Source organism: Cibotium barometz, chromosome 32 (assembly GCF_041138505.1).
Source record: "Cibotium barometz isolate CiBa-2024 chromosome 32, ASM4113850v1, whole genome shotgun sequence".
NCBI classification, from domain to species: domain Eukaryota; kingdom Viridiplantae; phylum Streptophyta; class Polypodiopsida; order Cyatheales; family Cibotiaceae; genus Cibotium; species Cibotium barometz.
The window spans coordinates 3261343-3333431 of NC_141077.1; positions in this window are offsets into that span (position 1 = coordinate 3261343).

The window sequence follows — 72089 nt, forward strand, 5'->3', positions numbered from 1 at the left end:
CCCGTCGAGCGCGTCTCGCACATTTTCCTTGCGAGCCTCACCGATCACTTGCGTTCGTGCCCGGCTTGGCTCCCTCGGCATCGTCTCGGGTCTTGCCTTCCATCCATGATCCGGCGATCGGCCGTTTTCCACCGTTTTCGGTCCAATCACCGTCAAGGCGGGCAGGGCAACCCCCGGGGCACTCGGCACCCACCACAGAACCTCCCCCGCACTCGGGAAGGCCTAGCATGCCTACCCAATGCATGAGTGCGTTCCTAAGATGCCTACCATGGGTCCGTGCTTTGCCTCTCCTTGCACCTCCTCCCCATATAAAGGCAAACTATTCGGGGTGGGCTAGCATACCCTAAAGGCACCATGTCCCTTTGGATAGAAATCCCACCTCACATCACCGACCAAGCCGCTCCCTCTCTCCTCAACCCACCAACCAGACCTACCCCCTCTCACTCCTCTCTCACCGACCACACACTTGCACCCTCCCTCATCAACTCACTTCGTCGCCCCGTGCCCCCCCTTTCTCACTCACCCAACCCAACCTCCCACCAGCTCTCCCTCCCTCCCTCACCTCACCGACCCTCACCCCCCCTTATTTATTGCTCACCACCATCACCCCCCCTCCTTCTCTCTTGTGCATCCTAGCCCCACCCCCCTTCACTCTCTCCAGCTGCCAACGCCTCTCTCTCTCTCTCGTGCAGTCAACTCACCCCCCCTTTGTAAACTCCCCCCTGCCGGTGTGCACCCCCCCTTGCTAACTCATCAGCTTACCCCTCTCTTGTTGTTGACCCCACGTCCCAGTCCCTCCCTCTCCCCCTCTTAGCAACCCCCAACCCAATCCCACCTCCCAACCCCCCTGCGCAACCCCCCCGTCCCCCCTCACTCTCTCTTATGCACTAACCCCACACTCCCCCTCTCACCACCGACCACACCCCAGCTCCCCTCTCTCTTGACCCCACCTCCCAGCCCCCACCCTTCGCGACAATAAATAGCACTCTAATCACCGAGTTAAGGATGGGTTTTCGGAAGCTATGGCTACGAAGATAGGAGCTTTGATTGTTGCATGAAGGGTGATGCATAGTTTAATGAATAAAGTCAAAGCTTGGTTTCCCTCAAGCTTGAATCCTGAATGTGCACAAAAATGCATGTGCATGTTTTTGCCACTGTGGGCATCTGGGCAGCATCCAAAACTTGTTTGGACACAATCAAGGTGGCCACTCTTTGCTGCAGAATGGAGGAACGTCCTCCCATTGGGAGCATCAAACATGAGGATATCAACTCCACAGTCCACAAGCCGCTCAATGCAAGATACCCTCAAATTGGCCATGTGAGGCAGCATTGGCTTGTTGGTTAAGGATAGCCATGGCATGCTGTAAGTCACCCTCCCATATGGTAGAGAAGAGCTCCCTCTCCACATTGTGCCCATAGCTCACACTCCCATATGGTAGAGGAGAGCTCCCTCTCCACATTGTGCCCATAGCTCACACTGATCCCCATGGCTATATGGGATAAGATCTACACCTCTACACTTGGCAGCTCGGTCCAGCCATTCTATAGTAGTCCAATTGCTTTTAAGTAAGGGGTCTCTCATGTGTACAACAACCACAAGATTTGATGGAAGCGGTTGTGGTTTTGGAAGCACACCATTGAATTTTGTAGCATGTGGAGGATCATCAGAATGTGTTTAAGATATTTTGGCATGGGGTGCTACTAGGTTGCAGAGAAATATCTAGGGCACACCCCTTCTTCAGTGCTTTGAAGTACCATAACACAGTATGTACATCTCTTCTCAACCCTTTGATTGTAGAGCCCTTAGTATGGCCATCTCTGTGGTAGTTTATGAGCAGTCTTGGAATTGCAGCAAAAGTTCTGTTGGAGGCTGCCTTTGCACATGCTAATGATGCTTGGGAGAAGCGGATATTTTTTGTACTAAAAAGCGGATATTTTATGTACTAGCCATGGCTAGGTTTTATTTTGTATCTTTGTATACCTAGACTTCATGCTGGAAGTTTTGCCCGGATGAAGTGGCCAGTGATGATTATTGTTTAGTTGGTTTATGATTTTGTTGGTGTCAGAGTAACCTTCCTCCTAGATGGTTTACCCAAGGGACGACAATAGTAATATAGGTAGCGATGGCTTTTTGGATGAAGTTCCCAAGAGTTCTTAGAAATGGTTTGCTGGATGAGGTGACCAAGAGCTCTTAGAAATTGCTTGCTAGATGAACTGCCCAGGAACTCTCAGCTCGATCATTTTTTCCATAGCTTGCTTGCTAGATGAAATTTCCTAGGAGCCTAGTTGAATCATTTTTATTATTTTTGTCTCTCTCCATAAGGTTTGCCTAGACAAATCATTGTATGAGGTATGCTTGGGAGCCCGTCTGTCGGATGTTTTACCCGGAGTCTAGCTTGCCAGACCCGGATGTTTTACCCAGAGTCTAGCTTGCCAGAGAACCACCTGTGTTCTTTCTATGGTATTCACTCTAGGACTGTGAGATCCCTGTTCCCACCGAGCAACGGATTCGGGGTACTAGCAGCGGAAGTAGCACTTCTCGCGCGGGACAGGGGTCCCACACTCGGGGCCTCGCCCACGGATATCCGGACAAGAGACTAATCCGTCGGTTTGTCCAAAACCGAAACCGGAAAAACTTCCTTTACCCGGAAAGCATGGGCGATTCCACCAGGATAACTCTTTACTCTAACGTAGTCAAGATCATTACGGATCAACTGATCTGACTGCACCTTTAATGGTACTTGGTCAAATCAAGGAAGAAACTTGCACTTGGATCATTGGGATCAACGCTTTTTTCCCCATCAAGAGAGGCACAGCCGTTGATTCCTATCCATAGAACAATTTCTATCCGGGATTTACTTCATCTATCGTAATAATAGAAATTAAATCTCGATTTACGGATCCATCAGTCCAGCCTAACCCCATCCGATCCCATGGGTTAGCCAACCGCCCAACCACTGTAGTGATGGGATCCAATTTGGAATTTGGTTAGGTTTTGTCCCGGGTACCAAGGAAAAGAGTTCCAAGGCCCCCTAGCCGGAATTTCATGCAAACATAAAACTAGCCACACCACTTACACACCCAATATGAAAATTGCCTTTTTCTTAGCATCAGCTAACTTTAAAACAATCCTTTAATGAAACCATAGTACCACTGATCACAATCTCCCAATTTATCCAGTTGATTCATAATTTCCCATCATTCCTTCATCAGAGTATCTATGGCATCATTAGCAACTAGAACGCTCACCACCTGTCCACACAGAGGCCGTTTCCATAGTTCCTAGCCCATAATACTCGGCAATATAATCACTTATCAAGATGGACTCTCGTTGAAGATCAGCAAGATCAACCAACAGATCCATATAAAAGAGCCATGGACTCATCCGTTGAGGACCAACAAGGTCAGTCAACCAGATCCATGCCCGGTTTCACAAAACAACTCTTACTCCTTGTTCCAATATCTTCCTCGACGCACGCGTGGGTATCCTGGGCGACCCAGAGCCCGAGCACCGTATGGTCAGCACCCTCTAGGATCCTTCGCAGGTGACCTAGCGCTTCACTCATAGGCCGCTTCCTTGGTCCCTCATCCACCGTACCGGAAGCTCACCATTTAAATCGAACCGAGGCTGGTCAAGACCTCGGTCGACCTTGCTACGCGAGACGTCCTCCATTGACTCTCCGTCAGCAGTTGCAACTTTAACAGTTAGGTCTTCATGACCTTAATCCACAAGATGGTCAAAATGCTTCCCCAGCATTCTTGACATAAAACAGTCATTTACAAACAATCACAAAATACAGTTTCTAAATCAAACTCTCGTCTTTCCACATTATCCCTCCTTAGTCCACATTACTTATTCCACATTCCATTCAATGTGTACTCATTCTCATCCATTTCCCCATCTCGACGACACATTAATTCACATTCACATTCATACATCCACATTTACATGGATACATCCATTTTCATATCCTCATTTATACATCCACATCCCATATCCACATCCATACATCCACATTCACATCCACATTCACATTCACATCCTCATTTATACATCCACATCCACATCCACATCCACATCCATATTCACATCCATACATCCACATCTACATGCATACCTCCATTTTCACATCCTCATTTATACATCCACATCCCTTATCTACATTCATACATACACATCCATATCCACATCCATACATCCACATCCACATTCATATTCACATCCATATATCCACATCTATATGCATACATCCATATATCCACATCTATATGTATACATCCAATTATCACGTCCTCATTCATACATCCACATCCACATACATACATATATCCACATCTACATACATACATACATCCACATCCACATTCCCATTCACATCTATACATCCATATCTACATCCACATACATACATACATCCACATCCACATTCCCATTCACATCTATACATCCACATCTACATCCACATTCATATACATCCACATCCACATTCCCATTCACATCTATACATTCACATCTACATCCACATACATACATACATCCACATCCACATTCCCATTCATGTAACCCCATATGTCTTCACATCTAATCTTTTACATCACATCCATTCTCGCCCTATCACAACCCATATACATCCTATTCTATCACATACACTTCTTACCTCATCCCATACACATCTTATCACATCCTATCACTTTCCATACGCATCTTATCAATTCTTATCACATCTCATACACCTCTTATCACATCTTATCACATTTCATATCTTTTTTAAAAAAAGAGAATTCTTATATTTGATATAAGATTTCTCTACACATTTATTTATACATAAATTCCATTTAAGGAGACTAACACTTTCGAATTTAAAATCAATCTTTTATGCATCTTCTTATGCATAAATTCAGTTTGGTAGGAAATTACACTTTTAGAATAAAAGAATTTCTCTTATGCATCTAAGTTAAGCATAAAATCCATTTATGAGAAAAATCACACTTTTAGTATAAAAAGAATATCTTTTATGCATACCTATATGCATGAAATCCAATATGATAAAAGTAACACTCTTACAATAAAATAATCAACTTTTATGCATACCTCTATACATGAAATTAAATTATGATATAAGTCACACTTTTATAATAAAATAATCAACTCTTATGCATACTTCTATGCATGAAATTTAAAATTGATAAAAGTAACACTTTTGATATAAAAATTTATCATTATGCATACTCTTATGCATGAAAATAGAAATGATAAAAGTAACACTTTTGATATAAAAATTTATCATTATGCATATTCCTATGCATGAAAATAGAAATGATAAAAGTAACACTTTTGATATAAAAATTTATCATTATGCATATTCCTATGCATGAAAATAGAAATGATAAAAGTAACACTTTTGATATAAAAATTTATCATTATGCATATTCCTATGCATGAAAATAGAAATGATAAAAGTAACACTTTTGATATAAGAATTTATCATTATGCATATTCCTATGCATGAAAATAGAAATGATAAAAGTAACACTTTTGATATAAAAATTTATCATTATGCATATTCCTATGCATGAAAATAAAAATGATAAAAGTAACACTTTTGATATAAAAATTTATCATTATGCATATTCCTATGCATGAAAATAGAAATGATAAAAGTAACACTTTTGATATAAAAATTTATCATTATGCATATTCCTATGCATGAAAATAGAAATGATAAAAGTAACACTTTTGATATAAAAATTTATCATTATGCATATTCCTATGCATGAAAATAGAAATGATAAAAGTAACACTTTTGATATAAAAATTTATCATTATGCATATTCCTATGCATGAAAATAGAAATGATAAAAGTAACACTTTTGATATAAAAATTTATCATTATGCATATTCCTATGCATGAAAATAGAAATGATAAAAGTAACACTTTTGATATAAAAATTTATCATTATGCATACTCTTATGCATGAAATAAAAATGGTAAAAATAACACTTTTGATATAAAAATTTATCCATTATGCATACTTCTATGCATGAAATAAAAATGGTAAAAATAACACTTTTGATATAAAAACTTATCCTTTATGCATGATATTAAAATTCAATTTCTCCATGATTGTAATGAAATTCTTTCAATTAATCTAGGATGATGATTCCTAGAATATGGTAGGAAGTCCTCTTTTTATACTTTGAATGAGATTATTTTATGCATAATTTTTATAAAAATTTTGCCATAGCTCCGCTACTATGACTGATAAATCTCAATTTTTCTAAGGGATAAAGCTTATCATTAAGGAAATAATTAAAATGATTCTCTAATTGGATCCTTAATCCATAATGGATTGAATCCTCAATATACATAAACTAAAAGCATAAGAAAAAGCCATTAATTTGGCCTCAAGCATAGCTTTATCTTGGATTAAGGAAAAGCTTTATGAAAAGCTTGATTTGAATGTAAGATTCCTCCCCAGCCTTCGAGGTATACAGGAGTAAGAATCTCCCTTTCTGAGCTTATAATTATTCCCTCTCTAAAATAAAAGAAAGTTCTGTTTAACAAAGGAAGACCCTTTTTCTAGAATACTTCTCAAGAGTCCCACCTGTTTTAAGGATTCAGAACAATGAGTTCAGAAGTGAGAATCGATGTTTTGGATATCAAGGTTTTGGTCTTCATTCGAGTACGGCCCAGAAGAAGTTCTTTATATCTTGGGGAGTATATGAAGTTATCCCCCAGATATTGTGAGCCTTATATCTGAATTCAATGAAAGTAGGTGACTTAGCCTACAAGCTTCTTTTATCTCTTCATCTCAAAATTCTTAATGCCTTCTATAGAAAAATGTGTCAAACCCAAATCATGGAAAGACGGTAAAACTTCAGTGGCAAGTTACTGTTGGCTTCTAAGTTACGCTAGCTCCTTCCTTTATATAAGTCGTAACTTTTACTTGTCGCTCACAGTAATCTTACTTCCATCGATCTCCTTTCTTTCTTAATCTCCTTCATGGCTTGGCAACAAGAACTAGTTTTATCCATAATGATTCCTCACCTTCAAGACGCAAGTGAATCTGTGAAGAAGGATTTTATAGAGCAGTATGAGCGCTCACTTTTCCCTCACTTGGGAACTTCTGTAGCGCAAACCAAATGGCGGACCTATCAAAACATAACTAGGGTAACACCCTGGGGTCAGCAGCACTTTCGTAACAATGTCCGCTTGGCCATGGTTATTGAAGCTTTGGGTTTGGGTCCCCGATACTACTGTGTCATGAGATCAAGGCATCTTGGGTTTTCTGAGCGGGTCTTCTTACTGGCATGTTTTCTTCCTCATGAGAAGATATGCCTTTATCCCGTTTTTGGCTTGCCTCTCAGAGGTCCTTTTGTTAGATCACCTCATACCACTGAGATAGGTGCGGCAATAACCAACAGAATTATTCCCATAGATGAGTTACCTTATACTTGTGCAGCTTGTGAGGACTGCTTTTGTGATCATATGATGGACGGGCTTATGGAAGTGTAAAGAGTTCTTCTATCTTTACTGTATAAGTTTCGAGAATGAATAAAGTTTAAATCTTGTTCTTATTTTGAATCTTGCTCTCTTTAAGACGTTTCTTGGTGGTTAATCTTGATTCAAATTTTTCTCTAAGTCTCATATTCGTGCATCTTGCGAAAATTATCCCAGTTTGCGAGATGAGGACATCTCGCATTTTTTAAGTGGGGTAGAATGTAAGATTCCTCCCCCACCCCCTTTTTGATGTCTAGTATCTTTCCCTGTAATCAATCCCTCTTCAGAAATATAAAGACCTTGTTTCTATCTGTTTTAGCCTAGAGAGAGAAAAATATTCTAGAGAGAGAATATTTAGATTTTGAATATTTTTGGATAGAAAAATATCTCTTCTAATTTAGATGAGTTCCCCTGAAACAGAAATTAAAAAAGAATTTTCCAATGTGCAATTAGAATTAATTGAAAATAGGTATAAAGAACCTTAGCCTAAGGGTCTAGATTTTCAGAAATCTTTAGACTATGGTCCAATTAAGGTTCCTATGGACCAATAGCATCAATCCATGTGTAGGGAGGAGATAAATCCAACTTGTAAAAAAGAAAATACCCAAAAATGAGTAAATGCTCACATGAGGTGAAGAGTTGAAAATGTACAAGGTTTATTAGTAAAAAACTATGTGCAATATTAAAAATATGAGATATTTTGGGTATAATGATTTTATTATGACACATATGTAAGGAAGGGGAGTCCCTTAAATGCTCACATAAGATGAAGAGTTGAAAATGTACAAGGTTTATTAGTAAAAAAACTATGAGCAATATTAAAATGATTCCATTATGACACATATGTAAGGAAGGGGAGTTCTTTAAAGGAGGTGCATATTTCACATAAGATGAAGAGTTGAAAATGTACAAGGTTTATTAGTAAAAAACTATGAGCAATATTAAAATGATTCCATTATGACACATATGTAAGGAAGGGGAGTTCTTTAAAGGAGGTGCATATTTCACATAAGATGAAGAATTGAAAATGTACAAGGTTTATTAGTAAAAAAACTATGAGCAATATTAAAATGATTCCATTATGACACATATGTAAGGAAGGGGAGTTCTTTAAAGGAGGTGCATATTTCACATGCTTGAATGAGTTTTAAACTCATAAAAATTGAGATATTTCATCTCTCCTCTCTCCTCATTCAAGTCTAGTTCCAAAAAGTTAGCTTAACTGACCTAAAAATGGTCAAATATTGACCAAACTGATTTAGAAAATTCTAGAATCAGTTTGTTTGGTTAGGAGCTCAATTTTTCCTATAAATAGAAGCCTCCCCCTTGTTGAAAAATATATAGTGTTTATGCATCGTTACTCTACTCCACCTAAGCCAGAAACTGTGAATTCATTTAATAATTCACTAGTTTTTGGAGCTTCCCTCTTTCTTCAATTCCCATTAGTGGCTCCATCAACATACTTAACCAATTGATTGGTTGGGGGCCTCTACCGTGAACAAAGAATCAAGCAAGTTGTAAGGTAATTAGTGAATATTCATCTTTCTATAATTTCTCAATGTTTCTCTCTTCTCAACCCCTCTCAAGCTTGAGAAGTTTAATTGGTATGGTTTTTTTTAAATGCTATTGAAGTTTGAATAGTAGTGAAGAGTTACATAATTTAATAAATGCTATTGAAGTTAATTTTCATTTATGTTTAAATTCTAATGATTCTTATGTAAATTCTCTCTCTCACTCAAGAAATGGTCATACTCATGACCCATTCTCAATCCAAATCAAGCTTTTCATAAAGCTTTTCCTTAATCCAAGATAAAGCTATGCTTGAGGCCAAATTAATGGCTTTTTCTTATGCTTTTAGTTTATGTATATTGAGGATTCAATCCATTATGGATTAAGGATCCAATTAGAGAATCATTTTAATTATTTCCTTAATGATAAGCTTTATCCCTTAGAAAAATTGAGATTTATCAGTCATAGTAGCGGAGCTATGGCAAAATTTTTATAAAAATTATGCATAAAATAATCTCATTCAAAGTATAAAAAGAGGACTTCCTACCATATTCTAGGAATCATCATCCTAGATTAATTGAAAGAATTTCATTACAATCATGGAGAAATTGAATTTTAATATCATGCATAAAGGATAAGTTTTTATATCAAAAGTGTTATTTTTACCATTTTTATTTCATGCATAGAAGTATGCATAATGGATAAATTTTTATATCAAAAGTGTTATTTTTACCATTTTTATTTCATGCATAAGAGTATGCATAATGATAAATTTTTATATCAAAAGTGTTACTTTTATCATTTCTATTTTCATGCATAGGAATATGCATAATGATAAATTTTTATATCAAAAGTGTTACTTTTATCATTTCTATTTTCATGCATAGGAATATGCATAATGATAAATTTTTATATCAAAAGTGTTACTTTTATCATTTCTATTTTCATGCATAGGAATATGCATAATGATAAATTTTTATATCAAAAGTGTTACTTTTATCATTTCTATTTTCATGCATAGGAATATGCATAATGATAAATTTTTATATCAAAAGTGTTACTTTTATCATTTCTATTTTCATGCATAGGAATATGCATAATGATAAATTTTTATATCAAAAGTGTTACTTTTATCATTTTTATTTTCATGCATAGGAATATGCATAATGATAAATTTTTATATCAAAAGTGTTACTTTTATCATTTCTATTTTCATGCATAGGAATATGCATAATGATAAATTCTTATATCAAAAGTGTTACTTTTATCATTTCTATTTTCATGCATAGGAATATGCATAATGATAAATTTTTATATCAAAAGTGTTACTTTTATCATTTTTATTTTCATGCATAGGAATATGCATAATGATAAATTTTTATATCAAAAGTGTTACTTTTATCATTTCTATTTTCATGCATAGGAATATGCATAATGATAAATTTTTATATCAAAAGTGTTACTTTTATCATTTCTATTTTCATGCATAAGAGTATGCATAATGATAAATTTTTATATCAAAAGTGTTACTTTTATCAATTTTAAATTTCATGCATAGAAGTATGCATAAGAGTTGATTATTTTATTATAAAAGTGTGACTTATATCATAATTTAATTTCATGTATAGAGGTATGCATAAAAGTTGATTATTTTATTGTAAGAGTGTTACTTTTATCATATTGGATTTCATGCATATAGGTATGCATAAAAGATATTCTTTTTATACTAAAAGTGTGATTTTTCTCATAAATGGATTTTATGCTTAACTTAGATGCATAAGAGAAATTCTTTTATTCTAAAAGTGTAATTTCCTACCAAACTGAATTTATGCATAAGAAGATGCATAAAAGATTGATTTTAAATTCGAAAGTGTTAGTCTCCTTAAATGGAATTTATGTATAAATAAATGTGTAGAGAAATCTTATATCAAATATAAGAATTCTCTTTTTTTAAAAAAGATATGAAATGTGATAAGATGTGATAAGAGGTGTATGAGATGTGATAAGAATTGATAAGATGCGTATGGAAAGTGATAGGATGTGATAAGATGTGTATGGGATGAGGTAAGAAGTGTATGTGATAGAATAGGATGTATATGGGTTGTGATAGGGCGAGAATGGATGTGATGTAAAAGATTAGATGTGAAGACATATGGGGTTACATGAATGGGAATGTGGATGTGGATGTATGTATGTATGTGGATGTAGATGTGAATGTATAGATGTGAATGGGAATGTGGATGTGGATGTATATGAATGTGGATGTAGATGTGGATGTATAGATGTGAATGGGAATGTGGATGTGGATGTATGTATGTATGTGGATGTAGATATGGATGTATAGATGTGAATGGGAATGTGGATGTGGATGTATGTATGTATGTAGATGTGGATATATGTATGTATGTGGATGTGGATGTATGAATGAGGACGTGATAATTGGATGTATACATATAGATGTGGATATATGGATGTATGCATATAAATGTGGATATATGGATGTGAATATGAATGTGGATGTGGATGTATGGATGTGGATATGGATGTGTATGTATGAATGTAGATAAGGGATGTGGATGTATAAATGAGGATGTGAAAATGGAGGTATGCATGTAGATGTGGATGTATGGATGTGAATATGGATGTGGATGTGGATGTGGATGTGGATGTATAAATGAGGATGTGAATGTGAATGTGGATGTGAATGTGGATGTATGGATGTGGATATGGGATGTGGATGTATAAATGAGGATATGAAAATGGATGTATCCATGTAAATGTGGATGTATGAATGTGAATGTGAATTAATGTGTCGTCGAGATGGGGAAATGGATGAGAATGAGTACACATTGAATGGAATGTGGAATAAGTAATGTGGACTAAGGAGGGATAATGTGGAAAGACGAGAGTTTGATTTAGAAACTGTATTTTGTGACTGTTTGTAAATGACTGTTTTATGTCAAGAATGCTGGGGAAGCATTTTGACCATCTTGTGGATTAAGGTCATGAAGACCTAACTGTTAAAGTTGCAACTGCTGACGGAGAGTCAATGGAGGACGTCTCGCGTAGCAAGGTCGACCGAGGTCTTGACCAGCCTCGGTTCGATTTAAATGGTGAGCTTCCGGTACGGTGGATGAGGGACCAAGGAAGCGGCCTATGAGTGAAGCGCTAGGTCACCTGCGAAGGATCCTAGAGGGTGCTGACCATACGGTGCTCGGGCTCTGGGTCGCCCAGGATACCCACGCGTGCGTCGAGGAAGATATTGGAACAAGGAGTAAGAGTTGTTTTGTGAAACCGGGCATGGATCTGGTTGACTGACCTTGTTGGTCCTCAACGGATGAGTCCATGGCTCTTTTATATGGATCTGTTGGTTGATCTTGCTGATCTTCAACGAGAGTCCATCTTGATAAGTGATTATATTGCCGAGTATTATGGGCTAGGAACTATGGAAACGGCCTCTGTGTGGACAGGTGGTGAGCGTTCTAGTTGCTAATGATGCCATAGATACTCTGATGAAGGAATGATGGGAAATTATGAATCAACTGGATAAATTGGGAGATTGTGATCAGTGGTACTATGGTTTCATTAAAGGATTGTTTTAAAGTTAGCTGATGCTAAGAAAAAGGCAATTTTCATATTGGGTGTGTAAGTGGTGTGGCTAGTTTTATGTTTGCATGAAATTCCGGCTAGGGGGCCTTGGAACTCTTTTCCTTGGTACCCGGGACAAAACCTAACCAAATTCCAAATTGGATCCCATCACTACAGTGGTTGGGCGGTTGGCTAACCCATGGGATCGGATGGGGTTAGGCTGGACTGATGGATCCGTAAATCGAGATTTAATTTCTATTATTACGATAGATGAAGTAAATCCCGGATAGAAATTGTTCTATGGATAGGAATCAACGGCTGTGCCTCTCTTGATGGGGAAAAAAGCGTTGATCCCAATGATCCAAGTGCAAGTTTCTTCCTTGATTTGACCAAGTACCATTAAAGGTGCAGTCAGATCAGTTGATCCGTAATGATCTTGACTACGTTAGAGTAAAGAGTTATCCTGGTGGAATCGCCCATGCTTTCCGGGTAAAGGAAGTTTTTCCGGTTTCGGTTTTGGACAAACCGACGGATTAGTCTCTTGTCCGGATATCCGTGGGCGAGGCCCCGAGTGTGGGACCCCTGTCCCGCGCGAGAAGTGCTACTTCCGCTGCTAGTACCCCGAATCCGTTGCTCGGTGGGAACAGGGATCTCACAGTTGGTATCAGAGCGAATTGGTTAATAAAGATCAACTGAGAAGACAAATATGTCAAGAATTTATGTAGAAACACAAAAAGGTTGTAATTGTATGATATAATTCATACAATTTGATATTCAAACTGAAATTCATAATTTGGTAATTGGGTCTTCAGATAGAAGTACCGCAATTATATAGAATCCCTGACTTGCTTGAGGCCTAGACATGATGGTATTTACCTTATAATTCCAAGAGCCACGACTACCCGTATATACCGAGAGTATACTGCAGCTCTTTACTGACAGTATATACGAGTAAATCTAAGACTTGAAATTATAAGCGTTAATGCTATCCAGATGATGAATTCGAATGTGGTTGATATGATTTTTAATTCTGTTTGAGAATTGATGAATTGAATTGGATTCTGATTGAAAAATGATGATTTCTGAAATTAGTTGAAATATAAAAATTTGAACAAAACCACAATGAGGATGAATGGGACGAGTCCCAGTGATGATATTCATAACTGGAATGATGATAATGAATTCAGCAAATCACTATGAGATTAGTGGGTTGTGCTGTCAAATTGTTACTATTAACACTTGATCAGTAGATCAAGTTAAGGGATGACAAATTGAGAACTTGCTTGACTGAAATTCCCGTGGAGGAATGTTCAGAAGAAAATTTTTCGGTCTAATGGACCATCATCATGTTAAAGATATGAATGATATGATCTGAAAATTAATGATGAGTTCTATATAAGGGATATTTATCCCAGTGTTCTGTCGGGTTGACCAGAATATAAGGAACCCCAAAATAAAATTGGATGTTAAGAAAAAGAGTTGTCCTCTACCTTGCGAGATGAGGACATCTCGCACTTTTTAAGTGGGGTAGAATGTAAGATTCCTCCCCAGCCTTCGAGGTATACAGGAGTAAGAATCTCCCTTTCTGAGCTTATAATTATTCCCTCTCTAAAATAAAAGAAAGTTCTGTTTAACAAAGGAAGACCCTTTTTCTAGAATACTTCTCAAGAGTCCCACCTGTTTTAAGGATTCAGAACAATGAGTTCAGAAGTGAGAATCGATGTTTTGGATATCAAGGTTTTGGTCTTCATTCGAGTACGGCCCAGAAGAAGTTCTTTATATCTTGGGGAGTATATGAAGTTATCCCCCAGATATTGTGAGCCTTATATCTGAATTCAATGAAAGTAGGTGACTTAGCCTACAAGCTTCTTTTATCTCTTCATCTCAAAATTCTTAATGCCTTCTATAGAAAAATGTGTCAAACCCAAATCATGGAAAGACGGTAAAACTTCAGTGGCAAGTTACTGTTGGCTTCTAAGTTACGCTAGCTCCTTCCTTTATATAAGTCGTAACTTTTACTTGTCGCTCACAGTAATCTTACTTCCATCGATCTCCTTTCTTTCTTAATCTCCTTCATGGCTTGGCAACAAGAACTAGTTTTATCCATAATGATTCCTCACCTTCAAGACGCAAGTGAATCTGTGAAGAAGGATTTTATAGAGCAGTATGAGCGCTCACTTTTCCCTCACTTGGGAACTTCTGTAGCGCAAACCAAATGGCGGACCTATCAAAACATAACTAGGGTAACACCCTGGGGTCAGCAGCACTTTCGTAACAATGTCCGCTTGGCCATGGTTATTGAAGCTTTGGGTTTGGGTCCCCGATACTACTGTGTCATGAGATCAAGGCATCTTGGGTTTTCTGAGCGGGTCTTCTTACTGGCATGTTTTCTTCCTCATGAGAAGATATGCCTTTATCCCGTTTTTGGCTTGCCTCTCAGAGGTCCTTTTGTTAGATCACCTCATACCACTGAGATAGGTGCGGCAATAACCAACAGAATTATTCCCATAGATGAGTTACCTTATACTTGTGCAGCTTGTGAGGACTGCTTTTGTGATCATATGATGGACGGGCTTATGGAAGTGTAAAGAGTTCTTCTATCTTTACTGTATAAGTTTCGAGAATGAATAAAGTTTAAATCTTGTTCTTATTTTGAATCTTGCTCTCTTTAAGACGTTTCTTGGTGGTTAATCTTGATTCAAATTTTTCTCTAAGTCTCATATTCGTGCATCTTGCGAAAATTATCCCAGTTTGCGAGATGAGGACATCTCGCATTTTTTAAGTGGGGTAGAATGTAAGATTCCTCCCCCACCCCCTTTTTGATGTCTAGTATCTTTCCCTGTAATCAATCCCTCTTCAGAAATATAAAGACCTTGTTTCTATCTGTTTTAGCCTAGAGAGAGAAAAATATTCTAGAGAGAGAATATTTAGATTTTGAATATTTTTGGATAGAAAAATATCTCTTCTAATTTAGATGAGTTCCCCTGAAACAGAAATTAAAAAAGAATTTTCCAATGTGCAATTAGAATTAATTGAAAATAGGTATAAAGAACCTTAGCCTAAGGGTCTAGATTTTCAGAAATCTTTAGACTATGGTCCAATTAAGGTTCCTATGGACCAATAGCATCAATCCATGTGTAGGGAGGAGATAAATCCAACTTGTAAAAAAGAAAATACCCAAAAATGAGTAAATGCTCACATGAGGTGAAGAGTTGAAAATGTACAAGGTTTATTAGTAAAAAACTATGTGCAATATTAAAAATATGAGATATTTTGGGTATAATGATTTTATTATGACACATATGTAAGGAAGGGGAGTCCCTTAAATGCTCACATAAGATGAAGAGTTGAAAATGTACAAGGTTTATTAGTAAAAAACTATGAGCAATATTAAAATGATTCCATTATGACACATATGTAAGGAAGGGGAGTTCTTTAAAGGAGGTGCATATTTCACATAAGATGAAGAGTTGAAAATGTACAAGGTTTATTAGTAAAAAACTATGAGCAATATTAAAATGATTCCATTATGACACATATGTAAGGAAGGGGAGTTCTTTAAAGGAGGTGCATATTTCACATAAGATGAAGAATTGAAAATGTACAAGGTTTATTAGTAAAAAAACTATGAGCAATATTAAAATGATTCCATTATGACACATATGTAAGGAAGGGGAGTTCTTTAAAGGAGGTGCATATTTCACATGCTTGAATGAGTTTTAAACTCATAAAAATTGAGATATTTCATCTCTCCTCTCTCCTCATTCAAGTCTAGTTCCAAAAAGTTAGCTTAACTGACCTAAAAATGGTCAAATATTGACCAAACTGATTTAGAAAATTCTAGAATCAGTTTGTTTGGTTAGGAGCTCAATTTTTCCTATAAATAGAAGCCTCCCCCTTGTTGAAAAATATATAGTGTTTATGCATCGTTACTCTACTCCACCTAAGCCAGAAACTGTGAATTCATTTAATAATTCACTAGTTTTTGGAGCTTCCCTCTTTCTTCAATTCCCATTAGTGGCTCCATCAACATACTTAACCAATTGATTGGTTGGGGGCCTCTACCGTGAACAAAGAATCAAGCAAGTTGTAAGGTAATTAGTGAATATTCATCTTTCTATAATTTCTCAATGTTTCTCTCTTCTCAACCCCTCTCAAGCTTGAGAAGTTTAATTGGTATGGTTTTTTTTAAATGCTATTGAAGTTTGAATAGTAGTGAAGAGTTACATAATTTAATAAATGCTATTGAAGTTAATTTTCATTTATGTTTAAATTCTAATGATTCTTATGTAAATTCTCTCTCTCACTCAAGAAATGGTCATACTCATGACCCATTCTCAATCCAAATCAAGCTTTTCATAAAGCTTTTCCTTAATCCAAGATAAAGCTATGCTTGAGGCCAAATTAATGGCTTTTTCTTATGCTTTTAGTTTATGTATATTGAGGATTCAATCCATTATGGATTAAGGATCCAATTAGAGAATCATTTTAATATTGCTCATAGTTTTTTACTAATAAACCTTGTACATTTTCAACTCTTCATCTTATGTGAAATATGCACCTCCTTTAAAGAACTCCCCTTCCTTACATATGTGTCATAATGGAATCATTTTAATATTGCTCATAGTTTTTTACTAATAAACCTTGTACATTTTCAACTCTTCATCTTATGTGAGCATTTAAGGGACTCCCCTTCCTTACATATGTGTCATAATAAAATCATTATACCCAAAATATCTCATATTTTTAATATTGCACATAGTTTTTTACTAATAAACCTTGTACATTTTCAACTCTTCACCTCATGTGAGCATTTACTCATTTTTGGGTATTTTCTTTTTTACAAGTTGGATTTATCTCCTCCCTACACATGGATTGATGCTATTGGTCCATAGGAACCTTAATTGGACCATAGTCTAAAGATTTCTGAAAATCTAGACCCTTAGGCTAAGGTTCTTTATACCTATTTTCAATTAATTCTAATTGCACATTGGAAAATTCTTTTTTAATTTCTGTTTCAGGGGAACTCATCTAAATTAGAAGAGATATTTTTCTATCCAAAAATATTCAAAATCTAAATATTCTCTCTCTAGAATATTTTTCTCTCTCTAGGCTAAAACAGATAGAAACAAGGTCTTTATATTTCTGAAGAGGGATTGATTACAGGGAAAGATACTAGACATCAAAAAGGGGGTGGGGGAGGAATCTTACAAGGACAGTGAATTTAGTAGTAGTGGGTGACCTATGGATAGGAAGCTAGGTCCTCCACACTCCACCAAGATCCTCCCATCATCACCTTTGACCACTCCAACTGCCATCGTCGCGCTGATGCCCTCCAATGGCTCCGACCGCCATCACCACGGGTGCCCTTTGATGGCTCTGACCATTCTCACCAACGGGCCCTTTGACATCTCCGACCGTTTGTCACCATTGATACCTCTGACCATCGTCACAGCGAGTGTCCCTTCGACATCTTCGACTGGCATCACTGTCGATGCCCTCCGACCACCGATGCCCGCCCCCCGCCATCATCGCTGTTGCCCTCTGACCACCGTCACCCACTGATGCCCTCTAACATCTCCGACCACCATCACCGTCGGTGTCCTCCGACATCTCTGACATGCATGGCCAACTCCAATGGCACTCATGGAGGAAACACCCCTCTCCCTTTCCCGAGGGAGGGCGAGATCCTTTTCAGGATCCTCTTGAGCACCGTCTCCCTTTTCCTCACTAAAGCTCTTCCCTCTACACTACATGATGAGGTTTGGGACTTTGAGGAGGACACCCAACAAGGAGGAACACACCCAAGGAGGAAATAAGGGGAGCACTCTCTTGGTAGTGGAGGAGACTCTCTCTTGAGTATCACCTTCACTCTAGCACATTCGGCGAAGAGCACATTATCTGGTGTATGACATTCTCTTTGTTGGAGCAGAGTCTCTCTTGTATCATTCCTTTTGGTATCTTGATATACAGTGTTACGCTCTTGTGGTGTTTGGTCTGTCTCTCTGTGTGAGTGACATGAGTGAGTGGTCAGTGGTGGGTGTGGTGTGAGTGAGAGGTCTGTAGTAGGGATACTGCGGTGCTAGGTGGTGATCGAAGAGCATGTTAGATAGTGTAGAGAATAGGTCTTGCATGTCTAGCCAGTGAGGTTGAATCATCCTTAGCGGGTATCCCTGAGAGAATCCACGCTCCCTTTTCCTCAACCCTAGTGTTTGTGTCGGTATTTCTCATGTTCCTCCCTAGCGAGGACTGATAGAGTCATCTACAGCTCTCACAATAGATGACAACCTGTGTGTCAACCTGCAGCCCCAAATCACCAAGTAGCTTGTGCAACCAAGCTACCTCACATTCTGCCATTGTAGAGCACCCCTATACTCTCCCTCTATACTCGACAAGGAAACTATTAGGGTTGCTTCTTGCTGCTCCATGTCATAGCACCACTCCTAAAGGAAAGTATAAATCCATTAGTAGATCTTGTATCTGCAATACTACCAGTCCAATCTTCATTGGTGTATCCAAACACTTGCAACTCCATATACCAGCCTCATAGAAGAGACCATAGTCTATTGTAGACTTCACATAGCGTAATGTGCACCTCACACCATCCAAATGTGGCTTCCAAGGAACCTGCATAAACTGATTCTTCAGTCCAACTATATAGTTCAAATCTAGCCTAGTGATTGTCATGTAAATCGAGCTACCCACTATCTTTTTGTACATAGTGGGGTTCTCCAAAATCTCACCCGCAACAACTGCTAGAACCCTTTTGTGAAAAAGAAGAAGAAGAATAAATTTCAGCCTCTCATCTCATGTGTTCTCTTCTAGGGTGTGTGTGAGTGTGTGTGCGCTTGCAGGAGCTCAAGCTCTCTTCCTCCTTTCATCTTTTCATAGTATCAGAGCTAAGTTCATGCTAAGAAGCTTAGTGATAAGCAAGAGAAGCATAGGAAATAGTACGAGGGTAAGAGCTTCATCTACTCTTCCCCCTTTGTGTTGGCTACTATACCCTTATCGTCGGGAGCTCTTGGGAGGCACAGGCAAACAAACTCCAATTGAGGAGTTTTCTTCGCGGAAGTAGAGCTACAAGGCACCTTGGGATAGAATGTTTACAGCCAAAAACGTGTTTCCCATTTTTCAGTTCGCAGGTGTTCACGCAGTACGGCGGCGGGTAAGTTTCAATTCTCTGTAGTTGAATTCTAATTTCAAATCATTCCTTCATACCTATGGTGGCATCATTGGCAACCAGAACGTTCACCACTTGTCCACTCAGGGGCCTTTTCAATAGTTCTTAGCTCATAGTACCTGAAAATATATTCACTTATAAAAATCCAAATGGACTCTCCATTCAAGATCAGCAAGATCACCAAGAGATCCATATAAAAGAGCCTTGGACTCATCCGTTGAGGACTAGCAAGGCCAATCAACTAGATCCATGCTCGAGTTCAGAAAACAACTCTAACTCCTTGTTCCATTTTCTTCCTCGACGCATGTGTGGGTATCTTCGGGGCGACCCAGAGCTTGAGCACCGTATGGTCAGCACCCTCTAGGATCCTTCGTCTCGCAGGTCACCGACTAGCGGTTCACTCATAGGTCGCTTCCTTGGTCCCTCATCCACCGTACCGGACGCTCACCATTTAAATCAAACTGAGGCTGGTCAAGGCCTCGGCTACACGAGACATCCTCCATTGACTCGCCGTCAACTGTTGCAACTTTAACAATTTTGTCTCCACGCCCTCATTCACAAGATGGTCAAAATGCTTCCCCAGCATTCTTGACATAAAACAGTCATTTAAAAATAGCACATAAATACAGTTTCTAATGAACTCTCATCTTTCCACATTGTTTCACATCATTTTTCGTTATTCCACATTCTTCTACATCAATTCACATTGCTTAATCCACATCCAATCATATGTATTCCCATCGTCCTTCATCCATTCTCATCTAGTCACATCATATTACATCTCATCACATCCATCTCCATCACATCTCATCCATTCACATCTACCCATATCCATATCACATCACATCACATCCATTCACATTGCATCTCATCCATTCACATCTATCCCGATTCACATCACATCCATTTCACATCACATCTCATCCATTCACATCTATCTCGATTCAAATCACATCACATCACATCATATCTCATTCATTCACATCTATCCCGATTCACATCACATCCATTTCACATCACATCACATCTCATCCATTTCACATCACATCACATCTCATCCATTCACATCTATCCATATCCATATCACATCACATCACATCCATTCACATCTATCCCGATTCACATCTATCCATATCACATCACATCACATCCATTCACATTGCATCTCATCCATTCACATCTATCCCGATTCACATCACATCACATCACATCCATTTCACATCACATCACATCTCATCCATTCACATCTACTTACATCACATCACATTCACATCCATTCACATCTATTTACATCACATCACATGTCATCTATTCACATCCATCTCATTCATTACATCCACATCACATCACATACATCCCATCCACATCACATCATGTTCACATCTCATTCTCATCCATTCACATCTATCCCGATTCAAATCACATCCATTTCACATCACATCTCATCCATTCACATCACATCACATTCACATCCATTCACATCAAATCACATGTCATCCATTCACATCTCATCGCATCCATTCACATCCATCACATTCATTACATCCACATCACATCACATACATCCCATCCACATTACATCACATCCACATCTCATTCTCATCCATTTACATCACATCACTTCCTTTCACATATCATCACATCTTAGTCTCATCTCATCACATTCACATCCACATCCATTTACATCACATCACATCCCATCCACATCCACATCCATTTACATCACATCACTTCCTTTCACATATCATCACATCTCAATCTCATCTCATCACATTCACATCCACATCCATTTACATCACATCACATCCCATCCATATCTCATCACATCCACATCCATTTACATCACATAACATCGCATCCACATCTCTTCACATCCACATCCATTTACATCACATCACATCCCATCCACATCTTTTCACATCTACATCCATTTACATCACATCACATCACATCCCATCCATATCTCTTCACATTGCATTCACATCTTATCCCATCATATTCTCATCTTATTCACATCGTATTCACATCTATTCACATTTAGTAACATTTTCTACTTTTGATACCGATGGGACTTTCTCTAAATTTCTGCCAATTGCTTGGCCTAGTTAAAGGTACTTTTTCTCGATGGATATGTTTATATTATTTCTCAAATTTCTGAAGTGAAATATATTCAATATTCTTCTTTTGAGTAAAAGATTCATGGGATTTACAAAAATCAATTCTACCCATATTTTCCAATAATGCTCAAAATTGCACCTTTGATAAATACTCATAATTTGAATTATGCTAAAAATTTCTCTTTTTCCATTAATTTCTTGGATCTCAAATATCAATATGTCGTGGAAGATTGTATGATGAACGAATGATTATTGTAATCTGTTATTGGATCTCGTTTGCTGACCAGCTGGTCTCAATGAAAAGGGCTAGAGTGATTGTGTTTTTTGAGAAACAAGGGACTGGATGGAATTTTTGAGCTATGACATCTGTAAAACATAATTTTTTGTCAATGGATTGTTTTATAAGTTAAAGTTTTAAAGAGGAGTGTGTGCGTATCTGTATTCGAAAGCAAAAGTTAAGAAAGGCATTCAATTATGGGTGGGTGAATAATTGTCTAGTTCTACCGATTCCAATGGGCCTTAAGCTGGAATTAGTGGAGTTTTAATAATGAAATTGAATAATAGGAATATGCTTAGAACTCGAGTAGTTAAAAAAAACTTGAAGACTTCTCAAATGATTAGATCAATGGCTCTGCCTGATTTCGTTTAGGAAAAAAACGTTGATTTCTTCAAGTTAAGTCTGTAAGAGTTTTCCTTCTATCTGGTTTAATCAGGTGAAGGATAGTTTAGTCTCTTGACTTCATTAGAAAATTTGTTAAGAAAATAAAAAAAGGTGGAATCGTCCCCATTTTTCGGGCAAGGGAAATTTTCCCGGTTTTGGTTTCGGAATGACCACCATATTAGTCTCGTGTCTCCGAACATTCGAAGGCGAGGCCCCGAGTGGGAAACCCTGCTGCCCCACACAAGATGAAGTTACTTCCACTACTAACAACCGAGAATCCGGTGCGCGGAGGGGGCAGAGGGGTCTCACAACTAGTATCAGAGCACTGTTGTAAACTTATGAAACAAGAGCAAAAATTGCCTAAAATTTTAAAGTAAATTTGGGAAATAATGTTTTCACTTGCTAAGATTATGTTTGAAATGAATTCATAAATTGAACTAGATTTTTAGATGGATACCCCAAATCTGTGTAGCATTCCTAGACTCTCCCAAAGTCAAGATATGATCGTCTTTGCCTTCGAAAATCTCATCAACTCCACTACAACCCGAGAAAGCAGAGTGAGGCTTGCTCGTCACTTTGAGGATCTATACTTTCCTGATCCAGAAGAGCGATGTCAGCATATATGGGTATCCTAGGCACCGCGAGCCCGTTCATTGCCGCCTGGTCAGAACCCTCCGGGATTCCTCTTAGGTGTCCTGGCACTTCACTAAAGGACCTCTTCATCGGCCCTCATCCATTGTATCGAAAGCGCACCATTTTAACCGTACCAAGGCTGGTCATCATCAAGACCTAGGTGTTGAGAGGTAGCAGTTGTGCAATGCTACATTGATATGGGTGATGGGTGAGTTGTGGAACACCTCGATTAGGAGGGAGAGATGTAATCGTGGTGTTGTGTGTATGTGGGAAAGCACCCTAGAGGTGCAAGATATTGTGGCAAGATAAGAATGCCACATGTAATATTGTATGGTGTGTGAGTGTTTACCAAAAGAAGTGGAAAAGGGAGTGCCACATGGATGATGATGTGTAAAGTGAGATAAGGCTAGAGAGCCTATATCATTGTATGGTTCATTTGAGAATAGAGCTATTGTTGAGTGTGCAATCTCTCTCTCTCTCATGGAGTTCTTAGTGTGGTATAACCCACCTTAATTATGTTGCTTAATCTATGTCCTTCACCATGATCAATCCCATTTTAGATTGTTAACATGGTATCAAAGCTTGGGTGGGCTCTTGGTCATGGTGGTTATTTATGTATAGATTTCTTGGTTATGTGTTCATTTGATTAAGCATTATTTTTAGTTTATTATTATGAAAAAAATATGCACACTCATATTATCATTTATATTTGCATTTGTGAGGATTTAAGAGAGATTTGGAGATGCCATTCTCAAGGTTGAGAGGATATTTGCAACAAGGAGGTTGCATATAAGCTGCCCACCAAGAGAGTTGCAAATGGGAGTTTTGCAACATGAAGAGCTTGCTTACCATCATGGAAGAGTTGAAAGTGGAGATTTCTACAAGTATGAAGACTATGTAGTCTTCGATGTCAACAAGGAAGCTACCAAGGATATTTGTGAAGGTATTTTGTGATTATTTGCCTCATCATTTTTTGGTTTGATCATGAAAAGGGTTGCTATAGATGGGATATTTGGATCCCATGGTTCTTTGCATTTGGGTAAAGAGTGTAAGAGATGAAAACTTGTCCAAGGAAGGGGCAAGAGCTTATGGGCTGAGATTGTAGCTCATCTTGAGCTCACAAAAGGGGTTGAGCTTGGTACTCTACTCATGAAAGATAAGTGAACTTGTGAGTAACCCTCAGTAACTTTCACAATGTTCGCATCTATGACTTCTATGGAGAAGCTACAAGAAAGCACCCTTGATTACATGTGCAAGATGGTAGCATGCATATGGATCTCATTGTAGGCATTCTTATGGTGGTTGCCATACAATAGCTAAGATAACCTCATGAAGGAGAGAGGCAAAGAGTTGTAACTAAAAGAAGTTACATAAATAGAGAGGTTGGACATCAAGCTAGAAAGTGCCAACGCAACCAAGTTTGTGTTAGAGAATTCTCATAGAGTCAGCAAGGTGAGAGGGGAGCAGTGGCTATGTTGACAATCGATAGGGAAACTTGTCAAATCAAAGCATAGCATAGAATTGAGAGCTGTTGTAGTGATTAAGATGGAGGCAGCACACAAAGAGCTTCAAAGAGAAGCAGCAAGAAAGTCATCTCGCTTCAGAGAGAAGAAACAAGATGGCAAGACATCATCATCAAAGTAGCCAGGAGAGATTGTTTATAGTAGCCACCATGGTGAAGCAAGAGAGGGTAAGCTTCAGCATGATGAGAGTAGCAAGCAAATGTTGAGCCTTGACCGAGGGAGCTCGACATGAAAGATTCAAAGAGATGGCAGCAAAACAAAGTTAGTTATGGGAAGAAAGCAACAGGGGTTGCCGTGGTGGTGGACTAAACTACCCACGTCACAAAAGAGAAAATGTTGCAACGGTAGTGAGCAACTATGCTGATGGATGGAGAAGACGTTGGGTCCCGTCACATGGAGGAGAGACACATCATAGCACACACAGAGAAAGAGCCAGTAGAGCAAGGATAAGAAGGCAAGAGATTGCTTATATGGATGCATTTGCCATAAGAAGGTGCTGCATAGAATCTCTCAGAGTATGAGAGAGAATCACCGATCTTTCATCAAAGTGCAAGCTTTTACTATGGCGCTAGTCACAAGAGATTGCAGGAAAGATGCAGTGGACGCAGAAAGAGATGATGTTACAGCTGATGATGCAACAGCCAGTTGTTGCTATAAAAGTCAATATGCAGGAGCTCTACATATGAGAAAGGCATCTGTAGAAAAAACCTTAAGGCGGTGACCCCTCCACTGCATCCACACGAGGTGAGGAGCGAGCCACAGTGGGCTCTGACAGAGATGCTCTTCAAAGACCCATGCATAAAGACTCCTAGCAATCCAGCTCATAAGCAATTGTTACAAGATTTGGCACGTAGCAAGATATTCGGTGCATATTAATGGACGTAATGTTTTTTTTAACCCTTAGTGTTGTCAAGGGTTCATTAAAATTTTTAAGAAGATGTTCACACACACATGAGGGTCCGTTGCCCATGGCTTTGGGAGAAAGGCTTTGTAATTTTTATTTTCACTCCTAATTGAGATGGACAAATCGTCCCTGAGCCTGCGTGCTCAAAACAAAAATTTTGTAATCACCCATTGGTATGAGGGTCGCCCTACCCGAGCTCACCGAGAAGCTCAAAATGGTTGTCATGATGTGTGCATGAGCGATGCACGTGTGAGGTGCATGCGCATGGGTTGGTTCCCACCCAAACTTCCATGTTCAAATCAGACTCAGTGGTTCCGCTGTGAGCGAGTCAACTCAAAATGAACTAGGTGTCTAAGATGGTAGACATGCGCATACATGTTTGGTTGATGGACACTCCAATGTATCATTAAGGGGGAGTGTTGAGAGGTAGCGATTGTGGTTGTGCAATGCTACAGTGATATTGGTGATGGGTGCACCAGTTGTGGAACACCTCGATTAAGAGGGGGTGTTGAGAGATGTAATCGTGGTGTTGTGTGTATATGGGAAAGCACCTAGAGGTACAAAATATTGTGGCAAGATAAGAATGCCACATGTAATATTGCATGGTGTTTGAATGTTGACCAAAAGAAGTGGAAAAGGGAGTGCCACATGGATGATGATGTGTAAAGTGGGATAAGGCTAGAGAGCCTATATCATTGTAAAGTGGAAAAGGGAGTGCCACATGGATGATGATGTGTAAAGTGGGATAAGGCTAGAGAGCCTATATCATTGTATGGTTCATTTGAGATATGCAATAGAATAGAGCTATTATTGAGTGTGCAATCTCTCTCTCTCTCTCATGGAGTTCTTAGTGTGGTATAACCCACCTTAATTATGTTGCTTAATCTATGTCCTTCACCACCATGATCAATCCCATTTTAGATTGTTAACACTGGGCAGACTTTGCCGTGTGAGCTATCCTTTGAACACTCCCTACTACCAGTTGTTGCAACCGAACTTCCCTTAGAAAAACACATACCAAATGCTACCTCCAGCATTCTGGCATAAGACAGTCCTTTAAGAAAACAAGGTTTCTATGCAAGTTTTCAGTTTGATTTTCTTTTGAATACAATGAGTATATCTTAAATCACTATCCCCAAAACTTCTTGATCGTAATTCTGAATTCCATAACAAAATTTCTCGAATTCTGTAACCTTGATCCACAGATCAATTCAAAGGGTCTCAAACTTAGTTTTAGGTTTGGCAGGAGATTTGAGAGTATTTTCCTAAACTGGTCACATCTTCTTTTCTCGAAACTGACGAAAGAGTTTGGTCTTGGTCATAGTCTCATTTAGGGTTCGAGTATTGATAAGATTTTTTTTTGAACTATCTTTCTCGAAAAGGGGGTGATATTTCAGTTACTATTTTACTAAATTTCTTTCTTTGAGTATTCACTTAACTGATTTCTAAATTAATTACAAATTTCAATTAGGAATAAATTAATCATCTATCTGAATATTACAACTTTGATAGATTTACTGAATTTTCTCTTTACAATCCGAGTGAATATAAAATGATAGAAATTTTTTCTTTACAATCCGAGTGAATATAAAACGATAGAAATTTCTCTCTCAGAGTATTTACTTTTTCATTTATCAAATACTCATAGAAATTACACATAGAATTAAAGAGAATTCTAATTTTGATATAAAAATTCTTTATGCATCTATTTATGCATAAAAATCAACTTCAATGGGAGTAACACTTTTATATAAAAGAAAATCCTTTTATGCATCTATTTATGCATAAAATCATTTTTAATAGGAATACCACTTTTAGAATAAAAAGAATTTCTTTATGCATCTATTTATGCATAAAAATCATTTTTTACAAGAATAACGCTTTTATAATAAAATTTCCTTTATGCATCTTTCTATACATAACAATAAATTCAATGAAAACAACACTTTTATAATTAAAAGAATTCCATTATGCATCTTTCTACGCATAGAAATTAAACTCAATGAAAATAACACTTTTATAATTAAAAATTTTCCATTATGCATCTTTCTATGCATAGAAATAAATTCAATGAAAATAACACTTTTATAATTAAAAAATTTCCATTATGCATCTTTCTATGCATAGAAATTAAATTCAATGAAAACAACACTTTTATAATAAAAATTTTCATTTTGCATCTTTCTATGCATAGAAATTAAATTCAATGAAAATAACACTTTTATAATAAAAATTTCCATATTGCATCTGTCTATGCATAGAAATTAAATTCAATGAAAATAACACTTTTATAATAAAAAAATTTCCATCATGCATCTTTCTATGCATAGAAATTAAATTCAATAATTAATATTAGTGATATCCATGCATATTCATAAGTGAATATGTACATGGAGTAAATTAGAATATTTCTTTTAGAATGCACAAACGGTGGAAATTACTCTTTTGGAATAACATATAAAAATAAACTTTCTTTTTCATAAAATTCTAGAAAATTTGCCATAACCTCCTTTGTATGGCTGACCATTTCTTATTTTTAACATTCAATTTTCAATCTGAATTAACCCCAATTAGATGTAAAGGACTCTAATCTATACAATTTTTAATTTCCAAGAGAGTAAACAATAAGAAAAGTTTTATTAATCTTTTTGTTAAACATTCTAGGATAAAGTAAGGCTGAATTGTAAAGAAGAGAAGGGGGTGGCCTTTTCATCAAGGCATATCATAGAATTTACTTCAATCAACTAAAAAAATAAGAAAATCAAGAAAACTATAGATTTAAAATTAAAAAGTAAGAAAATTTAGCTTACATGGAGTTGTAAGCTTTCCTTTGGCTTGAGGGATTGAGGGTTCTACTCTTGTTTGAAGCAAGAATGGCCACCAAATGCTTTGGAGAGGATTAAGCCAAAAACAATTGAATTATCAAGAGAATTCAATGTAAATGGCTCTGGGTAGGAGTAGAGTAACAGCGCATAAACACCATTAAGCTTTTACAAAGAGGGAGGCTTCTCTTTATAGAAAAAGTGAGCCTCAAACCAAGCAAACTGATTCTAGAATTTTCCAGATCAGTTTGGTTAATTTTTGACCAATTTTGGGTCTGTTCAGCTTTCTTTTTGGAACTAGACTTGAAATAGGAGAGAGGAGAGAGGAGAGATGAAATATCTCATTTTATTGATTTAAAATTGGGATTAATGATGAGAAAAAAGGTGCCTCCTTCATGAGGGGGAATCCCCACTCTGAGATGTCAAAATTCAGTTTTTTAAATGTTTCGGTCCTTAGTCCACTCTTCATCTTATGTGAGCATTTACTCATTTTTGGGGGGGGTTTCTTTATTTCTTCAATTTATCTCCTCCCTCCATTTGGATTAATCTTATTGGTCCCTCAGAACCTTAATCCAAAATTTTTAAAAAATTTGGACCCTTAGGCTAAGGTCTTTTGAGCAGATTATAATTTATTTCTAATGCATCTTAGGAATTTCTTTTTAAACTTTTAGTTTGGGGGAGTTTATTTTAATAAGAAAGGATATTTTTTCATCCAAAGATATCTAAAAACTTAATTATCTCTCTCTAGAACATTTTCTCTCTCTAAGGCCAAAATAGGTAGAAACAAGATCTTTTATTATTCCAAAAAGGGGGATTGATTACAAGGGAAGAAGCTAGACATCTTGAGGGGCCGGGGAGGAATCTTACATAGAGACACAATTGTTTATCTAAATCATAGGATATAGGAAACCACATTATCTTCTCAAGAAAGTGACAACTTTACGAGAAATTTAGTAAATTCAAAACTAGGAAAAGTAGCACCCTCTTACTTGATCAATGCTAACATTAAAGATCAATCAAAAAACCTCTTTTTAAATGATTATCAAGCTAACATGGCCATTGGCTTCATGTGGGACTCCATGGGAAGTGTTGGAACTACATCCGCCGGGGCATTCCCTCTAGGGTCGTTGTTATGCATTCTTCCCAAGGTAGCATTTTGGCATATTTTATTAAAAGACTAAGGTCATGTAAAAGGGTAGTTCAGAAGGGTGTGTGTGTGAAGGGACTTAAGATCCACTAGCTCACCTATTTAAAGGTGAAGCTAGGAGGCATTTTGTGTAGAGCAAGAAGCCTAGTTGTATTTGAGCAACTTAATAAGAAAGATATTGTTCTTGTATTTTGTGAGTCCCTCTCCTCCACATACTTGATCTAGCATGAGCACCACGAATTTTAACATGGTACCTCAACCACTTACTCACTTTCATTAAGCTTGTACCTTCAAACCCTAATGGGTATCATGTAACCAACATGCACAAAAGTTTTTGTTGTAATTATGGAGTAGACACTGCCCTTGACCAATCCATAAGGCATGTGGTAAGACCTCCCTTTCACTTTCCCATATAAATCTACCTCATAACCATTACTCTAGAAGGAAGGCCCTCATTGCCCATGGGGAGGAGGTATGGTATTCAAGGAAGCATCAAGCATGTTGAAGGAACATCTATGTGCAAACCACTTAAGCAAGGGTGGCAGCCTTGTTTTGATCATTGTGTGAGAATGGTCAAGGTGGAAAGCATGTGGAAGCAATGTCATGTATGTCTAAAGCATGTCAACTACAAGAGGTCAAGCAAGCACAAAGAGTGGGGTGCACCATGATTAAGGTGTACATCTTCATCGACATCAAATAAAGACTTAGATGGCATCATTGTATTAGCCTCTAAGGCTCTAGGAACATAGTTGTAAGTCCTAGATAACCACACCACCATGACATCCTTGTACGCCTAATGTTATAAAGGCAACTTATGTCCAATATCACCTATTCCAATTCTTTCATAGTTGGTATTGAGGGAGGGTATTAAAAGACTAAGGTCATGTAAAAGGGTAGGAGAAGGGTGTGTGTGTGAAGGGACTTAAGGCCCACTAGCTCACCTATTTAAAGGTGAAGCTAGGAGGCATTTTGTGTAGAGCAAGAAGCCTAGTTGTATTTGAGCAACTTAATAAGAAAGATATTGTTCTTGTATTTTGTGAGTCCCTCTCCTCCACATACTTGATCTAGCATGAGCACCACGAATTTTAACATGGTACCTCAACCACTTACTCACTTTCATTAAGCTTGTACCTTCAAACCCTAATGGGTATCATGTAACCAACATGCACAAAAGTTTTTGTTGTAATTATGGAGTAGACACTGCCCTTGACCAATCCATAAGGCATGTGGTAAGACCTCCCTTTCACTTTCCCATATAAATCTACCTCATAACCATTACTCTAGAAGGAAGGCCCTCATTGCCCATGGGGAGGAGGTATGGTATTCAAGGAAGCATCAAGCATGTTGAAGGAACATCTATGTGCAAACCACTTAAGCAAGGGTGGCAGCCTTGTTTTGATCATTGTGTGAGAATGGTCAAGGTGGAAAGCATGTGGAAGCAATGTCATGTATGTCTAAAGCATGTCAACTACAAGAGGTCAAGCAAGCACAAAGAGTGGGGTGCACCATGATTAAGGTGTACATCTTCATCGACATCAAATAAAGACTTAGATGGCATCATTGTATTAGCCTCTAAGGCTCTAGGAACATAGTTGTAAGTCCTAGATAACCACACCACCATGACATCCTTGTATGCCTAATGTCATAAAGGCAACTTATGTCCAATACCACCTATTCTAATTCTTTCATAGTTGGTATTGAGAGAGGGTATTAAAAGACTAAGGTCATGTAAAAGGGTAGGAGAAGGGTATGTGTGTGTGAAGGGACTTAAGGTCCACTAGCTCACCTATTTAAAGGTGAAGCCAGGAGGCATTTTGTGTAGAGCAAGAAGCTAGGAGGCATTTTGTGTAGAGCAAGAAGCCTAGTTGTATTTGAGCAACTTAATAAGCAAGATATTGTTCTTGTATTTTGTGAGTCCCTCTCCTCCACATACTTGATCTAGCATGAGCACCATGAATTTTAACATCTTTGAGGAGGGGCCATACTATCCACCTTCTCGTAGCTCGCGTTGCTGCTGCAAACTCAACGCTTCCCTCATATTGTGATTCATAGTTTGTTTGCTCTTCACTTTATGAGCATGAAACTCACTTGTGGGAACCGCCTCTAAGAGCCAAAGTGTGCTTGCACAAGTCTCTTCATATGGGGGGGGGGAGTAGAGTGTCCTTAAGCTAGGGGAAGGCTAGAAGCTAAACCAGAGGGGGGAGAAGGAGAATTCCCCTTTACGTCTATTCACATAGGGGAGAGCAGTGTAGAACACCCCCCTCCAGAAGATAAGGGCTGACTGATGGAATAAATTTTACAGAACCTAGTTGGGACATGCGCTGAAAAGGGCTTGCTGGGAGATGGGCTGTAAAGGGTTGTCGGGTATAGTCTGTGCTTAGACTGTTATGTGTCAGCCATAAAGGGGGTATTGAGGGTTTATATAGGGACTAGTATAGGTATGAGTATAGGGAAAGAGAGAGAAAATCAGGTGTAAAGGATGGTGTACAATGAAAGTACACCAGTTTGTGGCTGCATGAGTCTCAAGAAACGGTGGTGCATGTACGCGGGCCAAAAGTGGGGTACGCATGTACCTTCTACGCCAGTTGGGTTAGATGGGTGTCCACATCAACCCACTGGTATACCATATGCTAGGGTGGCCGGCCGTTGGTCCTTATGCATCCATTATATGGGCGCTCGGGTATGTGTACGATATCTTTTTGGGATGGGGACCCCTCTTTTGGGGCGTCGGCCTCGATATGCATGCTGGTGGCAGTAAAAAAAAATCGATGAAATTGCCGGGGTGTTTCCATGGTCGTACGGGTGCAGTCCTTTTGTCAATCAGACACCTGGACATGCATTTATTAAGGTTAGAAGTTTACATACTTTAACTAAAAGTTTACATAGAGGCTTATTTCGATGTCTATTTTGGATGTTATAAAATCCTATATTAGGGTAAAATTGCACGTGCACTTATTCCAAATTTGGACTCATAATTTAAAGATTCCAAGTGGAAATAGCTCAATTATTAAAGTTGATAATTTTTACATTATAAAAAGGACCATAAATTCATCTATTAAATGGACATGTACTATTATTGAAATTGGCATATTACATGTTCTCTGACAAGTGGACGCTCGTAATTTCCAAAGTAAACACCTATTCTGCCCACTGGAAAATATTTTACCGACACAAGTCACAACCATACTTTTCCTAAGAGAACAATTGTTCCTCTAGCCAAGGAACACTTGTTTCTCTATCCATGATCGTATCCTTCTAACTCATGAATGCTCAGTTCTTGAGACAAGCAAATGCTTGTTCTTGTTCTTAATTCTTGATCATACCTACATCAATGTAAGGCTGTAACCCTCACTAAGCCACGCCCATGTGAACGTTTGTTCCTTTGAACGAATGACCGTTCACTTCTCAGAGGGCAAAAATTTCCATGTTTGTACCTTCACTAGTAGTGAATGTCCATTCCTCTAAACAAACAACCGTTCACTTCTCAGAGGGAAAAAATTTCCCTTTCCTCCAAGTGTGATTCTGCATCACTCAACATATACATTCACCTATGGTCATTGAAATTAGTGAGAAACAACCTTTTGTTTCACGATGCTGAACCATCCTACTCATAATTACTTGTGAAATCTAACCCTTTACTCAACATAACATGGAATCAAATGGTGTTAGTCCTTGATAGTGCTAGTGACAATGAAGAACATCCAAGCATGTGACACACTACCCCCCAACCTAGAGACAAGAGGATTGGTTACCCAGTGCATGGATAGACCATTGACTCATGAAAAAGACCCAAGACCCCTTGTACATTCGAAAAGGAGTCTTGCCTTGAGACTGAGAAACTTTATCCTAGGAAACACATAATTAGAAGAGCCTCATCCTAGGGACACAGGCATGAATTGTCAACAAGAGAGAACTTTACACCTCTATTAGATCCTAGACTAGAGGTGGGGCAAGGCCCAAGTAACCCAATCCACACTGGTCCAAGGAGCCATGTTGACTATCGGCGGTGAATGACAGATTCATACCAGGATCGAAGGCAAGCACCAAGCCTAGGTCAAGAACCAACTCACCAAAGTCTAGAGACCTCTTACCAAATAGAAAGAGCCCACCTGGAACATTCCAACTAGCACACAACACACATGTACAACACACATGTACTGCCACTACCTGCTTCACGGAGTGTATTCCTAATATTATGCAGATCCTTATGAAGCACACACCAGACCGCCACCAGTGAGGCATGGTCCATAGTTGGAATACAATCCTCCAAGCCTAGCTTCCCCACCTATCATACCCAACCTGCACCAACCCCAGCCATGGTAGGACTTACACCAAAAATATTGAGTATAGCCATGGAAATAGGGAGGGGGTAATCTTCAAGAATGGCATCACTAGCACCTCCATAGCCGGTGTAATGGCCAAGACCAGAAAGGAATAAACTAGCCCACATCGCCAAATGTATCACGAGTTTGACGGGTCTGGAGACCCCATACCCCATCTGGAGATGTTCAATCATATTTGTGAGGCATTTGGACATGTGGACAATTAGGTTGAGGTGAGTGCCTTCAGCCTTACCCTTTTGATGGGAAAGCAAGACAATGGTTTTGATCACTAAAGGTGGAAGACAAGGCTACCTTTGATGCCTTGAAAGAGGCATTCAAAGTCAGGTATTCTAGACAAGGAACTCGATGGAGTTTGATTGAACAGTTGCACAATGTAAGACAAAAAGAGCGATAATCCATTTGGGACTATATCATCCGGGTGATGAGGTACATTACCACTTCATCAAGGAGAGAGTATTGGAAAACGACATCAACTTGGCCTACGTCAGCACACATGATCAGGTAGCTCTTCACAAAGGCCTTGGGAGCTGAGAAGCTTCGCAGATTTTGTGATATGCTTGGAGATTATGAGCTAGAGTTAAGCTTAAGGGGGAGTGTTAAGATGTCAAGCTCAACATGAGTTGACACTCACGAGGCACCTGCATGATCATTCGACATTTACATCAATGGCAGGTTTGGTAGCTAGCACCAACATATCTTTGCCAGAGATTCTATAGTTTGACTACACTAACTAGTCCACACCTACCCACTCCACTTAGCATGTTCACATTATGGACTGCTTGTATATACTCTATTATGTGCGAGACCTCTTTTGTTGTAAGAAGAAGAATAATAATTTTCAACCTCTCACCTTGTATGTTCTCTTCTAGGGTTTGTGTGAGTGTGTGTGTGCTTGCAAGAGCTCAAGATCTCTTCTCCCCTGTATCTTTTCAGAGGGTACCACGGTGAGGGTTGTGGTGGTGAGGAGATGTGGGGGCCTTTCTGATGTCAAAGGGATGTCCTTGAGATCAAAGGGGGCCCAAATGGAGCATTAGGGTGGGGTGTTATGGTGATGGAGGTATAGTGGGGGTGTAGAGGATTGTGAGAGAAAGAGAGAGAGGGTGGTGGTGATTGGGAGCTTGTGCTAGGGTGGGATGGGTTAGGAGGAGGAGGTTAGTGTGGAGGAGATGAGGGTGGGGGTGCCTCATTTGGGGGGTTTCCAAATGCCTCTCCTCCATTGTGATCATCATCATTGTCTTTGGTGGAGGAACAATTATTTTTTCAAAAACAAAATTGGGGTAACAACAGCCAGGGGGAGAATTTACAATTCCCCAATCTTCCACAAAGTCATTTTTTGTACTGGAGATTTGAAAAAAGTTATTGTTTCAAAGTAAATAAGTAAGCATAATCAAAAAGTAATGTTACTTAAGCCTAAACAAAAGTTACATCACTAAGAATGATTCCAAGCACTAAATCATAAATATAACATTATATTCCATTAAGAGATGTATTACATAAAAATCTCATTACAGTGAATATCCAAAAAACTCTTAGACTCCAAGAAATATATTAGATTAAAGATGAGTATACAAAGCATAAAAATATCATTACAATGAATATCCAAAAAACTCTTAGGCTCCAAGAAATGTAGTAGCTTAAATATGAGTAGACAAAGCCATGTAAATCCATCTAGAAACAAGAATAATCATGATCTTCATCATTGTCATCATCATCTCATCTCATTAGCATCATCCACATGATGTAAAATAAAGCTAGAATAATTATTATGACTTGAAAATTAAGTATGTTTAAGCATGTTGTTACAAAAAACATGGGCACACACTTATAGTTTCACCCAAGCTTTCTTAGTTGAGAATTACTCCATGAGAATCTAGCTAAGCCTAAGAGTTTGTGGATAAACTATGACTGTAGTATCAATTCTCATATTTCTCTTTTGTGGGGAAGTTATACATGTCCTCTTTATATGAAGATTAAATGTTAATGTGATTTATTTACTTTATCTTATGAGATTTAAAGCTCTTGATCCTGAAGAAGAAGCACCACAATTTCAAAGATGAGTGGCACACTGAATGGTTCTTCCTCGTGATATTTTTAAATGTCAATGTGATTTATTTACTTTATCTTATGAGATTCAAAGCTCTCGATCCCGAAGGAGAAGCACCGCACTTTTGAGTCGCACATTGAATGGTTCTTGCTGTGGTGATATTTGTTGGGCTAGAACTCTCTCTTCTCCTTCTTTACAATATTTCATTATAACTTGAGAAATTAGAGGGGTTTCATTTAATTAGCTTTTAAGTTCCTCCCTTCTATTAGACAAAGTGAACTTCATCCATGTCTTGATTAGTTAATCTTTAAGCACAACGGATCGGATGCATGAAATTCCAATCTAAGGTGACTACATGCATATGTATTTATTCCTTAATTTATCTTACATTAGGAAAAAAATTGGACTAAAAAAGGGCCCTCTAAGAAGATACATATCATCACTTTTCTAGAAAAAAAGGGGTCGTGTGGTTAAACCTTATGTATTTTATATCCAAACCCCCACATGTGACATACCATTGGAACCTTTCTAAATATACCACCTCTAACAAATTTGGAGTTGATATGCTCAAGTTATGACCTCCCCACTAAAATCTATATTTCAATAATTGTGACATCTATGTAACTCAGAGGTGACAAATTTGGATTTTATATGCTCGAGTTACTCCTTCCCCACTAAAATCTAAATTTCAATAATTGTGATATACATGCAACTCAGAGATGACAAATTTGGAGTTGATATGATCAAAATATGCCTTCCCCACTAAAATCTAAATTTCAACAATTGTGACATCCATGTAACTCAAAGGTGATAAAATTAGAATCTACTTTTCAAGAGCTTTCATATGTGGGGGTTCGGCATAAAATACATAAGGTTCACCACCACGGCCCACTTTTATCTAGAAAAGTGACATGGATCTTATTAGAGGGCCCTTTTTTAGTCCAAATTTCTCCTAATGGTTTTTCTAAATCTTGTTTAATTCAAGATTGAAAAGAGAATGCATTCTTAATATTACGCATTTTCCCTTGGAATCCTTAATAGCACTACCATTTGTACAAACTGAATAAGGAATAGTTGATGGTTTGTAAATTGGCATCCATCCACATGTATGGAGAGATCTACCTCATTCTAGATCCACCATGTCTGTGTGATCCACCATGACTTTGTGATCTAAATGATGAGTATGTAGAATGTGAGAAGAGGGGGGAGACCTATCCAAACCACCACCAAATCAAGGGAAGAAACCACCATGACCCCTAGAATGCTTGATCATGTAGAATGATTGAGCATGTACAATAATGAGAGAGGAGGAGGGTGACCTATCTCAACCACAACCAAAGAAAGGAAAGCAACCACCATTTCCCCTAGAGTGATAGTTTAACCTCCCACCAGATTGTCTAGAGAGAGCGAGGGACTTTTTGGCAAGAAAATTTCCCAAATATGGCAAGCAATACATCATTTTATCTCTCTCTGAATATTTTTATGTCTCTCTCTCTCTCTCTCTCTCTCTCTCTCTCTCTCTATATATATATATATATATATATATATATATATATATATATATATATATATATATATGTATATATATTTATGTCTCTCTTATCTATCTCTCTCAATCTCTCTCAATAGTAAAATACAATTACTCCAATAAAATGATACAAGCTCAAATAAAATTACTCCAAGGAAATTGTTCCAACAAAATGATTCCCTAGAACATTTTGCATATCCCATACACGTCTAAAGTTAAATTACAAAAATGAGTTGTCCACTAAACAAATTCAAGATAAGTTTGTTCTCTGCGTAGACATTCGATTACCTCCCTTTCTGTCAAAATTGGTTGGTGTAAATAAACATATTTTCATTCTGGCTCAATCCCATGACTCTCATGTACACAAAGTACAACTGCTTGCATGCTAAGTAGGGTTTTTTCTGGTTGACCCTTCCCAAATTTCTGGACATGAGCATGATGGATGCATTTTGATATGCATATCATAACTTCCCACATGATAACCTTCTCCAAAAGTCTCAATGGTGAAAGCCTCACGTTTGGAAGATTGAAACACGTGCACTGGTGTAACATATGCATTGATATCTAGTGCTTTCTTGATCCTTTTCTTGATCCTTTTACAACTTCTTTTGAAATGCATGTTCTATATCTTGTGCAATGGCCATCTCGTGACATATAATTTTTTAATGTGTTTGTCTCTTGTCTAGGCATCATTTTAGGGATCCATCAATCTAGCCAGTCCCATGGGTTAGACCACTTTAAAAATGGGATCCAATTAGGAGTTTGGTTGTTCACGTCTATCCAATTTACATCACATCCATTCCACATATCATCTCATTCAGTCACATCCCGATTCACATCACATCACATCTCATCCATTCACATCCCATATTATTCATTCACATATGACATCACATCTCATTCATTCACATCCCGATTCACATCACATCACATCCATCACATTCATTTACATCACATCCATTTACATCCATCACATCGCATTCATTCATATCCATCACATTCATTTTCATCACCATCCCATCTCATACATTCTATCCACATTACATCACATCACACCTATCCACATCATATCTCATTCATCCCATCCACATCAAGTCTCATTCATACACATCTCATCTCATTCATCCACATCCATTCTTTCACATACACATGCACATCCCTTCTTTCACATACACATCCACATCCATTCTTTCACATACACATCCACATCCACATCCATTCTTTCACATACACATGCACATCTCTTCTTTCACACATACACATCCACATCCATTCTTTCACATACACATCCACATCCATTCTTTCACATACACATGCACATCCCTTCTTTCGCATACACATCCACATCTATTCTTTCACATACACATCCACATCCATTCTTTCACATACACATGCACATCCCTTCTTTCACATACACATCCACATCCATCCTTTCACATACACATCCACATCGATGTACTTCCCATCTCACCCTTTCACATATCCTCTCATCTCATTCTCATCTCATCACTCACATCCACATCCATTTTCATTACATCACATCCTATTTACATCTTATTACATCCATTCACATCCTATCACATCCCATTTACATCTTATCACATCCATTTATATCCTATCACATCCCATTTACATCTTATCACATCCATTCACATCCCATTTACATCCTACCACATCCCATTTACATCTTATCACATCCATTCACATCCTATCACAACCATTCACATCCTATCACATCCATTCCACATCCTATTCCCATATAGTAGTTTTTACTACTTTGATACCGAGACGACGATAATGGGACTTTTTCTAATTTTTTTACCAATTGCTTGGCCTAGATAAAGGTTATTTTTCTCTACGAATATTTTCGTATTCCTTCTCAATTCCTCAATTTAATTATATTCAATATTCCTCTTTTGAATAAAAGAATTCATGGGATTTACAAAAATATATTCTACCCATATTTCCACTTTTGATGAATAATCATAAATTGAATTATACTAAAAATTTATCTTCTTCCCATTTGATTTCATGGATATAAAAAACCATAATTATTTGCATTCTAATGTCATGGGAATTCCTCTTTTATCAAATAAATATTTCTCATAGATAAAATAAATTTATCTAAAAATTCATCTTTGAATTTAAATAAAATATCCATTAATTCCAATATGCTAGGAATTTCTCTTTTTCCATTTAAATGATTGAATTACAAATATGGTGGGAATTCCTCTTTCATAATTTAAATTTATCTATGTAAAAAATAAATTTAATTAAAATTCTTCTTTAATTTTTTAAATAAAATATCCATTATTTTAGTATTCCAATTTTTTCTCTTTTCTCATTGGAATACATGGATGTCTATTGTCATGAGCATTTCTCTTTTATCATAAAAATTAATTACTAGAAATTTTTCTTTTTTCTAATTAACTATTTATGCATAAACATAAAAATCAATTTTTTCATGGTCATGATGAGAGTTATTCAATTAACCGAGGATGATTAATCCTAGAACATGGTAGGAAATCCTTTTTTCATATTATGCATGAAATTGATTTATGTGTTAATTTTTTAGAAATTTTACCATAGCTCCGCTGCTATTACTGATAATTTTTAATAATTTTGAAAGAATAAAGTTTTAGTAATACAATATGATATAATAACTATCATTTGGATCAGTATCCAATTATGGACTTGATCCCTAAGTTTTTCATAATTTAAATAGGATAAAACCATTAAAAAGCCACTTCTTTGGCCTCTAATTTGACAAGCATAGAATTTACTTTTTGATTTGAGAATTGCTTCATGAGAAGCATCATTTGAATATACAAGAGGTCATAGAAATGACCATTCTTTGGGGGAGAGAGAGATATGCTTTAAAAATATTTTAAGTTAATCATAAATATAAACTTTATGTGTTTAATTACTAAAATTCATAAGAGAGCTTCAATTGCATTAAAGAGCCATTCAATTGAATACTTCTCAAGCTTGAGAGGGGTTGAGAAGTGAGAAACATTTAGAGATTAAGAAAAAGACCATAAAATCACACTTTACCTCTTGTTTTGCTTGATTCTTTAGTCATTGGAGAGGACCCCAACCAATCAATTTGTTTAGTATGTTGATGAAGACTCCAAAGAAGGTTGAAGAGAGTGAGAAGCTCCAATCTCTCCAAATTGTATAGGATTTTTAAAAATATCATTATTTTAGTATAATACATGCATGGTATAGTTTACATATTTTTTTACAAAGGTCTAAGGATCTATTTCTAGGTGAGGGAGGCCTCTAACCAAGTCCAACTAGGTTCTAGAATTTTCTAGGTTCAGTTTGGCTAAATTTCGATAAGATTTGGACCAGTTTGGCTCCCTTTTTTATTTGGTTTGATCCAGGAGAGAGAGGAGAGATAAAAATATCTTATTATTTTTGAGTCTAAAAATCCTCCACACATGTGAAATAGGTGCATCCTTGAAGATCCCCCTTCTCCTTACCAAGGTGTCAAAAATATATCATTATACCCAAAATATCTCATGTTTTTTAGTAATATTCATAGTTTTTTACTAATAAACCTTGTACTCAGTCAACTCTTCATCTTATGTGGACATTTACTCATTTTTTGATATTTTTCTTTTATAAATTAGATTTATCTCCTCTCCACACTTGGATTAATCCTATTGGCCCCCATAGGAATCTTAATTGGACCATAATCTAAAAATTTCTGAAAATCTAGACCCTTAGGCTAAGGTCCTTTATACCTATTTTCAATTAATTCCAATTGCACATTCGAAAGTTTTTTTTGAATTTCTATTTCAAGGGAAACCATTTTAGACACTACGAGGATTTTTATTTCAAAAAATATCTCAATTTTGGATTACCTCACTCTAGACCTTTTCTCTCTCCAGGCCAAAACATGATCTTTCTTTTATTTCAAAGAGGAGAATAATTATAAGATTAGAAGGGGAGGTTCTTACACCTATACATCTCAAAGGCTGGAGAGAGGAATCTTACGTCCTACCCCACTTAAAAAACACGAGATGTCCTCATCTCGCAGCTGGAGGACAACTCTTTCCTTTAAGATCCAACTGATTATGGGGTTCCTTATAGTCTGGTCAACCCAACATAATCCTGGGATAAAGATTCCTTCATATAGAACTCATTATAACAATTCATTCAAATCATATCATTCATATCTTTAACACAATAATGGTCCATTAGACCGAAAATTCCATCTGAACATTCCTCCACAGAAATTTCAGTGATACAGGTTCTCAATTTGTCATCCCTTAATTTGAGCCACTAGGTCAAAGGACAAACAGCAGCAATCCATCAACATAATCCACTAATCTCGTAGTGATTTGTTGAAGTCATTATCGCTATTCCAGTTATTAACATCATTACTGGGATTCGTCCCATTCATCCTCATTGTGGTTTTGTTCAACTATCACTTTCAACCAAAATTCAAGAATCATCATTTTTCAATCAAAATCCAAATCAACTCATCAATTCTCAACTAGAATTTTAAATTCATATCAACCAGCATTTGAATCCATCATTTAGATAGCATTTTTACTTATAATTTCAAGGTCTTAGATTTACTCGTATATAGTGCCAGTAAAGAGCTGTAGTTATACCCTCGGTATATACGGGTAGTCATGGTCCTTGGAATTATAAGGTAAATACCATCATGTCTAGGCCTCAAGCAAGTCAGGGATTCCATACAATTGTGGTACTTCCATCTAAAGACCCAATTACCTATTTATGAATCTCCATTCTGAATATCAATTTATATGAATTTCATCACACAATTACAACCTTTTACTGCTACTTCATAAATTTTGACATTTCTGGCTACTCGGTTGATCCTCTTTGGTCAATTCGCTCTGATACCAATTGAAAGATCCCCGTCCCCTCCGTGCAGCAAATTCGGGGGTGCTAGCAACGAAAATAGCACTTCTTGCACGGGGTAGGGTCTCTCACTTGGGGCCTCGCCCATGGATATCCGACCAAGAGACTAATCCCTCGGTTCTTCCAAAATCGAACTCGGAAAAACTTCCCTTGCCCAGAAAGCACGGGCGATTCCTCTCCAAGATATTTTAATTCTAACGTAGTCAAGAGTCTTATCTAACCAAACTGATCCAACCAAACCCATAAGTCCCATGGTCAGATCAAGGATAAGACTTGCACTTGGATCATAGAGACCAATGCTTTTTTCCTCATTTGAGAGGCCTAGTCGTTGATTCTTTTCCATAGAACAATTTCTATACAGGATTTACTTCATCTATCGTACCATAACATAATTGAGTTAAAATAGATAATCATTAAAATTGATTTTTATGCATAGAAAGATGCATAAAGGAATTATTTTTATTTCAAAAGTGTTATTCTCATTAAAATTGATTTTTATGTATAGAAATATGCATAAAGGAGTTATTTTTATTTCAAAAGTGTTATTCTCATTAAAATTGATTTTTATAGAAAGATGCATAAAGGAACTATTTTTATTTCAAAGTGTTATGCTCATTAAAATTAATTTTATGTATAGAAAGATGCATAAAGAAAATAATTTTTATTTATTCTCATTAAAGTTGATTTTTATGCATAGAAAGATGCATAAAGGAATTACTTTTATTTCAAAAGTGTTATTCTAATTAAAATTGATTTTATGCATAGAAAGATGCATAAAGGAATTATTTTTATTTCAAAAGTGTTATTCTCATTCAAATTGATTTTTATGCATAGAAAGATGCAAAAAGTAATTATTTTTATTTCAAAAGTGTTATTCTCATTAAAATTGATTTTTTGCATAGAAAGATACATAAAGGAATTATTTTTATTTCAAAAGTATTATTCTCATTTAAATTGATTTTTTGCATAGAAAGATGCATAAAGGAATTATTTTTATTTCAAAAGTGTTATTCTCATTAAAATTGATTTTATGCGTAGAAAGATGCATAAAGGAATTATTTTTATTTCAAAAGTGTTATTCTCATTTAAATTTATTTTTGTGCATAGAAAGATGCATAAAGAAAATATTTTTATTTCAAAAGTGTTATTCTCATTAAATTTGATTTTTTGCATAGAAAGATGTATAAAGGAATTATTTTTATTTCAAAAGTGTTATTCTCATTAAAATTGATTTTTATGCATAGAAAGATGCATATTCAAAAGTGTTATCCTCATTAAAATTGATTTTTATGCATAGAAAGATGCATAAAGGAATTATATTTTTTTTCAAAAGTGTTATTCTCATTAAAATTGATTTTTATGTATAGAAAGATGCATAAAGGAATTATTTTTATTTCAAAAGTTTTATTTCCATTAAAATTGATTTTTATGCATAAATAGATGCATAAAGAATTTTTATATCAAAATTAGAATTCTCTTAAATTATATGTTTAAATTTGAATCAAACAAGATGTGAATGAATGGATGGATGGATGTGATGTGAATAGAGGTGATGAGATGTGAGAAGAATAGATGTGATGAGATGTGATCTGAATCAGATGGATGTGAATGGATGGATGGATGGATGTGATGTGATGTGAATAGATGTGAGGTGAATAGATGTGAAGAGATGTGATGTGAATCAGATAGATATGAATGAATGGATGGATGGATGTGATGTGAATAGAGTTGATGAGATGTGAGGAGAATAGATGTGATGAGATGTGATGTGAATCAAATAGATTAATGGATGTGATGTGAATAGAGGTGATGAGATGTGAGGTGAATAGATGTGATGAGATGTGATGTGAATCAGATAGATGTGAATGAATGGATGGATGAGATGTGATGTCATGTGAATCAGGATGTGAATGAATGATATGGGATGTGAGTGGATGTATGTGAAAGAATGGATGTCAATGTGTATGTGAAGAATGGATGTGAATGAGTATGTGAAAGAATGGATGTGAATGTATGTGATGAAAATGGATGTGAATGTGTATGTGAAGAATGGAGGTGAATGAGTATGTGAAGAATGGATGTGGATGTATGTGAAAGAATGGATATAGGTGTGTATGTGAAAGAATGTGATGTGATGTAAAGAGATGTGATGTGACATGAATATATATGGATGTGAAGTGATAGATATGAATGTATGGATAGATGTGAGAAGTCATACATGTGAACGATTGGATGGATGTGGATGAATGACATGAGATGTGAATGAATGAGATATGATGTGGATAGAAGTGATGTGATATAATGTGGATAGAATGTATATGATGGGATGGTTATGAGAATGTATGTGGTGGATATAAACGAATGAATGTGATGGATATGAACGAATGAATGTGATGGATACGATGGGATGGTTATGAGAATGTATGTAGTGGATATGAACGAAATTATGAATGTGATGGATATGAATGAATGTTATGTAATGTAAATGGAGATAGATGTGATGTGTGATGTGAACGAGTATGATGGGACGGTTATGAGATAGATGAATGAATGTTATGTAAATGGAGATAGATGTGATGTGTGATGTGAACGAGTATGATGGGACGGTTATGAGATAGATGAATGAATGTGATGGATATGAATGAATGTTATGTAATGTAAATGGAGATAGATGTGATGTGTGATGTGAACGAGTATGATGGGACGGTTATGAGAATGTATGTGGTGGATATGAACGAATGAATGTGATGGATATGAATGAATGTTAGTGATCTAAATGGAGATAGATGTGATGTGTGATGTGAACGAGTATGATGTGATGAGATGTGGATATGGGTAGATGCGAGTGGATGAGATCTGATGCGGATAAATGAGATGTGGATATGGGTAGATGCGAGTGGAGGAGATCTAATGCGGATAAATGAGAAAAGATGTGTTGAGATAGAAAATAATGTGATGAGAATGGGAATACATATGAAATAAATGAGAATTGATGTGGAACAATATGGAAAGACGAGAGTTCGTTATAGAAACTGTATTTATGACTTTTTTTTAAATGACTGTTTTATGTCAAAAATGTTGGGGAAGCATTTTGACCATCTTGCGAATGAGGTCGGGGAGACCTATCTGATAAAGTTGGTGACGGAGAGTCAATGGAGGATGTCTCGCGCGTAGCAAGGTCAGCCGAGGTCTTGACCAGCCTCGGTTTGATTTAAATGGTGAGCTTCCGGTATGGTGGATGAGGGACCAAGGAAGAGGCCTATGAGTGAAGTGCTAGGTGACCTGCGAGGATTCTAGAGGGTGTTGACCATACGGTGCTCGGGCTCTGGGGGGTCGCTAAAGATACCCACACGTACGTCGTGGAAGATATGGGAACAAGGAGTAAGAGTTGTTTTCTGAATGCGGGCATGGATTTGGTTGATTGAACTTGTTGGTCCTCAATGGATGAGTCCATGGCTCTTTTATATGGATCTGTTGGTTGATCTTGCTGATCTCCAACAGAGATTCGATTTTGATTTTATAAGTGAAAATATTACCGGTTACTCTATGAGCTAGAAACTATCAAAAAAGCCCCTGAGTGGATAGGTGGTGAGCGTTCTGGTTGTGCCAATGATGCCATAGGTACACCGATGAAGGAAAAATTTGAAATTAGGATTCAACTGGATATTTTGGAGGATTATGATCAGTGACACTATGGTTTCATTAAATGATTGTTTTAAAGATAGTTGATCCTGTGAAAAAGGCAATTTCATATCAGGTGTGTAAGTGGTGTGACTCGTTTTAAGTTTGCATGAATATCCAGCTAGGGGGCCTGGGAACTCTTTTCCCTAGTACCCGAGACAAAACCTAACCAAATTTTTAAATGGATCCCATCATTGCAGTGGTTAACCCATGGGACTGATGGGGTTAGGCTGGACTGATGGATCCCTAAAATGAGACTCAATTCTGTTATGGTACGATAGATGAAGTAAATCCCGGATAAAAATTGTTCTATGGAAAAGAATCAACGGCTGTGCCTCTCAATGAGGAAAAAAGCATTGGTCTCTATGATCCAAGTGCAATTTTTTCCTTAATCTTACTATGGGACTTATGGGTTTGGCCAGATTAGTGCAGTTAGTTAAGGTTTTTGACTACGTTAGAGTAAAAATATCATGGAGGAATCGCTCGTGCTTTTCAAGCGAGGGAAGTCTTTCCGGGTTCGGTTTTGGAAGAACCGAGGGATTAGTTTCTTGTCCGGATATCCATGGGCAAGGCCCCGAGTGAGGGGCACTGCCCCGCGCAAGAAGTGCTACTTCCGCTGCTAGCACCCCTGAATTCGTTGCGCAGTGGGGACTGGGATCTTTCAACATACATGTCTGCATAGTTTGCACTTCTGGGCATATCATCACCCACAATGCATGCATGATTCCTTCCACTGGGGTCAAAAGGAAACTCATCCTCTTCTTTAACAAAAGAATGATCCTCCAAATCCTCCCCATGTTGCAATCTTGAAACTGGCACTGCCCCGCGCAAGAAGTGCTACTTCCGCTGCTAGCACCCCTGAATTCGTTGCGCAGTGGGGACTGGGATCTTTCAACATACATGTCTGCATAGTTTGCACTTCTGGGCATATCATCACCCACAATGCATGCATGATTCCTTCCACTGGGGTCAAAAGGAAACTCATCCTCTTCTTTAACAAAAGAATGATCCTCCAAATCCTCCCCATGTTGCAATCTTGAAACTCTTCCATGTCATGAGATGGTTTGGAGTCATCATCCTCATCCATGATAATCATAGTAGCCACCACTTTCTTTAACTTGCAAATATGCCCGGGTGACCACTTCTCTTTGCATTTGAAACAAAGGTCTTTGCTCCTCAATTCCTCAATCTTAGGATCATCCATCCTTTGAGCCTTCTTGAAGGGTTGAGGAGACTTCTTGAGATGAACCCACTGCTCTTCTTAGCATCATTATGAACTTCATTCATAGTATGCCCACTTCCAAAAGATGATGGAAGTTTGTGAGTGTAAGTGGATGTGGTAGAAGACATACTCTTTCCAAAATTATAAGAAGCATTGAATGGCTTATGAGTGGTTGCATTGGGCTGAAATCTCCTATACTTTGTCTCATATAGCTCCACAAACCTCATAGCCTCCTTGATATAGTAGTAGGTCTTTGTGTCGAAACATCCACCTTGATGTATGAATCTAGACCATACACAAACTTCTTCAATCTCATGCCTTCATTGAGCCCATCCACAAACATAGAGAGCTTCATAAACTTCTTGATGTACTCTCTAACTGGTATACTCTTTTGTGTGAGTTCATACCATTGCTCATGGTATCGATCAAGAACTAAAGGCAAAACAAATGACATATTCATTTCCCTCTTCAATTCTTCCCAAGTGTGTGGCATAGTACCTTCCTTAATCATGTCTCCACCCCATTGATGTGCATAATCTTCCAAATGTAAGGATGCAAACTACACTTTATCCCTTTCACTCTTTGGGTAGAGCTGAAAGTATGTATCCAACTTGTTCATCCACTCCTCCAACTCATTTGGGGCTGATCCATCACCCTTGAACTTGGAGAGAGAGATCTTGTCTTTCACATCCTTAGATGCGGTAGATGATGCATTCTCATGATGGTGTGAAGGCTTGTACTTTTGTATTTGCACAAATGACCCAAAGAATTGTGCGAAATCTTTGTACTCCCTCTTGAGAAAGTGTGGCATTTCCATCCACCTATCATGAGCTTCTCTTTGCTTTTCAATGAACGACATATGTTCCCAATCATGTACATCCACATCATACACATCATACACCTCTTCTTCAATCATGGAATATTGATTTGCTTTGGGCTGCGAAGGTGCTCTTCTAGGATCCCCAACATTGGACTCCACATGTTTGAATGTAGGTGCATGTTGCCTTTCATTCATTTGAGAAGAACTCGCTTGAAATGCAGTGGGCAAAGTTTGCAAAGTTTGCAAACTTGGGCCTTGGCTTGCAATAGTCATCCAAGCAAAGAGAAATGAACAATGCCCTCACCAAGGCAAGAAGCATTAGTGATTAATTGTTGGATTTTTTGCATGTATAGAGTAAAACTGATTAGGAGAATGTGTGGGAATAATAATAAGAAAGTGGAGGCTTGAGGCAATGCAACCAATATGCAAGGCAATGATGAGATTCCCATCATATGCACAAGAATTTAACCCTAAATCCCGTCTTCTCTCAAAACCCTAATGCACTTGGCCAAATTGATCAAGAAATGCACAATTGTGTAGAGGAGATCAAGGGAAGAAGGATTATGGATTGAAAAGTCAAGAAATCCCACAATAATTCCTAATTTTGAAGGTAACTTCCCCGATATGCATAGGCCATCGATGGCAAGGAGAATGGTTGAAATGAACAATGCCATCACCAAGGCATAACCAATGCAAGAAGCATTAGTGATTAATTGTTGGTTTTTTTGCATGTATAGAGTAAAACCAAATAGAAAATGTGTGGGAATGATAAAGAGAAAGTAGAGGCTCGAGGCAATGCAACCAATATGCAAGGGGATGATGAGAATCCAATCATATGCACAAGAGTTTTACCCTAAACCCCGGAACCCTAATGCACTTGGCCAAATAGATCAAGAAATGCACAATTGTGTAGAGGAGACAAAGGGAAGAAGGATTATGGATTGGTTAAAAAATCTGGATCCTCAGGATAAGATCCTTTTTACCTATTTTTAATTAATTCCAATTGCACATTGGAATTGCACATTGGAAAGTTCTTTTTGAATTTCTGTTTTAGGGGAAATCATTTTAAACACTAGGAGGATTTTTATATCCAAAAATATCTCGATTGCACATTGGAAGAACTTTCCAATTGCACATTGGAAAGTTCTTTTTGAATTTTTGTTTCAGGGGAAATCATTTTAAACACTAGGAGGATTTTTATATCCAAAAATATCTCGATTTTGAATTACCTCCCTCTAGACATTTTCTCTCTCTAGGCAAAAATAGGGTAAAATAGAATCTTTCTTTTATTTCAGACAGGGGAATAATTATAAGATCAAAAGGGGAGGTTCTTAAACCTGTACAACTCCAAAGCTGGAGGGAGGAATCTTACACCATGTGACTCCTCATAGCATTGAGATGGCTATAAGTGGCTCAATGGCATCCAATACCCTTGCAGTGCTTAAAGATATGAGAATATGTGTCATATCAATGCAAAATTGGTGCCAATAGCTCATTCATGGGTTCCATAACTCTTCCAATGCATAGAATCACATCCATTAATACCATTTATTTGATGAAGATTTCCCTTCTCTAATGACCAATGGCATCCCAAACAATGGAGAATGGTAAGCCATAGATTCATCATCACCATAAGAAAATGAATGCTTGCCTTGATCATCAAACTCTTCAGAAAGGCATACCACATATGGCTCAATGGCAAATGAGAGCAAATATTTTACTATATACTCTCATTTTTGGCATGTAGACAATACCAATGAGCTAATTAAGCATGTAGGAAACCCTAATTTCTATAATTTAGGGATTTCCACAGATGGAATCCCCAAACTTGCCCTTGATTACAATGGAAGCTTTGATTCATAGAAAATGTTGAATACCCACTTTACCAAAGAGTGTTTAGAACCACCATTGATTGATCTTGGTGATGAAGGAAATTTCTTGAATGCCTCTATTCTTGAAGACTTTACTCTCTGTTTTTGGAAGTTCACCATAGCTGCGCGAAATCACCAAGAAACCCTTGCAAATGGACTCCAACTTCATCTCCACCCTTTGTGCCAAGCTTAGAATACTATAGCTATGCTTCTTGCACTTGGTAATCTTCAATTTGAGCCATGAGGCTGTTCGTCGTCGCAAATGCGTTGCTGTCGAGCGCAGTAGCCTAATGGCTAAAAATGACATGAGGATACACAAACTAAGCCCCCAATGATGGCATTAGGGTTCCCATTGATGATCAAATGATGTTAGGGAGAGTGAATGGCCAAGAAATCCACTGGTTCTTAGGGTTTGAGTGAAGGAGAAGAAGAGGGAAGAAAGGAACAAGAAAATTTTAGAAATCCCCTCAAAATTGATACTCTACCTCTTCCTCATTGAGTTGCACAACAAAAACCCTAAGGATTTGAACTCAAACGGGGTATGTATTAAGATTAATGGCCATGGAAGCTCCAAGAAATAGGGTAATTAGTGAAAAACATGAGTATTAAGGAAAAGTTAATCAAGATTAGTTAATTTTCCCCCAATTTCGGTCTTGCAGTTCAAATTTTTGGTGCGGCCACCCCCAAATTTGGTCCTAGAGCCCAATTTTTGTCCAAAATTGATCAAAATAGGACCTCTAGCACCCAAATCTCTCCTAATCCCTCAAGATAAATAGATTTAGAGTAGGATTAGGGAGCATTAATCAAGGAAGGAGCAAGAATTTCAAGAAAATTTCCAAGAACATCAAGAAAATCAAGAAATACCAATCTCATGCACCAAAAACCTTGAAAATGGATCAAAATCAAGGCTATGATACCAAATGGAATGGATCTAGAGTTAAAGATGAAATCAAACACATGAAAGATGATTTCTAGCATCCATTACACATGAAATTAGTATATCCAAGCATCATAGCAAAAGATGAACAAGAGAGAGAATCCATATGTGTATGTAGCATAGAGAAAGATACACAATGGCCTAAGTGTGTTAACCTCTCACCAAGAGGATGGCTTGAAAGCTAGCCCCATGAGTCTTGACAATAGATGGCCATCTCCATATAGTAGGAGGAGCGAAAGGTACAATGGAATGTCCAAGATTAGTAAAATGACAAAAGGTTCTATCCATATGCCCAAGGCCCTATTTATAGTGTTTTACCCATGGGCCCATTTACATGTATGCTATAGGCTCATGACAACTTATAAATAATTTAACAGAATTCATAAAAGCATAAAAATACCATTTTCTTATCCTCTAGCTTTACAAGCTTAGAGTTTGGTTTTGAGTTAAGAATTTATCAATGAGAAGCATTCTTTTTCTAAAGAATTAGCCATAGGAATGACTATTCTTTTGGGGGAGAGAGATATACATAAAAATCATTCAAAACAAACATAAAGATTAACTTTTTTGTGATTAATCATTAAAATTCTTAGAGAAATCTTGATTTGCAATACAAACAACTAATTAGAAACTTCTCAAGCTTGAGAGGGGTTGAGAAGTGAAATCATTTGAGAATATTGACAAAAACCATAAAATTCCTTCTTACCTCAAGGTTTGGCTTGCTTCTTTATCTATAAGTGAAGTCCCCCAACCAAATAATTCATTTGGTAGAAGAGAGAGAGAAGCTCCAAGAGTTTCTGAAGAGAGAGAGAAGCTCCAAGAGTTTCTGAAGAGAGAGAAGCTCCAAGCTCTCCAAAAGTAGAGGATTTTTAAGGGATAATAGAAAATATCATTCTTTTAATGTAATACTGGCATGGTATAGTTCATAGATTTTTTTACAAAAGACTAAGGATCTATTCATAAGTGAGGGAAGTCCAACTAGGTTCTAGAATTTTCCATGTTTAGTTTGACTTAATTTGGACAAGATTTAGACCAATTTGGCTCTCTCTTTTATTTGGTTTGATCCAAGAGAGAGGAGAGATACAAATATCACAATTTTTTTGAATTAAAAAACCCTTCCACATGTGTGAAATAGACACCTACCTCAAGAGTCCCCCTCTCCTTACCAAGGTGTCAAAAATGCATCATTATTCCAAAATATCTCTTTTTTTAGTAATATGTCATAGTTTTTAACTAATAAACCTTGTACTCAGTCAACTCTTCATCTTATGTGAGCATTTACTCATTTTTGGGTATTTTCTTTTATTCTTTTGGATTTATCTCATCCTAACACTTGGATTAATCCAATTGGCCCGTTGTAACCTTAATTGGACCATAATCCCAAAATTTCTCAAAATGTAAACCCTTAGGCCAAGGTTCTTTATACAAATTTTTGTTGAGAAAACGTGGTGCTTATGCTAGATCAAGATGAGTGGAGGAGAGAGACCCAAAAATACAAGAACAAATCTTGCTTATTAAGTTGCTTACACATACAACTAGGCTTCATACTTCATACAAATGCCTTTGGCATGTGCCTTTAAATAGGCTTGCTAGTGGCCTAGGGTTAGGTGGCTCCCTTAGGACCATTCACACCCACACACCTTCTACACCCTTGTTCACTTATTCACTAAGGCTCCAAGGCCTATATCATCTTAATACCCCCCCTCAATACCAGCCATGAAAAAATGTGCTTGGAATGGGTGGTATTGGACATATGAAAAAAAATGTGCCTTTATAACATTAGGCCTACAAGAATGTTCATGGTGGTGTGGTTATCTAGGACTTACAACTAATAAGGTACATCATTCTTGGCTCAATAAGGTGAGGACATGGCTCATAATGTTGCCTATGCCTCTTACAAAGACAATGCCAAGAAATTGTTATCAAAAACATGACAATCAACAAGGTAGAGCACTTAGAGATGCTATGCTCAACCTTAAAACTCATCTTAGAAGATGAAAAAGCTAAGTGTGTAGCGGAATAACATGCCTTGGGATTGGAAAATGAGAGCATATGGCTTATGACATGCCTATGCTTCTTACAAACAAGAGCCTCAAGGGTGATACACAAAAACATTAAAGATGAGCACTTAGTGACACTATGATCACCCTTAACCTTCAAGTTAAGATATGATGTAGACCAGCACCTTAGTGTCCCTCCATGGCTCATTGGTGGAGATCGGACACCATTCTTGAGCAATACAACCATGTTCACATTGCATTCCGCTTCATTGTTGATGGTGGAGGTGATGAAGGTGCAAATATGATGAGGAGAGACACATATGATGTGTGCTAAGGCCATCAAGGTAAAGAAGGAGCTTAATATCAGTGCCAAAAGAAACCATTTCTCACTGATGAAGTGGCTTAAGGTGTTTTTTTTATATAAAAATCTTGCTAGTGTCTAAAATGGATTCCCTTGAAACAGAAATTCAAAATGAACTTTCCAAGGTGTATTTGGAATTAATTGAAAATTAAGATATAGGCCTTGGAGCCTTAGTGAACAAGTGAACAAGGGTGTAGAAGGTGTGTGGGTGTTAATGGTCCTAAGGGAGCCACCTAACCCTAGGCCACTAGCAACCCTAAGGCACATGCCAAAGGCATTTGTATGCAGCATGAAGCCTAGTTATATGTGTAAGCAACTTAATAAGCAAGATTTGTTCTTGTATCTTTGGGTCTCTCTCTTGCACTCATCTTGATCTAGCATAAGCACCAGGTTTTCTCAACATGGTATCTAGAGCTTGGGTAGATTAGGTCTCATCTTGTGTGGTGTAGACTAGGTCATCCTCTATCCCATTTTTTGTGGATCTAAACCCCCTGCCAATGGAGGACCTCTAGCATCTTGTGGAGGCAAGAACTCGGCATGTTTCCAACTGGGAAAGTGTAGAAGTGGATTAGGCACTGTAGTTCGTACCACTAATGGTTAATGTCGGGGTACTTAGGAGGCCACGGTGCTGGAGGCAAGAACTCGGCATGTTTCCAACTGGGAAAGTGTAGAAGTGGATTAGGCACTGTAGTTCGTACCACTAATGGTTAATGTCGGGGTCCTTAGGAGGCCACGGTGCTGGAGCAAGCCGGCACATGCTTTTTGCTGCATCGTGGTGGTTATATGCTTGATTCACCTCTTGCGTGCAAGACCAAGTTAGAAAACCTTAGGGCAATTGAAGCCCACCTAAAGGAGCCCCTACTACCAAATTCTCAACCCTATTGGTGACCCATAGTGTGCGCACAAATCATTTTTCTGGTCGGGGGTCACATCAAACCTCTACCTCCATTAAAGCTTCTTATATGAAGCTTATGGTTTTTAAGACCTAATTAGTCCATGATTACCTAAGAGTGATTTTAATCACTTATGCATCTTGGGTGGATGTTGAATCATGTCCGCGGAGCCTTCACTTGAGGGGCCACATCATCTCAGAGGACAACATTAGCCTCGACATCGAGAAAGTCTTAAGCTTCCTTCTCCCCCCACAAGCATTATGAGCTTGCTCAAGTGTGCTCGTTAGCACAAATGGTTGCCTAGAGTATCTCTTGGAAGGCATTACTTTTCTCCATGCTTAGATTCATGATCATGTAGAAAGCATGCCTGAATCTGGTTGGGTTGTGATGTGATGTTGATGCAATGAATGTGATAGATGTGAATGGTTGTGATGGGATGTAAATGGGTGTGATGAGAATTATGGCTAGACTGAGAAAGTCAATGAGGTAAGGATGTGATGTGATGTGAATATGATATGATGAGATGTAAATGGATGTGAATATGATGTGATGAGATGTGAATGTATGAGATGTGATGTGGATGGATGTGATATGATGAGATGTGCATCTAAATGAATATAAATGGATGTGAGGTAATGTGAATGGATGGATGAGATGTAAGGTGGATGAATGTGATGTGATGTGGATCAGGGAAGATGTGAATGGATGAGATGTGATGTAAATGGATGTGATGAGATATGATGTGATGTGATGAGATGTGGATCGGGGAGGATGTGAATGGATGAGATGTGATATAAATGGATGTGATGAGATGTGATGTGATGTGGAAGGGAAGTTTGGTTGCAACAGCTGGAGGGGAGTGTTCAAAGGACAGCTCACGCAGCAAAAACTTGTCCGACCGGCCTAGGTATGGTGTAAAATGGTGTTCTTCTGATACAATGGGCGAGGGCCGATGAAGCGGTCCCTGAGTGAAGTGCGAGGACGCCTAAGGAGGATCCTGGAGGGTTCTGACTAGGCGATGCATGGGCTCGCGGTGCTTAGGACACCCATGCGTATGTCGCGGAAGATATATATGTGTATGATGACGAGAAAATTATTGTAATCTTTTACTGGATCTCATTGGTGACCTGCTGGTCTCAAACGGAGAGTCTAGAGTGATACTGTTTTGTGAGAAACAAGGATTGAATGGAAATTTTGAGTTATGACATATGTAACCAATAATTGTTTGTCAAAATGGATTGTTTTCTAAATTAAAGTTTAAAGAGGAGTGTGTGCGTATTTGTATTCTAAAGCAAAAGTTAAGAAAGGCATTGAATTATGGGTGGGTGAGTACTTGTCTAGTTCTAGCAATTCCAGTGGTTGGGCGGTGGCTAACCCATGGGCTTAGGCTGGAATCTGTTGTCAAAGTTAAGTTGACGAAAATCTCGTTTTGTCAGTCTCATGAGGCGCACGGCCCGTGCAAGGCAACCGGATCCTCTAAGTGATGATGACGAAGAGTTAAATCCGGATGTTCAAAAAGCCGTGCACAGATCCCAACCTGGTCCCTTCAAGGGTGAAGGGGATCAGTTAGGTGAAGTAGTGGAAAAGTGGATCGAGGCAATGGAGGAATACTTTGATGTAACTGGCTACAATGAGAGAAGCAAGATGGCTCTCGCTAGGTTAAAGATTGTGGAAATAGCCAGGGTGGCTTGGAGGAATCACTGCTGTGAGACTAACCGTCTCGATCGGAATACCCAGACTTGGACCGATCTTAAAGCTTACCTCAGAAAGAGGTTTTGTCCTCCGGGCTTCCTTGAAACTAAAATGAATGAGTTTTTGGAACTAAAGCAGGATAGCCGAAAAATTAAAGAGTACAATCAAGCTTTTGCCCTTCTCCTCAAATATTCTCCTCAATTGGATGAAGAGCAGCTGATGGCCAGGTTCATTTGAGGAATGAACGAGCCATTGGACACCTTAGTAAAGAATGCCAAACCTATCTCAATGGCCGAAGCAGTAAGAATGGCAAAAGACTTTGCCAAAGCCTTTGTAGTTAAGGTTCCGCCGCACCCTCTAACTTGAAAAGATTCTAAACCCCAAGAAGTACTTCAAACTTTCCTCCCCCAAAGAGGCAGCAAGGCCCAATTCAGAATTAGGATGCGGGAAGATTCAGAAGTGAAGGAAGACCCTTCCCCTAGAACACTTTCTCACAGGAGCCCCACCTATTTCAAGGATTCAGAGGGATGAGCTTAGAAGTGAGAACCGGTGTTTTGGATGCCAGGGTTTTGGTCACCAGCTGAAAGACTGCCCGACTCTTGCCATGTCAAGGGGATAGGGAAATCAAGGATCCAGAGTGCAAAGACCAGCCCCTTCCCATCAGTCAAATCAGGGTCAATCTTGCCCAAATCCAAGAAATACCAGGAAAACTCCAGCTCAGCTATTTGCCTCTATCCAGAGTAGCCTCAGAACTCCTTCCCAGAACTGGGGCAACCAAAGAGAAAGAGTTCCGTCTCAGACTGCAGCAGCCAGAGCAGTCACAATAGCAGAATTAGTGGAAGTGGAAAGAGGACAGATTGATGCAGCAATTGAAAACCAAGGGCCAAACCATCAATTCTTCGTCATTCATACTCCAGCTGGGTATCAGGGTAAGCCTTTTAAGCTTTTGATTGATTCAGGTAGTACTCATTCTTTCATTTCCCCTAGATGCTTGTGTAAGCTAGTCTTAAATCAGAAATCAAGGAAACCTATGCAAGTTGAATTGGCAAGTGGGAAGATTCTTTTCACTCACCTTGAGATAGATCGTATTTAGTTCAATCTGGATGGGAATTTAACACTGACTGTCAGTTCAGAATTATACCTTTGGGAGTTTTCAACTGGATCCTTGGAATGGATTGGCTCCATAAAAATCAAGCTGACATTCACTGTTATAATGGAACCATTTCCTTCCGTGACCTCCACGGAAATAAATTTCAAGGAACACGAATTTCAGGATCCCCAAGTCTACAGTTAGTAAAGGCTTCTAAGTTACTAAAAGGACTTAGAAAGAAGCAGCTCATTTATGTTGTCAAAATGAATCTAGTAGACTCAAAGTTAAAAACTAAAGAACCTGAATGGTTAAGTGATTATGATGATTTATTCCCAGCAGAATTATCAAAAATGCCTCCAATTCGGGAAGTAGATCATGTGATAGAATTGACCCTTGGAGCTCAGCCACCAGTAGCCCTGCGCATGTACAAAATGCCAGTTTCTGAAGCCATCGAACTCAAGGAATAGCTTAGACAGCTGTTAGAACAAGGGTTTGTAAGACCCAGTGTTTCACCTTGGGGTGCGCCAGTTCTCTTTTAGAAAAATAAAAATGGAACGCTAAGACTCTGTGTGGACTACAGAGGTCAGCTGACAGTTAAAAATAAGTGTACTATCTCTAGAATTGATGAGTTTTTGGACAGGCTAAGTGGAGCCCAAATCTTCACAAAGATAGATATCAAATCAGGGTATTATCAGATTAGTATTAATGAGCAAGATATCCCAGGACAGCCATCAATACTCGGTATGGGCATTATGAATTTTCACTGTCATGCCGTCTAGATTGACAAATGCCCTAGCTACATTCAATCGATTAATGCAAGACATTCAATTGATTAATGCAGGACATTCTCAGAGAATACTTGGATGATTTTGTTCTTGTTTTCTTTGATGATATTCTGATTTACTTAAAGATTTACTTAAAGATTTACTTAAAGAATGCAGCTGACCATGAAGCTCATGTGAGAAGAGTTCTTGAGATCCTAAGCTAGCACCAACTCTTTGCAAAAAAGAGCAAATGCATTTTCTCTGCCGACCATGTTGAATACTTGGGCTTTTTGGTATCCAAAGATGGAATTTCTCCAGATTCCGCTAAAGTCCAAGCAGTCATAGATTGGCCTGAACCAAAGACAGTGAAAGAAGTCAGAGGATTCTTGGGATTGACTAGTTGGTATAGAATTTTTATACCAAAGTACGCTCTCATAGCTTCCCCCTTGACTAATCTTCTCAAGAAGAATATTCCATTTCAATGGTCTGCCAGGTGCCAGAGTGCTTTTGATAAGCTGAAGACTGCCTTGGTAACCAATCCCATTCTGAAGCTGCCAGATTTCTCTCTACCCTTTGAGATAGTAATAACTGATGCCAGTGGTTTTTCCCTCGGAGGTGCACTCATGAAGGAAGGTCATGCAGTGGCCTATGAATCCCAAAAACTCAGAACATATAAGAGGAATTATGCTGTCCACGACCTGGAACTACTTTCAGTAGTATATGCCCTGAAGTTATGGAGACATTACCTACTGGGTCAAAGATTCACTTTGATGAGATAGATCATCAGAGCTTAAAGTGGATCTTCACTTAGAAGGATCTCAACATGCGCCAAAGAAGGTGGATGTAGACCCTGCAGCAGCAGGAATTTGATTTTGAAATCAAGTACCGCCCATGCAAAGAAAATGTGGTAGCAAATGCCCTCAGCAAAAAGGCTCGTTGCTTGCAATTACTGTAGTGTCAAATCCTTTGATTATTGAAGCAAGTGAGAAGATCATGCAGGATAGATTCTTTGGCCCTATTGCTACCCTACTTATGCAGGAAAGCAAAACTCCATAGGAGTTGAACTGAGTTCAAGGGTATAGCCTGGATGATGTAATTATGTATTATAATCGCAGGCTATGCATTCCCAATGATGAGGGAACTAAGGGTCAAATTTTGAATGAAGCCCATGACAACCTTATACCTCCAGGACATCTAGGTTTCATCAAAACCTACATGTTTGTAAAGAAAAGCTTCTTTTGTCCTGGTCTAAAAGGCCTGGTCTAAAAAAGGATGTGCTTAATCATATACGTCAATGTCTGACCTGTCAGAAAGTCAAGGCCGAGAGAGTAAAAATGCCTGGGAAGTTACATCCATTAGACATCCCCCAGATGAAGTGGGAATGCATCAGTATAGATTTTATTACTCGATTACCCTCAGTGCAATCAGGTTACAACTCCATCTTCATGGTAGTTGATAGACTAACCAAAGTTGCCCATCCGATTCCACTAAAAGAAACCTACATTGCAGTGGATGTTGTGGCCAGAGTGTTCCTCAAAGAAATCTTCAGATTGCATGGCCTACCCAGAAGAATAGTAAGTGATTGAGATCCCAAATTCACGTCAAGATTCTGGACTGCATTTTTTGAAGCAGTAGGAACTTTCTTGGATCTCAGCACAGCTTACCACCCCGAGACCGATGGTCAAACTGAAAGGGTGAACCAAGTAATCGAAGATATTGTGGACCATATCTGATTACAAAGAAAGTAGGTGACTTAGCCTACGAGCTTCTTCTGCCTCCTCATCTCAAAGTACATAATGTATCTCATGTCAGCCTTCTTAAAAAGTATATATCAAGCCCAAATCATGTGCTTGATGATGAAATCTTAACTTCTTCAACCCAAGGGCAGATGGAACTCCAACCTGAAGAAATCCTTGATGTTCGAGAAAAGGTTCTAAGGAACAAAATTCTGAGAGAATTATTGGTCAAATGGAAGTTCTATCCTTTTAAAGATGCCACCTCGGAGAAAGAAGCCGAGCTGTTTACGAGATTACCCCCAGTTGCGAGATGAGGACACCTCACGTTTTTCAAGTGGGAGAGAATGTAAGATTCCTCCCCAGCCTCTCAAGATGTCCAGTATCTTTCCCTGTAATAATCAAATCCCTCTTCAGATATATAAAAGATCTTGTTTCTACCTATTTTGGCTTACAGAGAGAAAATGTTCTAGAGAGAGGTTATTCAGATTTTAGATATTTTTGGATGGAAAAATATCTCTTCTTATCAAAATAAATTTCCTTAAAACAGAAGTTCAAAAAGATTTTCAGAAGGTGCATTAGAAATCAATTATAATCTGTTCACAAAAGGCCTTACCCTAGGGGTCCAGATTTTTTGAAAATTTTAAATTAAGGTTTTGAGGGGTCAACCAGATTCATCCAAATGTGTGGAGGAGATAAATAGAAGAAATCAAGAAAATCCGCCCCAAAAATGAGTAAATACTCACATAAGATACAGAGTGGCCTAAGGACCAAAGGAAATACTAAGAAAATGAAATTTTGACACCTTAGAGTGGGGATTCCCCCCCTCATGAAGGAGGCGCCTATTTCACATGTGTGGGGGAGTTTTAAATTCCCAAAAATTGAGATATTTCATCTCTCCTCTCTCCTTATTCAAGTCTAGTTCCAAAAAGTAAGCTAAACTGACCCAAAAATGGTCAAAAATTGACCAAACCGATATGGAAAATTCTAGAATCAATTTGCTTGGTTAGAAGCTCACTTTTTCCTATAAATAGAAGCCTCCCCCTTTGTTGAAGCTTAATAGTGTTTTATGCACTGTTACTCTACTCCTCCCCAGAGCAAAAAACTGTGAATTTCTTAATAATTCATTAGTTTTTGACCTGTCCCTCTTCTAAAGAACTGGTGGCCACTCTTGTTACAAACAAGAGTAGTTCCCTCAAACCATCAAGCCAAAGGAAAGCTCCCAGAATTTCATGTAAGTTAGAAATCATACTTGGTTTTCTAATTTTTGTTATCTTAAAATGATAATTTGATGCTCTGCCTTATTGGAAATGCTTTCCCCCTCTCTCGTTCTTAAATTCAGCCCTTCTTTATCCTAGTTAAGTAATCAATTGTTAGGATTAAACTTTTCATATTGTTTCTCTTTTAAAAGTGGAATTTGATTAGTTTAGAATTTCTTAAACCAATTGGGGATAATTTTTAAGTAAATTAGGGTTAAGAAAATTTAAAAAATGGTCAGCCATACAAAGGACATTATGGTAAAATTTTCTTAAATTTTAACAAATAAGTTTTATCTTTTATTATTCAAAAAGAGTAATCTCCATCATTTGTGTATTCTAAAAGTGTTATTTTCATTCTAGGCATAGAAAAATGCATAGTAGAAATATTTTTATTATAAAAGTGTTATTTCCATTAAAATTAAATTCTATGCATAGAAAGATGCATATTGATTTTTTTTTATTATAAAAGAGTGATTTTCATTAGATTTAAATTCTATGCATAGAAAGATGCATATTGAATATTTTTTTCATTATAAAAGAGTGATTTTCATTACATTTAAATTCTATGCATAGAAAGATGCATATTGATTATTTTTTATATTATAAATAGTGATTTTCATTAGATTTAAATTCTATGCATAGATAGATGCATATTGAATATTTTTTATTATAAAAGAGTGATTTTCATTAGATTTAAATTCTATGCATAGAAAGATGCATATTGATTTAAAGAGTGATTTTCATTAGATTTAAATTCTATGCATAGAAAGATGCATATTCAAACTTTCCTCCCCCAAAGAGGCAGCAATACCCAATTTAGAATCAGGATGCGGGAAGATTCAGAAGTGAAGGAAGACCCTTCCTCCCCAGAACACTTTCTCAGGAGCCCCCCCTATTTCAAGGATTTAGAGGGATGATCTCGGAAGTGAGAACTAGTGTTCTGGATGCTAGAGTTTTGGTCACCGGCTGAAAGATTACCTGACTCGTGCAATGTCAAGGAGATAAGGAAATCAAGGACCGAGAGTGCAGAGTCCAGTCCCTTCCTCTATCAGTCAAATCAGGGTCCATCTCGCCCAAATCAAGGAAATCCCAGGAGAACTCCAGCTCAGTTGTCTGCCTCTATCCAAAGTAGCCTCGGAACTCCTTCCCAGAACTAAGGCAACCAAAGAGAAAGAGTTCCTCCTCAGATTGCAGCCAGAGCAGTCACAATAGCAGAAGTAGTGGAAGAGGAAAGAGGACATATTTATGCAGCAATTGAAAACCAAGGGCCAAACCGTCAATTCTCCGTCGTGCATACTCCAGCTGAGTATCAAGGTAAGCCTTTTAAGCTTTTGATTGATTCAGGCAATACTCATTCTTTCATTTCTCCTAGAGATGCTTGTGTAAGCTAGTCTTAGATCAGAAATCAGGGAAACCTATGCAAGTTGAATTGGCAAGTGGGAAGATTCTTTTCACTCACCTTGAGAGAGATCATGTTCAGTGCAATCTGGATGGGAATTTAACACCGACTGTCAGTTCAGAATTATACCTTTGGGAGTTTTCAACGGGATCCTTGGAATGGATTAGCTCCATAAAAATCAAGCTAACATTCACTGTCATAATGGAGCCATTTCCTTCCGTGACCTCCATGGAAATAAAGTTGAAGGAACCTGAATTTCAGGATCCCCAAGTCTGCAGTTAGTAAAGGCTTCTAAGTTACTAGAAAGAAGCAGCTCATTTATGTTGTCAAAATGAATCCAGTAGACTCAAAGTTAAAAACTAAAGAACCTGAATGGTTAAGTGATTATGATGATTTATTCCCAGCTGAATTATCAAAGATGCCTCCAATTCGGGAAGTAGATCATGTGATAGAATTGACACTCGGAGCTCAGCCACCAATAGCCCTGCGCATGTACAAAATGCCAGTTCCTGAAGCCATTCCTGAAGCCATCAAACTCAAGGAATAGCTTAGACAGCTGTTAGAACAAGGGTTTGTAAGACCCAGTATTTCACCTTGGGGTGGGCCAGTTCTCTTTTAGAAAAAGAAAGATGGAACGCTAAGACTCTATGTGGACTACAAAGGTCTCAATCAGCTGACCGTTAAGAATAAGTATCCTATCCCTAGAATTGATAAACTTCTGAGGACAGGCTAAGTGGAGCCGAGATCTTCACAAAGATAGATCTCAAATCAAGGTATTATCAGATTAGGATTAATGAGCAAGATATCCTGAAGACAACCATCAATACTCGGTATGGGCATTCGGTATGGGCATTATGAATTCACTGTCATGCTGTTTGGATTGACAAATGCCCCAGCTACATTCAATCTATTAATGCAGGACATTCTCAGAGAATACTTGAATGATTTTGTTCTTGTTTTCTTTGATGATATTGTGATTTACTCAAAGAATGCAGCTGACCATGAAGCTCATGTCAGAAGAGTTCTTGAGATCCTAAGGAAGCACCAACTCTTTGCAAAGCAAAAAAGAGCAAATGCACTTTCTTTGCCAACCATGTTGAATACTTGGGCTTTCTGGTATCCAAAGATGAAATTTCTCCAGATTTCGCTAAAGTCCAAGCAGTCATCGTAGATTGGCCTGAACTAAAGACAGTGAAAGAAGTCAGAGGATTCTTAGGATTGACTGGTTTGGTATAGAATTTTTATACCAAAGTATGCTCTCATAGCTTCCCCCCTGACTAATCTTCTCAAGAAGAATATTTTGTTTCAATGGTCTGCCAGGTGCGAGAGTGCTTTTGATAAGCTGACCGCCTTGGTAACCAATCCCGTTCTGAAGCTACCAGATTTCTCTCTACCCTTTGAGGTAGTAATTGATGCCACTAGTTTTGCCATGGGAGGTTCCCTCATGCAGGAAGGTCATGTAGTGGCCTATGAATCCTGAAAACTCAAAACGCATGAGAGGAATTATGCTGTCCACCCACGACCTAGAACTACTTTCAGTAGTATATGCACTGAAGTTGTGGAGACATTACCTATTGGGTCAAAGATTCACTTTGATGACAGATCATCAGAGCTTAAAGTGGATCTTCACTCAGAAGGATCTCAACATGTGCCAAAGAAGGTGGATGCAGACCCTGCAGAAATTTGATTTTGAAATCAAGTACCGCCTAGGCAAAGAAAATGTGGTAGCAAATGCCCTCAGCAAAAAAGCCTCCTTGCTTGCAATTACTGTAGTGTCAAATCCTTTGATAATTGAAGCAAGTGAGAAGATCATGCAGGATAGATTCTTTGGCCCTATTGCTACCCTACTTATGCAGGAAAGCAAAACTCCACAGGAGTTGAACCGAGTTCAAGGGTACATCTTGGATGATGGAATTATGTATTATAATCATAGGCTATGCATTCCCAATGATGAGAGAACTAAGGGTTAAATTCTAAATGAAGCCCATGATAGCCTTATTGCAGAAAATCCAGGTTTCATCAAAACCTACATGTCTGTGAAGAAAAACTTCTTTTGGCTTGATTTAAAAAAATATGTGCTTAATCATGTACGTCAATGTCTGACCTGTCAGAAAGTGAAGGTCGAGAGTTTAAAAATGCCGAGAGAGTAAAAATGCTTGGGAAGTTACATCCATTAGACATCCCCCAAATGAAGTGGGAATGCATCAGTATGGATTTTATTACTGGATTACCCTCAGTACAATCAGGTTACAACTCCATCATGGTAGTTGATAGACTAACCAAAGTTGCCCATCTGATTCCTGTAAAAGAAACCTACACTACTACAGTGGATGTGGCCAGAGTGTTCCTCAAAGAAATCTTCAGATTGCATGGCCTACCCAGAAGAATAGCAAGTGATCGAGATCCCAAATTCATGTCAAGATTTTGGACTGCATTTTTTGAAGCAGTAGGAACTTTCTTGGATCTCAGCACAACTTACCACCCAAAGACCGATGGTCAAACTGAAAGGGTGAACCAAGTAATCGCAGACATACTTTGGTCATACTGTGGAAAGGAACCCAAGAAGTGGCTAAGCCATCTGCACCTAGTCGAGTTTGCCTACAATGCTTCTTATCACAGAAGTATTGGGATGAGCCCTTTCAAAGCTTTGTATAGACAAGATTGCTTAACTCCATTAACTTGGTCCGACCCATTGATTAGGGTCGAGATGTCTAGATAGATGCTTAATGACATGGAGCAGCAGATGCAGTCAATTCGCAAAGATATAAAAGCTGCCCAAGATAGATAGACACAGTATGCAGATAAGAAGAGGTCAGACAGAAAATTCAAAGAAGCAGATATGGTCTTCATTCGAGTACGCCCCAAAAGATGCAGATATAGTCTTCATTCGAGTACGCCCCAAAAGAAGTTCTCTATCTCTTGGGAAGTACAAGAAGTTATTCCCATTGTGGACCATATCTGATTTACAAAGAAAGTAGGTGACTTAGCCTACGAGCTTCTTTTGCCTCCTCATCTCAAAGTACATAATGTATTTCATGTCAGCCTTCTTAAAAACTATATACCAAGCCAAAATCATGTGCTTGATGATGAAATCTTAACTTCTTCAACCCAAGGGCAAATGGAACTCCAACCTGAAGAAATCCTTGATGTTCGATAAAAAGTTCTAAGCAACAAAATTCTGAGAGAATTATTGGTCAAATGGAAGTTTTATCCTTTTGAAGATGCCACCTTGGAGAAAGAAGTCGAGCTGTTACGAGATTACCCCCCGTTTGCGAGATGAGGACATCTCACGTTTTTCAAGTGGGAGAGAATGTAAGATTCTTCCCTAGCCTCTCAAGATGTCGAGTATCTTTCCCTGTAATCTAATCCCTCTTCAGATATATAAAAGATCTTGTTTCTACCTATTTTGGCTCAGAGAGAAAAAAATGTTCTAGAGAGAGGTTATTCAGATTTTAGATATTTTTGGATGGAAAAATATCTCTTCTTATTAAAATAAATTCCCCCAAAACAGAAGTTCAAAAAGATTTTTTGAAGGTGCATTAGAAATCAATTATAATCTGTTCAAAAGGCCTTACCCTAGGGGTCTAGATTTTTTGAAAATTTTAAATTAAGGTTTTGAGGGGCCAATCAGATTCATCCAAATGTGTGGAGGAGATAAATAGAAGAAATAAAGAAAACACCCCAAAAATCAGTAAATACTCACATAAGATGAAGAGTGGACTAAGGACCAAAGGAAATACTAAAAAAATAAAATTTTGACACCTCAGAGTGGGGATTCCCCCTCATGAAGGAGGCGCCTATTTCACATGTGTGGTGGAGTTTTAAATCCCCAAAAATTGAGATATTTCATCTCTCCTCTCTCCTAATTCAAGTCTAGTTCCAAAAAGTAATTTAAACTGACCCAAAAATGGTCAAAAATTGACCAAACCAATGTGGATAATTCTAGAATCAGTTTTCTTGGTTAGAAGCTCACTTTTTCCTATAAATAGAAGCCTCCCCCTTTGTTGAAGCTTAATCGTGTTTTATGCACTGTTACTCTACTCCTCCCCCCCAGAGCCAAAAACTATGAATTTCTTCATAATTCATTAGTTTTTGACCCTTCCCTCTTCTAAACAATTAATAATTCATTAGTTTTTGACCTTAATTAATAATTCATTAGTTTTTGGTGGCCACTCTTGTTGCAAACAAGAGTAGATCCCTCAAACCATCAAGCCAAAGAAAAGCTCCTAGAATTTCATGTAAGTTAGAAATCCTACTTTTTCTTATTCTTTTAATGGTTTTCTAATTTTTGTTATCTTTAAATGATAAATTGATGCTATGCTATCTTATTGGAAAGGCTTTCCCCCTCTCTCATTCTTAAATCCAGCCCTTCTTTATCCTAGTTAAGTAATCAATTGTTAGAATTAAACTTTTCATATTGTTTCTCTTTTATTAAAAGTGGAATTTGATTAGTTTTAGAATGCCTTAAACCAATTGGGAATAATTTTAAGTAAATTAAGGTTAAGAAAAAATGAAAAATGGTCAGCCATACAAAGGAGGTTATGGCAAAATTTTCTTAAATTTTAAGAAATAAGTTTTATCTTTTATTATTCAAAAAGAGTAATCACCATCGTTTGTGTATTCTAAAAGTGTTATTTTCATTCTAGGCATAGAAAAATGCATAGTAGAAATATTTTTATTATAAAATTATTATTTCCATTAAAATTAAATTCTATGCATAGAAAGATGCATATTGATTTTTTATTATTATTACAAAAGAGTGATTTTCATTAGATTTAAATTCTATGCATAGAAAGATGCATATTGATTATTTTCATTATTAAATAAGAGTGATTTTCATTAGATTTAAATTCTATGCAAAGAAAGATGCATATTGATTTTTTTTTAAATTATAAATAGTGATTTTTATTAGATTTGAATTCTATGCATAGATAGATGCATATTGAATATTTTTTATTATAAAAGAGTGATTTTCATTAGATTTAAATTCTATGCGTAGAAAGATGCATATTGATTATTTTTTATTATAAAAGAGTGATTTTCATTAGATTTAAATTCTGTGCATAGAAAGATGCATATTGTTTTTTTTTAAATTATAAAAGAGTGATTTTCATTAGATTTAAATTCTATGCATAAAAAGATGAATATTGTTTATTTTTTTTCGTATAAAAGAGTTTCATTAGATTTAAATTCTTTGCATAGAAAGATGTATATTGGATAATTTTTTTTATTATAAAAGTGTAACTTTCATCAATAATGATTTTTATGCATAAATAGATGCATAAAAGAAATTTTTTTATTATAAAAGTGTTACTTTCATCAATATTGATTTTGATGCATAAATAGATATATGAAAGAATTTTTTTTAATTATAAAAGTGTTACTTTCATCAATATTGATTTTTATGCATAAAATGATGCATAAAAGAATTATTTTTATTATAAAAGTATACTTTCACCAATATTGATTCTTATGCATAAATAGATGCAAAAAAGAATTTTTTTATTATCAAAGTGTTACTTTCACCAATATTGATTTTTATGCATAAATAGATGCATAAAAGGATTTTCTTTTATATAAAAGTGTTATTTCCATAGAAGTTGGATTTCATGCATAATTAGATGCATACATAATTTTTTATATCAAAATAAGAGTTCTCTCTAATCCTATGTTTAAAACCCATGAATATTGGAAAATGAAAAAGTAAATACTCAATGAAGGAAAATTATATCGTTTCATATTCTCTAGGACGATAATGAGGAAATTTAGAAAAACTATCCAAGTCAGTTTTAGATAAATGATTAATTTATAGGAATTCGTGTGACTAGTTTTGAATTCAGTTAAGCAAAATACTCAATGAATAAAAATCAGTAAAATAGTAATTGAAATATTATCCTTCGAGAAAGATAGTTCAGGGAAAACCTTTCCAGACTCAAACCCTGAATCAGCAGACTATGACCAAGACGTAACTCCTTCGTCAATTTCAAGAAAAGATGATGTGACCAATTCAGTATTCTACACTCAAGTCACCCACTGAATCTGAAACTAAGTTGAGACCTTTGATTTTGATATAAGGAGATCAAGAATTCAAAATTCGAGGAATTATGCTTGGGAATCCAGACCTATGATCTAGAAGTCTTGGGATACGGAATTAAGATATACCCATTGTATTCAAAAGAAAATCAAAACTGAAAACTTGCATAGAAACCCTGTTTTCTTAAAGGACTGTCTTACGCCAGAATGCTGTGGAGGGAGCATTTGGTATATGTGTTTTCTAAGGGAAGTTTGGTTGCAACAGCTGGCGGGGAGTGTTCAAAGGATGGCTCACACGGCAAAAACCTGCCCAGGTCTTGACCGGCCTAGGTATGGTGTAAAATGGTGTTCTTCCGGTACGATGGACGAGGGCTGACGAAGCAGTCTCCCTGAGTGAAGTGCCAGGACACCTAAGGAGGATCTTGGAGGGTTGTGACCATGCAATGCAACTGGCTCGCGGTGCTTAGGACACCCATGCGTATGTCGTGGAAGATATATATATGTATGATGACGAGAAAATTATTGTAATATGTTACTGGATCTCGTTGTTGCTGACCTGCTGGTCTCAAACGGAGAGTCCAAAGTGATACTATTTTGTGAGAAACAAGGAATGAATGGAAATTTTGAGTTATGACATCTGTAACCAATAATTGTTTGTCAATGGATTGTTTTATAAATTAAAGATTAAAGAGGAGTGTGTGCGTATCTGTATTCTAAAGCAAAAGTTAAGAAAGGCATTCAATTATGGGTGGGTGAGTACTTGTCTGGTTCTACCAATTCCAGTGGTTGGATCCATGGGCCGGATAGGCTGGAATCAGTAGAGTTTTAATAATAAAATTGATCAATAGGAAGATGCTTAGAACTCGAATAGTTAAATAATAACCTGAAGACTTCTCAAATGAATAGATCAATGGCTATGCCTAATTCAATTAGGAAAAAAGCGTTGATTCCTTCAAGTTAAGTGTGTAATAGTTTCCCTTCTATCTGGTTTATTCAGATGAAGGTTAGTTCAGTATCTTGACCTCGTAAGAAAAATTCGTTAAGAAATTCAAAATGGTGGAATCATCCTCGTTTTTTAGGCCTAGGAAATTTTCCTGGTTTTGGTTTTTGGGAAATGACCACTAGCTTAGTCTCGTGCCCGGACATTCGAGGGCGAGACCCTGACTGGGAAACCCTGTCCCGCGCAAGGGGAGCTGCTTCCGCTGCTGCAGCAATCGGGAATCCGGTGCGTGGAGGGGGCAGTGGGATCCCACAGTGTCGAAGAGTAGGAAATTTTCTCCAAGTTAAGACTTAGTGGACTATCTTAAGTGTTTTTCCTATTTTGGTAGGGGGGACCTAGTCCTATCCCACAAGGGGAGAGTGGTCTTCTAAAAATTAAATCACCCATATGGTAATTGATCATAATTTGGGCAACTACTAGTCTTGATTCCTAGTAGAGACAACACTTTTTTCCTCATCCATGAAAGGCATGGTCCCGCTGGCCTAGTCTTCTAGAATAGAATTGCCCGAGAATCTATTTATCTAGCGTAGGGCTTTCACTTAATCTATTGGAAAGCTACTCGACTAATCGTGTCCACCCCGTAGGATGGTGCCGTCGGGGCTTTCACTTAATCTGTTGGAAAGCTACTCGACTAATCGTGTCCACCCCATAGGATGGTGCCTCGGGGCATTCCTTCCAAAACCGAACTCGGAAAAACTTCCCTTGCCTGGAAAGCACAGGCGATTCTTCCATGATATTTTTACTCTAACATAGTCAAGGTCATTACTGACCAAACTGATCCGACCGAACCTAAAGTCACTTGGTCAGATCAAGGAAGAAACTTCCACTTGGATCATAGAGATCAACGCTTTTTTCGAGAGGCATATCCGTTCATTCCTTTTTCCATAGAACAATTACTATCCGGGATTTACTTCATCTAGCACACTACAACAGAAATTGAGTCTCATTTTACGAATCCATCAGTCCAGTCCGATGGGTTAGCCAACTGCCCCCAACCACTGTAATGATGGGATCCAATTAAGAATTTGGTAAGGTTTTGTCTCGGGTACCAGGGAAAAGAGTTCCCAGGCCCCCTAGCTGGATGTTCATGCAAACTTAAAGCTAGTCACACCACTTACACACTTAAAGCTAGTCACACCAATATGAAATTGCTTTCTTCACACAGATTCAGCTATCTTTAAAACAATCATTTAATGAAGCCATAGTATCACTGATCACAATCCTCCAACATATCCGGTTGAATCTTAATTTCCAATCATTCCTTCATCGGAGTATCTATGGCATCATTGGCAACCAGAACGCTCACCATGTGTCCACTCAGGGGACTTTTCGATAGTTTCTAGCTCATAGTACCCGGCAATATATTCACTTATAAAAAATTCAAGATGAAATCTCCGTTGAAGATCAGCAAGATCAACCAACAGATACATATAAAAGAGCCATGGACTCATCCGTTGAGGACCAGCAAACAAGGTCAATCAACCAGATCCATGCTCGATTTCAGAAAACAACTCTTACTCCTTGTTCCAATATCTTCCACGATGCACGTGTGGGTATCTTCACTGACCCAGAGCCCGAGCACCGTATGGTCAACAGCACCACCTAGGGCTTCACTCATAGGCCACTTCCTTGGTCCCTCATCCACCGTACCGGAAGCTCACCATTTAAATTGAACTGAGGCTCGGCCGACCTTGCTATGCGAGACATCCTCCGTTGACTCTCCGTCAGCTCTTGCAACTTTATCAGTTAGGTCTCCACGACCTTATTCACAAGACGGTCAAAATGCTTCCCCAGCATTCTTGACATAAAACAGACATTTACAAACAGGTCACAAATACAGTTTCTATAATGAACTCTCGTCTTTCCACATTGTTCCACATCAATCCATATTACTTAATCCACGTCCATTTGATATATGTACCCATTCTCATCCAATCACATCATTTTCCATCTTATCACATTAGATTCATTCACATCACAATTTATCCATTCACATCCCATATCATTCATTCACATTCTAATTCACATGACTCACATATCATTCATTCACATTCTAATTCACGTGACATCACATCTCATTCATTCTCATCCCGATTCACATCACATTACATCCGATCCATTCACTCACATCGACATCACATCCTTTCACATACACATCCTCATTCATTCTTCCACATTCACATCCACATTCGTACTTCCACATACACATCCATATCCACTCTTCCACGTACACATTCACATCCACATCCATTCTTCACATACACATCTACATTCATACATCCACATACACATCCACATCTATACATCCACATCCACATCCACATCCACATACACATCCACATTCATACATCCACATACACATCCACATCTATACATCCACATCCATTCTTCCACATACACATCCACATCCATTCTTCCACATACTCATCCAATCCATACATCCACATCCACATCCACATCCGTACATCTACATCCATATCCACATATACATCCACATCCATATATCCACATCCATACATCCACATCCACATCCACATCCACATGCATACATCCACATCCATATCCACATCCATACATCTACATCCATATCGACATCCACATCCACATCCACATCCAAACATCCACATCCATATCCACATCCATACATCCACATCCATACATCCACATCCATACATCTACATCCATATCCACATACACATCCACATCCATACATCCACATACACATCCACGTCCACATCCATACATCCATATCCACATACATCTCCACATCCATACATCCACATCCATACATCTACATCCATATCCACATACACATCCACATCCATACATCCACATCCACATCCACATCCACATCCATATCCATATCCACATCCATACATCTACATCTATATCCACATACACATCCACATCCACATCCATACATCCACATCCACA